The sequence below is a fragment of the Aotus nancymaae genome, unplaced genomic scaffold (genome assembly GCF_030222135.1).
Source record: "Aotus nancymaae isolate 86718 unplaced genomic scaffold, 86718_ANA_hifiasm-v0.15.2.pri h1tg000021l, whole genome shotgun sequence".
NCBI lineage: Eukaryota > Metazoa > Chordata > Mammalia > Primates > Aotidae > Aotus > Aotus nancymaae.
This window is the reverse complement of record NW_026988433.1, coordinates 5,192,106-5,264,194: the sequence shown is the minus strand read 5'-3', so window position 1 is coordinate 5,264,194 and position 72,089 is coordinate 5,192,106. Positions and strand designations below refer to the sequence as shown.

The window sequence follows — 72,089 nt, the reverse complement described above, 5'->3', positions numbered from 1 at the left end:
TGTGAGGTAAATGTTACAATCTTCATAGTAGAGAGGACAGAACTGAAGCTCAGAGACGTAAACCTACTTGTCTAAGGCAGAGTTGAGAAGCATAGAGATAGTATTAAAACCAGGGCCCTGCTCTAACCTGCCCTGTCTGCAATGGCCTTAGCAACCTAACTGACACCAAGGGACTGGGGAATGAGCAGGGTTAATGTCCCTAATAATCATAAGAAATTGCAGCATTAATACAAAAATTAGCCAGGCATGATGACACATGCCTGTAGTCCTAGCAGCTTGGGAGGCTAAGGTGAGAGATCACTTGAGCCTGGGAGGCAGAGGTTGCAGTGAGCTGAGATCATGCCACTGCGCTCCGACCTGGTTGACAGAGTGAGAATCTGTGTCAATAAAAAATCATTCTGTCTTCTCAACTGTTTTAAACTTTTATGAAGTCTTCTTACCTCTAGTCGCACGCTTGATTGTAAAGACTGCTTTCTCAAGTATTTTACTGGACACAATCCTTTGATATTGCTCGCATGGTGTAATTTTTTCCATCTTTACCTCTGTTTTAAATGAGTCTCCTATAAATATCATTTCATTTTGATTCAAAGCGGCATTTTTTTTGTTTTAATTGTTAGATTCAGTCTCTTCACATGTAATGAAATTCTTAATATATTTGGACTGTCAACTTCCTCTGCTTTTGTTTTTCTGTGCGTTGTCTATTTTATCTTTTCTTATTTTGAATTAGAAAATGTTTATTTACATATTTTCTGTATGAATCAGTAAATTATAAATACTGTTACCATTTTTAAGTAATTGCCATAGAGATTACAATGTGGATAATTGATATATCAAATGTTATATTTATTGTGACTTTTCTTCTGTCTCAAAAAAATAGAAATCATGGATTTAAGAAGCTGAAAGTTTTGCACTGGTTTCCTGATGTAACTGAAGATTTACTTTTTACTAGATTGCACAAGAGTCAGAATACACCACCAACACGTACCAGGTTAAAATTTGAGTTCTAATCCTAGCTTTATTACTCTCGAGCTGTGTGGCTTTGAGCAAATCACTTGTCTTCTCTCAGCCTGTTAATGCATAAATCAAATGAGAATAATATTTGAGCTTAAGAATTTAAGGCATTTGTGCAGATGACCAAAATAACCATAGAATAAAGCCTTGAACACATAGCCTCATTGTGGCCTGCATCATCAGTGTTCAATACGGTTGGCCGTAATCATTACATATTAACAGCAGCTGAAGGGGTGTTTATGACGCTTGCTGGGCTGCATGCAGAAACTCACATCTAACTCCTAAGTGAGTCAGGCTGCAGGTGAGAAGGGAATGATCCAAACACCCAGATGTCACAAAGAATGTATCATTTCTGATCGCTTTTAGCCTGAGCACTGGAATCATAAAATGTGAAGCTTCATTTTTAATATTTGCCTCCACTAACCTCAATTCAGCTTCTCCCTAACACATGAGACAGGCTTCCTTGAGAAAAGGCAATCTATGTGAAGCCAGCCATGCCTGTCCCTCCTCAAATCCAGCCTTTGTCTCACTCATGCAAAATTTCATGCCCTCAATTTCTAAAGCCCTAGTCTTGGAAGGACTGCATGACCGGGTAAATTTTGTTCTTCTCCACCACCCATCCCACAACAAAACCTGTAAATTTCTTTCAGTCTCTTTGTTCCCAAAACTAAAAGAGGCTTCATTTGGTAGCCTTGAAAGACAACATTTGCAAATCAGCAGAAAGCCTAGGCACGAGAGGTTGCTCTAAGAGGATTCCTCTCCCTCTGTTTCATTTATGATCTGGGAAAAAATGTGTCTCTCATGATCACACACACACACACACACACACACACACACACACACTCTACACAGACCTCTCACTGGCTGCCCCCCGCACTACTCTCTGCCATGCTGGCCTTTGCCCATTTCCTGGCAGCACGTTTTGCTTCCACATGACCAGGCATACACATTAATGCACATTAGCGCATTCTGGCTCACCTGGACTTGTTTTTTTCCCCCAAAAAAGTAAGCCCTGCCAACCAGGCTGTGACTAACACCCTATAGGAATGTTCCTTTCTTAGGACATCAGAAGTGGCAACAGGTTAAAGAAGCCACCTCATGTCCTTTGCATGATAATAGGGTCACCTCTGTACAAGGAGTCCTTGCTGTGTCCAGGCACAAAATTGGGGGATGTCACAGAGATCATTTTATTTAATATTCGTCACAACCCTGTTTCACAAACAGCATGTTCAGTTCACTTTCTCAGTTAATGTCGTGGTCAGCTGGAGTTGGAATCTGACCTCCAGCAGGCTAACCCACATGTGTGCAGTTGAGCAGCTGCACCATTCTTAGACTAACTGCCTCATAAAGAGACCCTGGGATGAGAATTGGGCTTTCTCATGCCAGAACCATCAGTCACTGGCAGTGAGTCGCTGTGTGGAGGGACCTAAACTCTCAGGCCCTCGAGCCTTTCTATGACCCTTCCTGGTGACAGAAAGTTGATCCAGTAGCCTGAAGGCACTCTTTATGGGAAATTAGCTGGGGCAGGCTTCAGAAGCTGAAGGGATCCAGGGAGAACTGAGTGAAGCACGAGTTGTGATGCTCTCTGCAGAAGCTACTCTATTAAGGAAAGAAAAACCACCCTCAGGTGAACCTGACAACGTAAAGCACAATTTCCAGAGGTCCTCAGCTGGTGAATGGAATACTTATGTGTCAGGAATCACAGCACCACCAAAGCATGGCACTATCAGTGCAGGCCCAACCCTGTGAGTAGGCTGACAGCACACAATGATCGCTGATAAATGCAGGCACTTGCACACTTTTGCTTGAGTAGTCAGAAATTATTCTTAAATACAATCCCTATATGTATCCCGAATAGACACATACAGATGTATAGGTATGTCTACCGGCACATGCATGGACACAGCCCTGTGCAGATATCTCAGAGAGAAGCAAACCAGCTCCAGATAAAGGAGGAGCGAGGGTCTCACATTAGAAGAAGACCCTGCAATTCTCTCTCCCATATCCGGCCTCATTCCACTTGGCATATGTCCAACCGCCCTCCTGGGACTGCTGGAATACCCCGCATGTCTGTACCTTCCTGATCACCTCCACTTTCTGTGCCCTCAATCATGTTGGGGTCACCACGTGAGACGTGGGTCACCACCTGCGGAGGTCTGACCTGCAGACCCTGACTCCACGACGGATGAGCGAATGCACTCTCACATCATTACGGTGTTTCCGGTGGCTAGGGATGGCCACTGGCTGCTTTCGGAGAGTGAAATGCAACCAATCGACCAACACCCTCTGTCTGTCCACACATTTATTCATAACAGAGGCTCTAAGTTAACACGCTTGTGGATAATTAACATGATTAAAAGAGTGGTTATATGACGGATAAAAGCCTTAGGTTCTGGGCCCAGAGTAAACACTATTAACGGGTAATTCCCCTTTGATCTTTCACTGAGAGAGCCAACCAGCACAAAGTTTACACAGTAAACAGTGGAGACACAGGGAGGTGGGGAAAACAGACTTAACTGGGAAAGCCTCAACTACTGAGAACCAGCTCAGCTGGGAGACTCCCACCCAGGTGGGCTGAAGGTTGGCTATCAGACACCCAGACAGCCAACAGAGCGGACCTGTCCTGGGGACCAGCAGCCTGAGAGCCTGCGGGGCTTGCAGCTCTCCAGGACCGAAGGCCCTGAGCAGAGATTCATCTACGTATTTATCTGCTCTTTGACAGGTGATTCTTATTAATACACAGGTGTTTTACATAAACACACAATGCAGGAATATACCAAGTAGGCAGCTGTCACCCACCTACCACTAATTACAAACTACAAGGTATCCTCCACAAAGGAGCCATGGGGGCAGGGTAAACTTCATATTTCTCAACACTCGCCCCTATTTTCTCCCTAAATTAATGGACCCGCTGGCCACCTTTGGCCTGCCCCAATAAAGCCTTTTGGTCTATCAAAAGGTAATAGCCTAATCTATACCTTTCCTAAAAGTTAATATCTTTAACATTTTGCCAGCCACCCCGAGTGAACAGGAACAACTTTCCACAGGAGCAATTAATTGATCCCTTATTTCTGTCCAGAGTTTTTCAAATATTACATTTAATTGTCTGCCTCAGGGATTGCAAGCCACCAACACACTGGCTCAATCCAACCCAAAACAAACACTAGTTTTTAGAATTGAAATGATGCGTGCTGCTGCATCGTAAACATCTTGAAATCTTTTTTCTTTGTCAGGAACATTTTATAATATTTTGTTCCCTTTAGAAGAGCATATACTAAGGTGAACCACAAAGCCTCACCACTTTCTACTGCCTTGTATGTGATCAATTCACACATTCTCATTACCTGCCCAAGACCTGTGCACATTTAAATTCGCTGCTTCTCAGGGACGTATCGGTCTCACTTGTTAGGCTGGGAGTTTTGAAATACTAAGGAGTTTTGTCCTGTTTACGCTTTATGTCCTAAGTAATAAGCACAGTGGATGAATCTCAGTAGCTACTCAATAACTTTTGGGTTTGAGTTTTTACATAATTTATCAGTGACTATAATTTTATTTACTTTTTCAATTATTATAGGTCTAGTAGCTTCTGACTGCTCTCTAAGATTCACTATGTGACAAACTTGACAATGATGAATGCATTTCAATCGTTGCAGACTATGTCAGTTAAAAATATTTAGTATATGAGTGCCCAGAATGAGCTAGACTCAGAGATCACAATTTATGCCAACCAAATTCCCAGAAACTATATAATAAACCAGAAGGCCTTATATTCACTTGAAACAGACCATATAATTTATTGCAACTGTAGCAAAAGAACAAAACTGCTACTATGTCTCTTTGAATCTCACCTGAATACTTGGGTATGTGTCTTGTAACTGTGAGTGTGTGCATGTGTGTGTATCTGTGACCATGTGTCTCTGTGTCTGTGTGTGTGTCCATGTGCATGACTTGTGGGGTGTGTGTGTGTGTGTGTGTGTGTGTGTGTCCAGAGGATGGGATTTGGGGATAGGAAAACAGAGTTGATGGTAAAAAAATATATTTTAAATTTTTACTTCTATTTTTATATTTCTGTACTTTCCTCCTTACGAAACCATAATGCTTGCTTAGTCTAAAGAAAAACAAGTTCATTAATAAAAACAATACTTCTTTGTCCTATATTCATATCTAGAAAGTCTCTATTGCATTTTTGGCCCATGAACTTTGAAAGATAGAGACTAATATCAGAATAGACTAGTAGTTTTTAGAATTGAAATGTAAGTATTGCTGCATCATAAACATCTTTTTTTTTTTTTTATGAGACAGAGTTTCGCTCTTGTTGCACAGGCTGGGGTGTAATGGTGTGATCGCAGCTCACTGGAACCTTTGCCTCCTGGGTTCATGCAATTCTCCTGCCTCAGCCCCCGAGTAGCTGAGATTACAGGCATGCACCACCAAGCCTGGCTAACTTTGTAATTTTAACAGAGACAGGGTATCACCATGTTGGCCAGGCTGGTCTCAACTCCTGATCTCAGGTGATCCACCCGCCTCGGCCTCCCAAAGTGCTGGAATTAAAGGCGTAAGCCACCACACCAGGTCATAAAGATCTTTAAAACAAGTTTGGAGGAGTCACTAAGAGGACATTCCTGACAGCCCAAGCATATTTATTTTGCATCTTCTGTACACTTCTGTTTTTACAAAAGCTGAAAAGGTCTTATATTGAGAGATAAAACTTTTATAAGTGAAAATAACACTTGGGTGTCTTATATCAATGAGTTGATGTGATCTCTGTCTCTTTCTTAGCACCACACACTTTGAAACCTAAGAAGCCAATGCTGAAGTTTATTGGCAGGTGCTGGTGTTTGAATAATAAATAATGCTACGTGTTAAAACAGCTGTGAACTTTTTGTGTTGTTTTTGTGCAAGGCGGTGCTCCTGAGTACAGGGCAGAAATGACCAAGACTTCTGGGGTGCAGTTATCACAACACACCCTTCTGGCTTCTCGGGGTGGGGACCTCTGGGGCTGCTCTCCTCTGCCTCTGTGACAGATCCTTCACACGGGCTTGCCCTGCTGGAGAATCTGAACAGCACCCCATGTAAAGGAGAAACTCAGAGATCATGCAAGTGTTCCAGCGTCCCCTAAGGAAAATCTAGCAGTTATGTCAATTTTACATTGAATTAGCAATTTACCAAAGTACAATGTATTGGAAATAAAGTTTGTTATTTAGAAATGAAAGAAAACTGCATAATATAAATAATTATGTGGAAAATATGATTAACTCTGTGGGTTTCACATGTGAAATTGTTTAAAGCTCTTTGCTTCTCTTTCTCTCGCTCACTCTATGTTTTTGAAGATTATTTGATATAATCAATAATATCCCATGAATTCTTCTCTCCTAATTCTCTATTTAATGGGATCTACCAGCTTCAGTGTTGATGCTTTTTGTTATGTTGATTCTTTCAACTAAACTCTAAAGATAAAAGGTATTATACTTCAAAGAAATATGAAGTTCTTTTACTAAGTGGTGTATCAATGACATATCTTCAGATATGCTGCACAAGAATGCAGCTCAAACCCTATTAGATGTTTCCCTATTTGTTTTTAAATCCCCACAAATCAGGCTTTGTTTTATTATTTATTCATTTTTTGTGGGGGGACAGAGTCTCACTCTGTTGCCCAGGCTGGAGTGCAGTGGCATGATCTCCACTCACTGCAACCTCTGCCTCCTGGGTTCAAGCAATTCTCCTGTCTCAGCCTCCAAAGTAGCTGGGATTACAGGTGCACGCCACCACACCTGGCTAATTTTTTTGTATTTTTAGTAGAGATGGTGGCCAGGCTAACCAACATGTTGGCCAGGCTGAACTCAAACTCTTGACCTCAAGTGTTCCACCCTCCTCAGCCTCCGAAAGTGCTGGGATTGCAGATGTGGACCACCGTGCCCAACCCCATAAATCGGTCTTTGTGATGAGATCTGGTGGTGTTTGTGTGTGGAGAGAAACACATTTGCACAGGTCCACAAACGTAGGGCCTATGAAGAAGCCAAATACCGGGTAGAATTTTACTCACAAGAATACAGGAGAATTGACAAAAGGAAGATGAGTTCACTCAAGGTTTGTAAGTCACGGTAAGTTCAGTCCTGGTCACGGGCATTGTCACCATGTGTTTTGTGGGTTCTGTTTCCAGCACCCACCCCACAGCACTGCCTGTAGCCAACACAGCTGAGAAAGAAGGAGTTTAAGGGGTGGAGGGGAGGGCTGGGGCCAGCTTGGTCATTAACCCACTGGTCTCTCGGCCATTCCCACAGGATGGAAACCCGAAAGGCCCCTGTTTGCTTGGCTGGAAGATGAACTAAATTTCTTTCCCCTAAATTCTGCTGAAAAAGTATATGAGTCTTACACCCTCAGCATGCCTGGGGATCACAATTTGGTTTAACGTGAAACAATTGTGTCCCCTAAAGTCCCTGAAAATCCATGCAGGGCAAGCTACGTGTGCAGGTGTCATGTGGGGCAGGCTTGCACCCAGCCCTGGTCTTGGGACCCCTGCCTGGTGTCTCCACTTACCAGTCCCCAGTTTCCTTATTTATATTCATAGAGTAACAACATGGAGATAACAGATGGCACTCAACTATGGAGGTGGGGCATGGACACAGGACCAAATTGAGGACTAGCTAACACAGGGCAGGGGTGGAAGAAGCTTTCCATAGAACACGTCCATCAGTGTGCAATGTCACTTTACTGTTGCCATGGCAACACCCGGGAGTTACTGCCCCTTTCCATGGCAATGACCCAATGACCCAGAAGTTACCACCCCTTTTTTAAAAAAGTCTGCAGAGTCTGCCCCTTAATTTGCATATGACTAATAGTGGATGTAGCTATGACTGCAGCACTGCTCTGAGCTGCTGCTCTGGGTGCACTGCCTATGGGAGGGTCCTGCTCTGCAAAGCAATGCCTCTGCTGCTGCTGTGCACAGCCACTTCAATAGGAGCTGCTGTCTAACACCACCGGCTCACTCTTGAATTATTTTCTGGGTGAAGCCAAGAACCCTCCCAGGCTAAGCCCCAATTTCAGGGCTCACCTGCCCTGCATGACGACTGCCCATGTGAAGGTTAACTGTGATCGTGTCTGCAGACTTTATCCCCTGTGACTTAGGAAGTGCTCCATAAATGGTACCTATTACTGTTGTGGTTTCACCACCTGCATTTGCTTATAGCACACAGTGTCTGAGGCATCATTAAAAATCTTGTGCTCTTTAGTTATTACAGCCATCTGTAAATCTCCCATTTCACAGACAAGTGAACCTGGGGTCCAAGTCAAAGCTGTGCAGCCAGCAGTGACTATGCTGAGCTCACACCAGCTTTCTGTTCTAAAACCAGACCTACTGCCTTGAATCAACCTCACGGGTAGGTTGAGACCCAGCTTTCCCAGCCCAACATGCCCACGTGTGTGTAAAACAAAAAAAACAAGGAGCAACAGGTTAAGAGAATCCTGCTGGAAACAGCTGGAGATAAATTATTTCCTTAAACCTCAGGGTAAACCTGAGCCCATCTTTCTCTCACCCTTCTGTCATTAGCAATTACATAGAGGCCACTTGTCAGAGCCACAGAAAGGTGGCTATAGCTTAGATACAAAGGGTAGATGTGTTTTGTTTCATGCAGGCAGCATGTTCTTAACTTTCTATTGTTGAAAAGAACACACACATTCAAAAGTAGAGAGAATAGTATCATAACCTCTAAAGTACCCATCATTCACCTTAAATCTTTATCAACTGCTAGGCGGTCACTTCATAGAGTTTTCTTAAACCATATAATTGGCAAATGTTTGATGTGGAAACAACAAAGTCACCTTGGTAATTATGTATTGGCTTCATGCAACTGCTCCACACATTTATCTTATCCATTTGGTTTCCGAAGGCATCTGAATTTCAGAGCTTGAGGCTTCTGCAGCTGCTTCTTGAGATACAAGGAATGGCTCCTAGTCGTGTGGAGCCTGTCATCAATTAGCTTTAAAATGTGAAAGCAAAATTAAAATAAGCCATAGATAGAGCTAGCCTCTGTACTCACTGCTTCACAGAAGAGAGCACCATCACTCTGCCCCAGGTGGTCCGCACAGACACAGCAGAGGAGACGGCCCATGCTGGGCATTAGAAGAAGCAGAGTTTTGCAGCAATTGGGAGAGGTGGAGGGTCTCCGTGAGAAAGGCTGTGCTTAGCAGAGCACAGCGGGCAGAAGACATTACACAGACAGCCCTCAACTTACTCAGCGCTGGTCCCAGCATTGCCAGGGTCAGGTTTCAGCAAAGGGTTCATTTTCCAAACCCTGGGATCCCTAAGGTGACTCCATTATGGGACTGGAATCCCAATTCTCTACTCCACCTGTAGACATAATACCAAGTCTTTTTTCTTTTGAGATGGAGTTGCCCAGGCTGGAGTGCAATGGTGCAATCTTGGCTCACTGCAACCTCCGCCTCATGGGTTCCAGCAATTCTCCTGCCTCCGCCCCTTGAGTAGCTGGGATTACAGGCATGTGCCACCATGCCCAGCTAATTTTTGTGTTTTCAGTAGTTTCATCATGTTGACCAGGCTGGTCTCAAACTCCCAACCTCAGGTAGTTCTCCTGCCTCATCTTCCAAAAGTGTTAGGATTACAAGTGTGAGTCATGGCACCCAGACTTACCAAGTCTTACTACTTCCATCTCCTTGGCCGCCTCTCGAATCTATTCCCTGATCTCTAGGCCACCTCCTTAACCTGAATTCCAGCTGCAACATCTCTCCCATAAATTACTGCAATGGCTTTCCCGCAGGACTCTCCACTTCTACTCTTGAGCGCGTCAGTCTTTCCTCCCTGCTTCAGGGTGGAATACGGATCTGTATCATAGCCCCCCACCCTTAGGATGACATGCACGCTGCGCTGTCTGGCTGCAGGCCTCCTCATGACCCAGCGTCTCAGCAGATCCATCAGAGGTTGTCTTCTCTCTCGACACCACACTGGGAGTCTCCTACTTTGTCTGCATTCTGAGCCTGTTCACAGGCTGTTCCCTCTGATGACCCTGCTTTCTCTTGTCCCATGCACTCCAGTCTCCGCTGACACATCACCGATTCTGGGCTACCCAGCCTAACTCCAGGGTATGGAGGCCTCCGAGCTGTGTGCTTCTAGATCACCCTTACATAACACCACGTTTTATCCTATTACCTACTTCATGCTGCCTTTCACTGCAGCTTGTGAGTTCTCGAAAGGAAATGAGATGACTGTCCCATTCACCATGACAAGCCAGCATTAAGGCTGATGCCTTACGTGGAGTTGAATTAAGACATGAATAAATGACCACCAATCAATGTTTCTTCTACACCTTATTTCCCCTCTACCCAATACAATCACTGTTTTTGGATTTTACACTTTTTCTTGTTTCCAGTTTTGACCCTAAAACATACCATTGCATTTTCCAGACTCTGTTGAAGTGTATGACCTTAACAGATTTGAAGAGCATATGCAAGAGTTCAGCTGATTTTTGGTAGATAGTTATATCATTTTTTATTCATTCAACCTAGAAACTCATTTTTTTCTAAGAGTGACCCCCATTTTAGACCATCAAATTTACCTTTAAGCAAAAAATATCATAGAGTTGCTGGATCGTATAATTAAATTACATACAATTTAATTGGGCTCCTATAGAAGAACAGAAGAAAACAGGAACACTGAAACCAAAATGTTAATAGTAGATGCTTCTGAGGCTGAATTGTAAAAGCAGGGTAATTTCACCTCTTTTAAAATTTTTATATTAATATAAAAGAATCTTTAAAGATGAAGTGTTATGGCTATAGTTTAAAAATCCATCAAAAAGAAAAGGTTTTGTTACTAAGTGCAAAATAACATGATGCAAAGTTTTATGAAGATAAAGAAGAAAAATCTATACTAATCTCAATAGGTTTAGGGGAAAAAAACACCTAGAATTAATCATTGTTGTTATAGTTCTTAGAAAACCAGAAATCTACATTATTGGTGATTTAAAAATACCTGGAAAATTGAACTGTCGTTAATCTGAAAGATGGGGTTTGCAGCTACCTCCATGGACCAAGTGACCAGGGCCTGTTTCTGAAATAAACTTTTTTTAAAAATGTCAAATGGTTCTATCAGAAGAGGAGGGAGGAGAAGGAGGAGGCGGAAAAGAAGAAGGGAAGGAGGTGATAAAAGAGAAGAATATGTGATAGAAATTACATGTGACCCACAAAATCTAATATATTTGCTACCTGGCTTTTTATGGAAAAAAAGTTTGCTAACTTCTGTGATAAAAGATATCTACAAAGAATTACACAAGAGTATTATACCTAGTATTCAGATGCCAAAATCTACCTTCTGAAATACAGAAATGGCTTAAGCCTCCTGCTATCACCACTTCAACACTGAACCAAGGGTCAATTCAGTAAACAAAGCAAGAAGAAATATATCCTTATTTATATAGCTGCATAGTATTCCATGGTGTGTATGTGCCACATTTTCTTTATCCAGTCTATCATTGATGGGCATTTGGGTTGGTTTCAAGTCTTTGCTATTGTGAACAGTGCTGTAATAAACATATGTGTGCATGTGTCTTTATAGTAGAATGATTTATAATCTTTTGGGTATATACCCAGTAATGGGATTGCTGGGTCAAATGGTACTTTTGGTTCTAGATCCTTGAGGAATCGCCACATTGTCTTCCACAATGGATGTTCTTTGCAGGCACATGGATGAAGCTGAAAACCATCATTCTCAGCAAACTAACACAGGAACAGAAAACCAAACACCGCATGTTCTCACTCATGAGTGGGAGTTGAACAACGAGAACACACGGACACAGGGAGGGAAACGTCACAAACCAGGGCCTGTTGGGAGGTCCGGGGCAAGAGGAGGGACAGCATTAGGAGAAATACCCGCCATAGACGACTGGGTAATGGATGCAGCAAACCACCATGGCACGTGTATACCTATGTAACAAACCTGCACTTTCTGTACATGTACCCCAGAACTTAAAATATAATAAAAACAAAAATTAAAAGAAGGAAAAAAAAGAGTGTAAGGAATGTAAAATAAAAAATAAAGTTTCTATATTTTATAGAAATATATGTATGTGTGTGTGTATACATACATATATATTTATGCTATTTAAAATATATAAAAATATAAAATAATATATACAAAATATACATTATATAACATATTTTAGAAAAATATTTTTATAATATAACATGTAATTATATATTTTATGTATAAAAATAATATAGCATTAATATATATGTATAAATATATGCACACATACACGCACACGTGCGTAATATATGAAAAATCTATAATAATCTATAGAAAAACTATTTGAATTAAAGAGTAAATTTGGCAAGTTTTCAGTTACTGAACCAATGTAAAAAATCAATTTTTTCATTTATCAGCATTTTGTTTACTACAGCAACAAATGTGCTATAAATAATTTTTCAATGCTATTTACAACATAACAAAAATGAATATCTAGGAATGAAACTAAAGGAAGGTATGTAAGAACTTCACACTATAAATAGTTTAAAAATTACTCAGAGATACTTTAAAAATGTATAAATCGATATAAAATAGTCATAGCTTGGGACAATTGATAGTGCAAATGAGTAAATGTCACCAAATTGATCCATAGAGTCTATGCACACCCAATCAAAATCCCAACAAAATTTTAAATCAGAATGTATGCACTGATTCTAAAATGCATATAGAAACATAAAAGGTCAAGAATAACAAAAACCATTTTGCAGATGTAGTACAGAGTTAGAAAACATATTCCCAGATATCAAGGCTTAGTTAATGTTATACTAATTAAGGCAGTGTGATATGAGTGCAGGATGAGACAAACCAATGAAACCAGGCAGAGAATCCAGACACCTACTCACACGTAATGGCCACTCAATTTATGATATTCTGTCAATGCAGAGAAGTAGGAAAGGGTGACTTTTTGTGTGATAAATGGTACAGAGTTCCCTAGATATTATATGAGGAAACCTGGCACAAATTCATTGGTGTGACTTACCTTGCTGTGCTTCTTTATCATATACTTTCATATGAACTACCCCAGAAGTCTCATTTCGTAGGACGGGTTTCTTCCATCTCTTTGGCTGCAGGTTCCCAGCTGAGCTAAGTTTTGGTCTGCCCACCACAGTTTCTTATCTATAAAAAGGAAAGCTTTTTTTAAAGGAAAGTATAATTGTCTTATTAAATAATAATAAATACCTACTAAACTATAATACTTTCTGATTTCTTTTGTTATATTTCCAAACTCTGTTTCTAAGGGAAACAGTAAAATCACTGTTACATTTTAAAATGTAGCTCAGAGTGACATTTTATTGTTCAAATTTGCCTCCTCCTCTACAATTAGATTCAATTTATCTTTTTCTTAGAAAAAAATATAATATGCTTGTATTTTACATAATTTTAAGTATCATATAGCTATAAACAAAAGCATATTTCAAATTAGTATAAAATCAGATTTTATTATTTACATCCTTAAACATGATCATGGAGCTTTGTACTGTACGTATTTGTGAATAAATGGCAAAATCTAACAAAATATCTAAACAACAATTATAAGACATACATTGTTCTCACACTTTCCATTTATTAAAAGTATGTAAGCTTTTAATCATTTGTGCTCTCCATTACTGGTCTCTTCACAATTACGTTAACCTTCTCTATATCTTCTGATGACCCATTTTCCAACACTGTATTAATTTACACTGTTACCACCTATTGAGTGATCATTAGATACCAGAGAATCTACAGTGTGCCACAGATTAAAAACAAAAGAGAGAGAGAGAGAGAGATCTTCCTCTCAGGAAGCTAGCATTCTAGTGAAAAACTATACTTTTCTGATTATATTATTTCAAATTGTGAAAGCAAAACTATAAGGAAACTATTCTCGTTTTGTTTTATAAAGAATCTGAGACTCAATAAAGACAAAGTAACTTAATCAAGGTAAAAGACATCCATGAAAGATACACGGTCCTTCTTTGTTAACCATCATAGGAAATCCAGGATCTCAAGTTCAATGGGAAAAACGAGCACAATGAAAAATAAACACTAAGATAAACATAGGTGCACAAGTAATAATTTAGAAAAAATCTTTCAAAACTTTTTTAAATTTTCAAAAATCTAATAAACATTCGAGAGATTCTAGTACGTACATCACTCATTAAAGTAAAAGTATAAAAAATGAATAATTACAGAAGAAGTCTTTAGAGATTGAAAAATCTACCAAAAATATATTTTTTAATAGAATCATCAGAAAATATGGTGGTGGAAACTTTCCACAACATAGAGAAAAAGAACCAAAGCAACCCCAGAGAATGGTAGGAAAAAAAAAAAATTAGTAGAATATTTGCTTTAAAAGCCCAATAGCCGGTAGCATCATCCTGTATTAGGTATCACTGAATTCACTACTGCCATGCACTCACAGGGGAAAAAAACGCCAGTTTTACTTAAAAATTACCTTAATTGACCAACAAAAAGTATTAATTTTATTAAATCTTGACTCTTTAGGACATGACCTTTTAATATTAAGTCACAAAATGAGAAATGTGCATAAAGCCCTTGTGCTGCATGCCAGCATACAATTGTCTGGAGGGACCGTCTTGTGAGATTGCTTGAGTTGCAAAAGGAATTAGCTACTTTTTTCATAGAACATCATTTTGTCTTTGAAGAATGACTGACAGACTACGGCTATTCAGACTTAAATATTTAGAAGATGTTTACTCAAAAATGAATAAGAAAATCCTGTTAGAAAAAAAAAGCTAAGGTAGTTTCTTTTCAATGATAAAATTAAAGCTTTCAAATGAAGATTAGAGTGTTGGAAAACTTCTATCAATACCATAAGTTAGACAATTTCCTAATACCTAAAAATTTTTCTAATGAGATTTGTGACAATATTCATGAATCTAATTTTTTTCAATATGGTATAATGAAATAAGTCAACACTGGGAAGATATACATAACAAAAGAAAGTAATATTTTTCAAATGAACAACACAAGCTGAGCCAAAATCATGCATAGCAAATGATTAACTTATAGTGAAAATTAGGCCAATAAATTTTAATATGAGCAGAAATACAAATTTAATGATACGGTTTTTGCTATTCACTTTTAAGAAACTAACACTCGTTGAGTTTTTATGTAGTTTTAAAAGAAGAATGTTCATAATCATCTGAAAAAGCTTTTAAAATCATACTCTTTATGCTAATGGCATATATCTGAACCTACACAACATCTCCTGAAGCAGATAGAAAAATTCAGCTATATCGTAAGACACTAAGTAAATTCACAAAATGTAGAACATTGCCACTCTCCTTACTAATTAAGAAAATATAACTATTAATATTAAAATACAACATATAAACAATGTGTTTATTTGTAATGTTTAAGTGAATTTGTAATAAATATTTTTAAATTTTTTCAGGTTTAATATCTAATATTGTTATGTATAACCCACATCAAAAAAGCTCTTGGGGATCTCAATAATTTTTAAGACTATAAAAAGGTCATGCAACCAAAAAGTTTGAGGACGGCAGCTTCAAGTGATTCACCAGCAAAGAGAATAGAGAAAACGAATATATGCATGTGGCATTTCAGAACACTCTGCTTAAAAATATATCTTTTTTAAAAGTTTGCAGATAAGAAAAAGGTAAGTCACTTAGAAGAATTACTTAGTCCTTCTTTGCTAACCACGATGCTAAACTTTTCTTCACCATTACAGAAACTGGAAAACAGTGTAGAAATACCTGGGAAATTCCTAGGGGAAATTACAATCAAGCTAGAACTCTAAACTATTAATTAACTGTAAAAGTATGTGTGGGTGTGTGTGGATGTGTGTGTGTGTGTCTGTGAGTGTGTTTGTGTGTGTGTGTAGCAGTGCAGAGGGGAGATATATATCATAAATTTACCTCCCATGAACTCTTTCTTAAACAGAAACTGAAAGTTAAGCTGGAAAAAAAATGAGAAAATAAGATAATGAGAAGGAATCTGAAAAACAGGAAACTGAACAAAGCCAGATGGCAAAGGAAAGCCCCAGAATAAATGCCACGAGGCAAGCATAAAAAACTGTCTATACTGGATCATGAGAATAGAAGACTCTGTGAGTAAGAACTCCAGGAAAAGAAAAAGAAAGGAAGAAGGAAGAAAGAAAAAAAAAGAAAGTAAGGGAGGAAGGAAAGAAAGAAAATAGTACAACCACAACTAATAACAGACAGCTATAAGAGATTTGTCCCTGAGAAGTAGGACTGGGAATAGACAGATTAGAGTAGCAGACATTGCTGTTGATAAGAGTCTCTTCTGTATTATTTATTCTGTAATTATGTGTATATTACTTCTGAAATAAAATTTATAAAAATATTAAATCAAAAATTATGGGCAAAATCAAAAATTAACTAAAGGACTTTACCTGAAGTATAGAATTGAGAGCCTACTGGGCTGCCTGACTAAAGAAAAAGACCATCGTTAACGTCTAAATCAAAGTGTTCCATTTCTGTCTCCTAGGCCAAAGCCCCTCACCATGAGGACATGGACGATTGAGTGAGACTAAGAGTATAACACTGGAACACAGGAAAGTTTTTATTTGGACCACCTCTAACTGAATGGGCCACTCAGGAAATGAAGACATTCCCTTATTACTCCTGTTATCAGACCCAGTGGGTCTTGAGTAGAAACTATACACATTAAAGCTAAAGAGAGCTATGTGGGTAGATGAATTCACAAGATGTATCTCTCTGCAAATTCTCCATTTCTGTCAGCTAAGTAATTTATTATGGCCCTGGGTTGCATTCACTTAAAACCGAACATTTGAACACATCTCTATGGCAAGATAATAGAAAAATTGTTTCTGATTATGTTATTTTTATTGCTACAAGAGACTAGAAAAAAAAATTAGAAAAAAATTTTTCTTCCTTGACCACTAGAAGGTAGCCAAAGTGTGGCAGACACTGTGGTTGTTTACCACACCCTTTGGCCGTGAAGAATACTAATTTCTACAGGCAACATGTAAAATGCCAGACTTACCCTTTTATGGCTCCCTGTAGAGGTGTCCATGAACCCCAGTTCTGGGTTATAGTTTTGGGTGGGCAGGGCTTCTAAGAGTAGCACAAAACCACACCCTGTTCACATACAAAGCTTCTGAGCTTGATCATTTGGATTCTGATGGCATGGTACAGAGTCAGGGAATAAATGGGTAAAGGAGCAGAACACAAAGAACCACAGCCTTGAAGACCATGACCAAAGAAGCTTGTGCTCATAAAGGACCAGTAGGACTCAGACGACAGGCACTTTAAGAAGGACCAGTGTGAATCTAAGACCCCAAGTATCCGGAAAAATGATTCCAGGATGTTGCAGTCATCTAAAAACTTAACTTTCATCATGCATGATTCTCGCCTAAGGTTCTTCAAAGCCTCCTCATTATATACAGCTTCAAATTTAAAATTTTCTATCAGATTTTTAAAGCCCTACATAATCAAATTTATTCCACCTACTGAGACTCCTTTTCAATTGCAGTCTTATCATCTTACAATATGCATTAATCCATTTATTCAATGAATATTCAGCATGTATTATTTGTAAAGTATGATTCCAGATGATGGAAAAATGACAGGAGATAAGACTAGGAGTAAGACATTCTATTACAGACCTAATATTCTAGTAATAGAGACAGACATAATAAATAAACCAATAGAAAAGAAATAAGGGAAGACTTCTATTGGTGCTATGAAGAAAACAGGCATGGTTCAATTCTTATTCATGACAGTTTTCATACATGTGTCTGCACATAACTCCACTATATTCACCTTTCAATGTACAAGTATAGCCTCATTCTCAGCAAAGTATTTCGGACTAGCGCAGCCCACACTGACGCTTCCTTCTCCCTGATTCTAAGGCTGCTCTACAAACATAATCACAGGATTCTGTATTTAATGGTTGTTTTCCGTATTGTTTCACTTGTACTAATTTTGATGGCTTATTCAGGGATGAGAGCTTTTGAGAACAAGGGTCCTGTCTTGTAATTCTTTATGTTCTTCGCAGTGTTTTGCATTCTTTTAAGCTTTGTTTTTCACTGCATGATTATTACTTGGAATCACATTTGTTCATTTCATTTTTTTGTCTCATACTGTTGTTTTAATGAAGATGTTAGAATCTTCAGAAATTATTGAAATTCAAACACTGCTTGCTTAGGCTGTACGTAAGCAGGGAGCTAGTATAATAGGTAGTGGTTAAGTTGTAACAATAAGTAAATCTACTTCATGGCTCTGGGCTAAATTGTGACTCCCACCCAAAATTAATATGCTGAATTTTTAAGTCCCAGTACTTCAGACTGAGACTGTATTTAGAGAGAGAAAGTCTTTAAAAAATATTTAATAATTAATTCTAAATGAGGCTCCATTAGGATGGGCCATAATCCAATGTGACTGGTTTTCTTACAGGAAGAGGACACTGGGACACAGATAGGCACTGAGGAAAGGCCATATGAAACCACAGGAAGAAGACAGTCATTTACAAATAAGGAGAGTGATCTTAGAAGAATCCAGCCCTGACAACACCTTGATCTCAGAGCCTCACCTCCAGAAATGCTAGAAAATCAATTTCCCTCAAGTCATCCAGTCTGTGGGACTTTGTCACAACATCCCTAGCAAAATACTACATTCACTAGCAGAGATATTAAAGGAACTCATGAAATATTTTAATATTTATAAAACGTTAAATATGTTAATATTAATAATTAGCATATACCATACAGTCTGCAAAATCTTCTCCAAAAGAGAGAGAAGGAAAATAATATTTACCAAGCACTTAGTAAGTTCCAGGGCCTTTGAGAGGCTCTAAATTGAGTAAATACAATTGTCTTGTTTCATCGTCATAAAAGTGATATGATGTGTTAATACACATTCTGTTCAAAATAAGCAAATGGAAAATCAAAAGGTGACCTTCCTGAAGGTCACACGGCAGGAGTGTGTGGTATTAACTCCAGGTCAGCATTACTTGAATTCCAGTGCTCTTCCCACTACATTGTCATCTGTAAAACAGTCTCCCATTGGACTAACAACACTATACTATGCAGTGTAAACAACTTAATGAATATAAATTGAATTAAAGTTTCAGCCCAAAATAAAGGTAGTTGTAATACATATTTCAGTTATGGTATTTTAGAATGATAATTATTAAATTTTGATAATGCTTTACCTCTTTATACGTATCATTAAAATTAATAAATTGCACAGCATTTCATAGGTTTAAATGAAATATTGGTTGGCTGCTTGTTTGTTATTTTCTTCCCTTATTCCTTCCTGTCTCCATTGTTAAGCACGATTGTTGGCATAAAAGAGGTTTTCAATTCCCATTTTTAGACTACGTTCTAGCCTGGGCAATAAAGCAATACTCCCGTTCTCTCTTCCTCTTTCTCTTCCTTTTTCTTCCTCTTCTTCATTCTTTTTTTTTCTTTCTCTCTTTCTTTCTTCCTTTAAAAAAAAAAACTTGCCATTGAAGTATGGCTTTAGCTGCATCGCAATTTTGAGGATGTAATATTGAAAAAAAATTAATAACTTATTTTTGAAATATTCCGAATATGTATTTTTACTACCCTATGCCAGAACTATTGAGATCCATTACTTAAAATTAGATTTTTGTCAAAAATCAGCCCTTCAGGTTTAAAATATAAAACATGCCTAGTTACATCTGAATTTCAGATAAATGAAGAATAATTTATTAGGACATACCAAAAAAAGTCTGTTATTTATTTGGAATTAAATTTTAACTGGGTGTCTTACATTTTATATGGCAATTTTATTAACTCTCTTCTCTCCTGGCAAACCAAAATTTATTAGAAAACAATTAAAAATGCATAAACCTACACAGACAAGGTATAGGAGAGGAGACCGTGGCAATAAAAACAGAAGTGGATCGAAAGTAGATTATAATTGGTGATCATTTAATAGATAAAATGAGAGTCTAGACCTGCAATTGGAGGAGGTCAGATGCCAGTTAATTTGTGCTACAAAAGCTCAGACTAGATTAGAAATTGTGGGCCTTAAAGTGTCTAAAAATAGGGAGATAGATGCAATTGAAAATAGGAGGTTTGCTTTAGTCTATTAAAAAAGTGGTTAGAGACGGGCGCGCTGGCTCAAGCCTGTAATCCCGGGTCTTTGGGAGGCAGAGGCTGGCAGATCACGAGGTCAAGAGATCGAGACTATCCTGGCCAATATGGTGAAACCCTGTCTCTACTAAAAATACAAAAAAAGGCCGGGCGCGGTGGCTCACGCCTGTAATCCCAGAACTTTGGGAAGCCGAGGCAGGTGGATCATGAGGTCAAGAGATCGAGACCATCCTGGTCAACATGGTGAAACCCCATCTCTACTAAAAATAAAAATACAAAAAATTAGCTGGGCATGGTGGCGCGTGCCTGTAATCCCAGCTACTCAGGAGGCTGAGGCAGGAGAATTGCCTGAACCCAGGAGGCGAAGGTTGCGGTGAGCCGAGATCGCGCCATTGCACTCCAGGCTGGGTAGCAAGAGCGAAACTCCGTCTCGGAAAAAAAAAAAAAAATACAAAAAAATTAGCTGGGCGTGGTGGCGTGCGCCTGTAGTCCCAGCTACCCGGGAGGCTGAGGCAGGAGAATTGCAGGAGGTTGCAGTGAGCCGAGACCGCGCCACTGCACTACAACCTGGCGCCTGGTGACAGAGCGAGACTCTGTCTCGAAAAAAAAAAAAAAAAAGGTGGTTAGAACCCAGAGTACGCTGCCAAGGGAGTGCCATTCCTCAAGCCTGGTGAAAGATTAGAAATTCACCCAAAAGGCTGACAGAGAAGGATACTGAGATGAAGAATTAAGTGATCATCTACACAAGTTCTCAAATTTCAGCATGAATTAGAATTATGTGGAGAGCTACTTAAACTATACATTTCTGGGTCCCAACCGGACTGCATGATTTAATAGTTCAAGGGTGGGGACCAACACTTTGCATTTATGAAAAGTTCTCAGGTGATGCATATGTGCTGATGCTGCTTGCCCGGTGGGTCTTCACCTGAGACGAACACTAGAATCACCTGGAAGCCCTTTTTAAAAATGTCTAGGTGTCACCCCTAGAGATTGTCACTGAATTGTTTTGGCCTATGCCATGAACACGAGACGTTTTCAAATCTCCCACAATAATATGCAAATAGGGTTAAGAACCACAGACCTAACTGCTAAATTTGACCTCAGTCCCCTTCCCTGACTTTTGAGGAAGCTCACATCCAGGTTTATATGCCCCATATGAGATATTAAAAGGTTTCCCTGTTGGGGCAAACTGTCTAGACCAATGCTCTGAAGAAAGAGATAATTGGAGGAGTCTGCCTTCTCACACACACACCCACGCAAAATAAAGGCTCAGGGCAGCTATTTTTAAAGATGTTTATCATTACATAAGGCCTGCTGCTTGAACTCAGAATTTCTGATGATATTTAGAAAAATGAAGACACAGCCCAGAAACATCAGGTAATTAAAGAATGACTACACCATGAGCAAGAAATCAAATTGAATAAACAGGAAAAAAAAAACAAAAAAAACTCAGAAGAAACAGAAGCAGCAGCAAAAATAGAAAACAAAATAGAATAAAATGAAAACAAATGGATATCCTCAGAGAGAGTACAGAAATGATATGCGTGAAACAAAAGGAGGTTAAAATGAAGAAAGAGTTAAAAAGAAAAAAAACCGAACTCAGAAATTAAAAGGAGTATAGCTGAATTTAAAATGTTGATAGAAAGTTTAAAGTTGAAGAAATTCTCAAGGAAAACTTTTATGAAGGTAAGAAATAAAAAAATAGAAAATGAAAGTTCACCTTCTAAGTTATATGACCTTAACAGACTATTGTAAAACAAATTAAAAAATCATTTAAAAATAATTTGACATTATTTTTCAGAACTGAAGGGCATCAGTGTTTAGATTGAAACAGTCAAATAAGTTCTCAGCAAAACAGACACATGTTGTCATGAAATGCCAGAATAATAAAGGGGGAAGAAAAGATTCTAAAAGTTTCTGGAGTGAAAGAGTAATGATCAAAAGACATAATAGCATTGGACTTCACAACTTCACCTTATTATTGAGAAGACAAGAATGTCTGGGAAGATTTGATACCAAATTATTTCCAATCTGGATTTCCATACTCAAGTAATCAAATGTAAACATAAAAGACAGCACTGTCTTTGATAAATTTGCTTCACAAACTCCTTTCTCAGAAAGCTGTTGGAAGCTGTACTTGACTAAATCAGAGTAAACTGGAAAAGAGTATTTGACAAATAGAAAATTGAGAGATAGGCAAAAGAGAACCTTCCAACGTGACCATGATTAGAGACCTAAGCAAGACAGCAGCAAATCTGGAGAGGAAGCTGGCATATGGAAGCGGAAAATCAGAGAACTTCAAGAAAAATGCATGTTGAGGGAAGAGCCGTATGTTGAGATTCCATAGTATTATGTCAAATAATATACACAGCTTAAAAAAAAATCAATGTATTCTTTACAATATCAAACTCAATATCACAAATATCAAAAGACACCCTGGGAATCTGGGAAGGGAAGGGTGGGGAGAATTCTCACTTGTGACTTCACTAACTACTCCCCTTATCACCCCAACAGCTCCCAAATCTCAATGTCATCCCTAACTATCCTTTTTATGTATCTAACTATATAGTAGATATTTGTACCTAAATACAACAAAGTCTCCTCAGCTTTACATTAGCAAAATAAAATTTAATTTATTTTTCCCAATTGTGAGTCTTTCCCAGTAGATTTTTCTCAGCAAATGGTACCCACGCAGTCATCAGAGGCCAGGCCAGTCATTGTATGCTTTCTCCCCGCCTCTATTCCCTCTCCTAGACCCTGCACTAAACTGCCCACTTAACTATTTGTCCTCATTGTCTCGGGAAAGCTTTACTTCCTCACCTTCCCCACAGAAACTGCTTAGCTCAAGCTCTCATCACTTCTCATTCTCCTGACTGCCATTGCTGAGGGAATACTGGAGTGATCATTCTAAAATGCAAACGTGAGCGTGTCACTCTGCAGCTTAAAACTCTCCAATGGCTTCCCCCTGCCAAAGGCATGGCACAAAGGCCATCCAAGATTAGATGCCTATTTAATTTTCCATCTACAGATCTGTTGCTGTCCCCAGTGCTCTGTGTTCCAGGAATATTGAATTGCAGTCAACTTACAATAGAAGTCTCTTTTCCATGCCTTTCCCCAAGATGTTTTTTTCTTAAGCAGAGAATGTAGAAGACAGTGAAGGTAGGATGGAGAGCATTGAAGAACAATGCCCAGAATTTGCTTTCAAGACTTTGTAACCTTGAACTGACAGATATGGCCCAAAACTCTTTCCATTCATTGTTATATTGAGAGATTTGCCTCATGGAGAGCTAAGGGGGCAGTCTGGGGTTATACAGAAAAACTGGAGAGTGGCAGGTAATTTAATGGCCAAGCTGATGGCTTGACTGTTGCCTGCAAAGTAGTATTTGTGCATTGTGAAGGGGAGAATGACAGTGAGAGCAAGGAGTTAGCTGACAAAACAAGGCAGCTCTGAGTAAACGCTTGCTGTGATATTTAGAAAATAAAATGTAGAATTCATTCAATGAAAACTGATGTTCCTAAACTTATTTTCATTAAAAAAGGAATAAGAGGAAGAGTAATTTTTTAATAACTTCTAGCCATTTCCAAAGTGGGCAGAAGGAGCCATAATGGACAATGAGTCAGTCAGAGCCAACTGTTCACAAATTTTACTGCTAAGTTTCTGAGAGCTGCCTTGTAGATTGCCTGGTATGAGACCTTCCAGGTCTCTCTCTACGAACAGAGCCATCGAAGGGAATCAGAATATGCCTCCCAAAATATGCTACTTCGGTAAAAGAATTATTTTGAGCTGAAGGCAATGGAGAATCAGCAAATGTAGGAAGAATTCTCTGCCTTCCTTTTTTTCTAACTGAAAGTAGGGCATAAATTTCCCTTTCTGAAGGTGGCATACATTTCCCTTGTGTGAGTGTTTTCTCTACCACACCAGGAAAAGGAGAATGACTCATTCCCTGACAGTAGGCACTGAGATGAGTGTGCATAAAAAAACTTTACTAAAATAACCCTTATCGTCCACTAATTTCCTCCATATATTTCTTACTCACTTTCCCACAATGGTCATCCTTTGAAGCCCAAACCCCCTTTCCTTTGTTAAAACAGTATTTAAGCCACAAGTCTAATTACTTCTTGGAGATTTACTTCTTTTCTATGAATTCTATACACATAAAATATTAATAAAAATCATATGCCTTTTCTCCTGCCAATCTATCTTTTGTTAGTTTAACTCATAGGTCACTGAACATTGAACCTAAGAGGACAGGGGCAAAGTTTTTCCTCCCTGACACCATTCTATAATTTCCCATTTTAGATTTTGTTGACAATCCTGTTTTATCTTCAGGTCGTATGTATTTTTATATCAGACACTTTTGTTCATTACTTTAGAAAACCAGAATAAGACATTCTGTTCCTGGTGACCAAATTTCATATATAATAGTGCTTAGGAAATATTAACCTCAGTAGATCTTGTTCTAAATATGTCTTTACTATTGTGTTCAGATTTTGGTTTTTAGTTTTTGGAGGAATCCAAAAAATGGGAAGCAGTCTTAGAAGATGGGAGTCATGTTAGAGAAGGTTCTGAAATTCGTAACATTCTGAATTTTAAAAGAAAAAAAGTAAAAAGAACCAGATGTTTCTCTAGATATTTCAAGTCTAACCAGGTATTTCAAGTGGAGAGAGAATAAGGAGGAATAGTACTGCTTTCATTAAATAACAGAATAATTAGAGTGACCCAGAGAGCAAAAGAGGATTGATGTAAAGCCTTAAAAATGTGTAAACTATTTGACCTAGAAATGTTACATCTATCATTATATCCAGGCTGTGAAAATAACTAGTTATATGAAAGTTAATCACAATATCTATAAATTCCAAAATAAAGGAAAATAAATGTGTACATATTGTAATTATTTAAATAAAATATCTATATGCATACAGTGCAATATTGCATAAACATTAAAATTATGTTGTAGAAATATTCACTGACCTGAAAAGCAATGATTATAACAAATTAAAAGTGAAAGGCAGTTTGTACCTTTTCTAAAATGACATAAATTTTAGCCACTCTAAGTAAGGCTTTAAACTTTTTCTTATTGTAGAATTGTAATTCTACAATAAAAGTTTCTAATACCTTTAAATGTTAGTATTTTTGCCATTTTTTAAATAATTTACTATATTGGTATTAATATGATATAACTTCAACTTTGATTACAATTAATCTAAATCCTTTTACAGGAGTTCAAAACCAGCCTGGCCAACATGGCGAAACCCTGTCATTACTGAAAATACAAAAATTAGCCAGGCGTGGTGGCAGTCACCTGTAATCCCAGGTACTCGCAAGGCTGAGGCAGGAAAATCGCTTGAACCTGAGAGGCGGTGCTTGCAGTGAGCCAAGATCACGCCACTGCACTCCAGCCTGGGCAACAGAGCAAGGCTCCATCTCAAAAAACAAACAGACGGCCAGGCGCGGTGGCTCGCGCCTGTAATCCCAGCACTTTGGGAGGCCTAGGCGGGTGGATCACAAGGTCAAGACATCGAGACCATCCTGGCCAACATGGTGAAACCCTGTCTCTACTAAAAATACAAAAAAAATTAGCTGGGCGTGGTGGTGCGCACCTATAGTCCCAGCTACTGGGGAGGCTGAGGCAGGAGAATTGCTTGAACCCGGGAGGTGGAGGTTGCAGTGAGCTGACGTCCTGCCACTGCACTCCAGCCTAGTGCCTGGTGATGGAGTGAGACTCTGTCTCAAAAAAAAAAAAAAAAAAAAAAAAAAAACCAGACAAACAAAAAAGGAATCAGGGTACTGAGTGTTGAATGTGGTCAGGGCTTCCCGATGGGAAGAACTTACAGGGAGACCCCGTGGCCAGAAGGTGTTCCCACAGCCGGAGGGTACAGTGCAAGCTACTCTGCCTCTGAGTCTCAGTTTCCCCATGTCAAACATGGAGAAGCGGAGTCTGCCTCAAGTTTCGGGGATTAAGAAGGCCTGCCTAGAAAGCTCAGGACACCAGCTGGTGCCTGCCAAGGGGCCAGAGTGATGTTTCCTTGGGTGATAATTCCACCCGTGACGAGGCTGGCTAGGGAAACCTCCCAACATAACTCCCCAAGCCTTTCCTGGCTCCCCCCATAGCCCTCATAGCTACAGGACCCCAGGCTCACGGCCCCTCTGTCCCAGGCCACAGTACCTGGAAGACGTGGATGCCCATGAGCAGCAGAAGATGCTGGAAGGCAGCAGCCCTGGGCTCTGAGGAGGGGGCCTCCAGCTCCTTCAGAGTCTGCAGCATCCTGTAGGGAGCCAGGCGGATCCTCAGGCCCTGGCTGCCATCAGACCGCAGTGTCCTGCCCACCCCCTGGAAATCCCACCCGCTCACCGGTCCCAGGCCTGGTGCTGCTGCGCAGTGAGGGGTGTCACGGGGGTCACGCTGTGGCTATGATTCAGCAGCAGGTCTGCGAACTGCACCAGGTGGTAAGTCCAGGGCTGCCCGCCGCGGGTCTGCTCCGGTGCCAGCTTGAACCGCGTGCTGAGGGTCTGCAGCAGACTGGGCGAGGGGCAGGGCTTGGTCACCAGACCGATGAGTGAATACAGCCGCCTCCCTCCACCCTCCCCAGGGCTCGGTCTCCCACCTCTCCAGGACCTGCTACAACTCCCTGGCCGTTGTCCCCAGCGTAGGGGAACTGCAGGGAGCAGGCGTCCTCAAGGCCTTCCCACCTTTGGACCTCTCCCGAGCCGCCCCAGGCTCACCTGAAGAAGGCGCTGCTGACGGCCTCTCGGGCCTGGCTTTCCAAAGGGAGGGAGAGCTGCTGCCTTGTCTCCGGGATCTGGGATGTGGGCTTCTTTGTGACGAAGAACGAGTGGAACAAACAAAACCTGGGGCGGGCGGGAGAGCAGCCGGCGCTGTTCACGGCCATTTGTTTCCACGGGCTCCCCTCCCCTGGTGGCACCACACAGGGTTCAAGGCCGGGAGGAGGAGGGGAGGCCTTCTGTCCCCTTCTGCTCTGGGTACAGTTCTCAGGGCCCTCACGGGCAAGTCTGGAGGTGGCTGGGCCAGGAAGGGCTGGATCCCCAGCTGAACACAGCTCAACCCGAGCTGGGGAGAGAGAATCAGTGCCCCTCTCAAGGAACCAAGAGACGTGAGGCTGTGTGGTCACGGCCGAGTCACGCCACTGCTCCTGCAAACACGGGGCCAGTGCAGCCACCTCCTGCAACCGGGCACGCTGAGGGTGAGGTGAGCACCAGGCTCTGCTCGGGTACAGATGAGGCAGGTGTGGGGCAGGCTTCCCCAATGCCACCCATGGGCAAAGGCTCACTGCTGGGCATGCACAGCACACCGAACCTCTTAGGCGCCTGCAGCTGGGGTGCCTCCTGGGCCCCTTCCCTACAGGCTCCTGAGGAATTCCCAAGTCCCCTTGTGCATGCTCCCCACTGATGACTCAACCCAAAGGCTTCTGGCTCCAGAGGACACAAATCAGGACGAGGGGCTCAATTCCTTGACCACCCACCTGTGGGAAGCTCCAGCACCTCTTGTCCCTGGCCACCTGCTCCGTCAAGGCCTCCTCCATCTCCAGGTGCAGGCTGTCCACAAGGCTCACCAGTCGAGGATGATCCATTTCCACAGCCAGAACACAGCTCGCTCAAACCTGGGGTGCAGGGGAGAGGTCACGTGAGCCACTTAGAACTGGCAAAAGCGGGCTGAGCCCAGTAGCTCACACCTGTAATCCCAGCACTTTCGGAGGCTGCGGCAGGTGGATCACTTGTGGTCAGGAGTTCGAGATCAGCCTGGCCAACATGATAAAACCCCATCTCCACAAAAAATACAAAAATTAAGGTCGGGTGCGGTGGCTCATGCCTGTAATCCCAGCACTTTGGGAGGCTGAGGTGGGCGGATCACCTGATGTTGAGACTGCAAAACCAGCCTGATCAACATGGAGAAACCCCATCTCTACTAAAAATACAAAAATTAGCTGGGCATGGTGGCACACGCCTATAATTTCAGCTACTTGGGAGGCTGAGGCAGGAGAATCACTTGAACCCGGGAGGTAGAGGTTGCAGTGAGCTGAGATCGTGTCATTGTACTCTAGCCTGGGCAACAAGAGCGAAACTCCATCTCAAAAAACAAAAATGAGCTGGGCGTGGTAGTGGGTGCCTGTAGTCCCAGCTACTGGAGAGGCTGAGGCAGAGACTCGCTTGATCGCTTGAACCTGGGAGGCAGAATTTGCAGTAAGCTGAGATTACATGCCACAGCACTACAGCTTATGCCACAGAGTGAGACTCTATCCAAAAAAAAACAAAAAAAGAATGAACTGGCAAAAAATAGGACATTCCTTTAACTGATCTCAGAGAGAGAAAACCAAGCTCTCCCCCTCCCAATTGCCAGTGCAGGACCTCACAAGGAAACTGAGGCCTTGTGTTTGAGAGCTACGGTGCTTCCCCTCTCTCCCCTCATGGTTTAGAGCCAGGACACCGTTGGGCGGGGGTGGTGGGGTCACTGCACTCTGCAGGTCAGGGAAGCTAACTCCTGAAGGAGGGGTCCTTCGCACGGTCCACTCACACGTGCAGTGATGCATCCTGAGCTTTCTTCTGGTTGTTGGTGCTGAAGTCAATCAAGGAGTCCAGGTCCGGCTAGAGAAACATGCCCTGCAGCCAGGCCATGTAGCCCTGCAGGGCCCGAGGGCTCAGGAACCGCACAACCCGCCAGAAGGTAGGCACCACTGGGAGGCCGTGGTTGGTGGCAGAGGAGAAGGCCACCAGCACGGCCAGCTGCTACTCAGGGTCATCTCTGCATCCCTCTAGGAAGGTGCCCACGTATTCCTCCATCTCAGGGGCGAAATTGAACTGGTTTGGGAGCTGTAAGAGTTAGGCACGGTGCTGAGCCCACGAGCTTGCAGCCTTTACGGTTAAACCGAGGCCCAGGGTCTCCCCTTGCACACAGCAGGGCTGAGCCTGAGCTTGCTCCATTCCTGGTCACCCCAGTGCTTCTGTCTGGCGTCAAGGCCTCCCCGGGTCCGACTTCCCCAGCTTCAGTGCCTCTGGCCCCAGAAGGCCCCTCTTGCCACATTGCTGGGTGGGGATGGCCTGTTTTCCTGGCTCAACACATAGGCAGAGTGGTAGTTAAGAGACTAGGCTGACCCGGGTTCAAGGCCTATGTTGCCAATTCCTAGCCGTGTCCTCTTTGGGACTGAACCCAACCACCTCTCACGCGCTTCCAGGACCTGCGCTCCGTGTTTTTGTCTGGCAGCTTAGCATTTTAGCAACCCTTTGCACTTGGCCATTACTGCCATTGTGTAGGTGAGTAAAGTGAGACACAAAAATGCCTAGAATAAAACTCCTCAGGGTCAGAGGGCTCCCAGAGGGGCCACGTCCGGCCTCATAGCCCAAGCTCTTTTCATTTTAATATGAAAAGACAACTCCAGTTGTGCCACTGGAGTGCAGTGCCATGATCATGGCTCACTGCAGCCTTGAAATCCTGGGTTCACGTGATCCTCCCACCTCAGCCTCCAGAGTAACTGGGACTACAGGTGCACGCCACTGTCCTACCCAGGCTCTTAACCACTGCCTGATGCTTCAAGTCTGCCCCTCACCCAGAATGACAGCTCTTGGAAATGTGCTGCAAAGATAAAATGAGCTGCTGAGAACAGTAAGCCCAGCAGCGCTGACTGGGCACCAGGCACACTGGTGCTCAAACACGGTCATGACTACGGTTCTCATCACCGCAACATGGGTGGGGGTGGAGGGAGGTCTGAACAGCCCGCTGGTTACCCACACCTAAGAGGGGGCTCGCTCCTTTTCAAAACTGTCAGAGGGAAGCTGGACGCAGTGGCTCCCATCTGTAATCCCGGCGCTTTGGGAGGCCGTGTCGGGTGGATCACCTGAAGTCAGGAGTTTGAGACCAGCCTGGCCAACATGGCAAAACCCTGTCTCTACTGAAAATACAAAAATTAGCTGGGGGTGGAGGTGGGCACCTGTAATCCCAGCTACTCAGAAGGCTGAGGCACGATAATTGCTTGAACCCAGGAGGCAGAGGTTGCGGTGAGCAGAGACTGCATCATTGCCCTCCAGCCTGGGCGACAAGAGAAAACTCCAACTCAAAACAATCTGTCAGAGAGGAAGGGGTTCAGGCAGCTCACTACCCAGACAGCGGAGATGCCCAGGTCTCTGGCCAGGCCCCTGAGGTGCCCTCTCCTCTTCTTGGCAAGGAGAGCCCCTGCCTAGCCTTTCTGGCAGCATTGGGCTACACGGGCGGTGCCCACCTTGGCCGTGCACGTGTGCTCCCCATAATGGCGGATCACATCTCCCCGCATCACCAGTTGCAGCTGCTCCTTGGTCAGCAGGGGCAGGGCAGTGCCCAGCAGGCGGAAACACAGGTAGCTAAGAGGGGGTGTGGGACAGAGCATGGTCAGAGCCCTTGGCCCCCCTGCAGGGACCTCAGGACTGGTGGCCCAGCCCCACTTCACAGACAGGGAATAGGGCTGAGAGAGGCCACGTGCTGCACGCACCTGGCTGGCCAGAACTGCAGCTTCAGCAGCCCCTGTTCCACCACCCCCTTCCAGAACCGCAGAAACTTGTCTTCCTTGAGTGCCAGGCGGAGCAGCTCCAGAGTGACGGTGGGCAGCTTACGCTCCTTCTTCACGGAGGAGGCTGCCATCTTCAGCACGTTCACCAGCCTGTGGGGGACAGGAGACTCAGGAACGCTTGCCTCACCGGCAAGGGCCAGGGTGCCAAGAGCAGCCGGGGCACCCCCAGGCCACACAGCCAATCTGGGCTTGGCCACATGCAGTCCCACGGCCCCAGGGAGGGCAAATCCACCCACCTCCCTTACACCTGGGAACATTCTCATCCGAAAATATGTTGATGGATCCCACCAGCTTCTTGAGCCTAGAGGGCACCTTCTGCTGGGCCAGGAGGAAGAGCCGCAGTTGTTCAGGGCAGCCGAGCATCGCATCCAAGTCAGTGCTGAGGACCTCCGGCAGCATCTCCTTCAACGTGGCCTCCGAGACCTCTTCTTACGGAGAGGTAAGAAATGGCGGCTTCCGCTGCCGGGTAGCCCAGTGCGGCCTCTTTTACCTGCCAGGCTCCTGACATGGGGCCACCTGGCCAGGCACGAGAGTCATCAGAGGCCATTTGCTAAAAAACTCAAATTCCCAGGCAGCTGGGTTTTTGACAAGCATCCCGCTGATGCTAACTGGCCCGGAGCTACCTGCCTTTTTTTTTTTTTTTTTTTTTTGAGACAGAGTCTTGCTTTGCCACCCCAGGCTAAGTGCAGTGGTGTGATCTCAGCTCACTGTAACCTCCACCTCCCTGGTTCCAGCGATTCCCCTACCTCAGCTGGGATTACAGGTGTGCACCTACAAGCCTGGCTAATTTTTGTATTTTTAGTAGAGATGGGGTTTCACCATATTGGCCAGGCTAGTCTCGAACTCCTGACCTCAAGTGATCTGCCCACCTCGGCCTCACAAAGTTCTGAGATTACAGGTGTGGGCTATGGTGCCCGGCCAGAGTTACCCATTTAATTATTCCTGGTTTTGGGATTTCAGAGGACTAGCCCATTTTATACACAAGGGGCCCTAGGTAGACAGCTGGGATTCTAATTCAGGTCCTTTTGGCTCTGAGGTCAAGACTCCTCGGCACGCCCTGGCCTGGGACTTACCAGCCCCTGCCTTTCTCTTCAGTGGCAAAAAGGCCTAGGTGTACCTTCCCAGGTCGGGCAGTGGAGGCCCATGAGGGACCAGCCTTGACCAGGACAGCATCAGCAAACGTTTTATATACCTGCCACGTGCCAGGCTCAGTTCTAGAGCAGCACCAGCCACACGGGGCTGCTGAGTGACTGAAAGGCGACAAATCTGAACAGGGATGTGCCTACGTGTAAAATACGTGCTGGATTTTGAAATACACTGAAAAAAGAGTGAAGATACCTCAACGATTTTTTTTTTTTTTTTTTTTTGAGACAGAGTCGCATACTGTCACCTGGGCTGAAGTGTAGTTGCACGATCTCGACTCACTACAACTTCTGCCTCCCGGGTTCAAGTGATTCTCCTGCCTCAGCCTCCTGAGTAGCTGGGACTACAGGCGCCTGCCACCATGCCTGGCTAATTTTTTGTATTTTCAGTAGAGCTGATCTACTAACAACATGGGGTTCAGGCCGAGATGCCACCTCAGAGCCTCGGAGCACTCACGGCAACACGAAAACCCTGGAAGACTTTCCACATGTGGAAGGAGCCAGCACAAGGAACTATCTACCGTAGGGTTCCAGTTATATCTAATGCCCAAACAGGCAAACCCATGGTGACAGGAAGTGGATCAATGGCTACTGAGGATTGTAGGAGGATGGTGGCGGCTAAGTGATGCGAGGTTTCTTTTTGGGTTGATAAACATGTCAAAATGGGGGAAGAGGGGAGGGAGAGCATCAGGACAAATAGCTAATGTACGTAGGGCCTAATACCTAGGTGACGGGGTCAATAGCAAACCACCACGGCACATGTTTACCTACGTAACAGGCCTGCACGTTCTGCACATGGATCCGGGGAATTACAGCAAAATTAAAAAAAAAAAAAAGAAAATGTCAAAATTGACTGGCAATAGTCATGCCATTAAAAACCATTGAATTGTGCACTTTACATGGGTGAGTTGGATGGCATGTAACTTTACATCCCAATAAAGTTGTTAATCAAAGAGCCTGTGGGGACAGAGTTCACTGGGGACAGAGTTCACGACCTCTAATCAATGCCATTCATGGACCTTGCAGGCAGACAAGCTGTTCATGATAAGGACCCCAGCAGCTCCATCCCTAGCACTCGCCCGCCCCAGGCTCTGTACTCAGTGCTCACACACGTTGTTTTGAGGAACTCCTACAACATCCCAATGAAGCACTGAGGAGATGGAGGCACAAGGCCACACTAGATCATGGAACGCCACCTCAGAAGCTGCCCAGGCAGATGACTGCAGAGGCCAGCACCAGCTGCCTCCCTACCTTGCGATACGAGGCACCCTCCTCCGCTTTGGCAACTCGCTGGTTCACGTAGAACACACGGCGGATGCTCAGCCTGATGCAGTGCAAGTCACTGCCAATGAGCGCCCACAGCCCGAACAGGCCGGGATGGCTGGTCTCGCTGATCTGAAAGGCTGGGCGGACAGACAGCATGTCACAGGACACACTGCAACACACAGACAGGGCCACCTCCCAGGTAGCTTCCAGCCCCCAGCACAGGGCCTTAGGCGTCCCTACGATGGGCAGGAAACTCCAGGCCCGCTCTAACCCTCCCATCCAGGACCCCAGGGCCCAGCTGGACACCCTGTCCCTGGGGTTCAGCAGAACCACTGCCCTCCCCCTTGGATCAAGGTCTACACCTGCACAATCTGCCATGGAAGGTCCAGGATGCTACGGGCAGTTCTTCACAAGAAACTCCCCAGCCCAGTGACAGGCCCACCTTGGATGGCCCCAGGCCTCAGGACGCCCTCTGCTGACTCCAGACGCTGCCTCTTCCTGCGGGCAAGGCGCTGCCGGGCCTGCAGCTGCCACTTCTTCTTGTGGAACCGGAGCCAGACGAGCCACTCTTCCTGGGACAGATGGTGAGCACAGTCAACGTGCAAGTGGTGAGACAGGAATGCCTGCAGCAACTTTGTCAAAAGCAGCCTCCCTAGGGGTCAGGACATGTCTCGGGCTCCCTGGGCTGTGCAGCAGAGCCCTCAGAGACAGATTGTGTCACAGTCATGCACCTTACCTGGGTGGTTCCCAGGACGGGAGGTTGCCCCAAGATCTCCTGCCAGGGCACAGTTGGCGTGAGGTCCTGGGATTCCTCTTGGCTCTCCCAAAGGACTCGCTTCCTCTTCACAGCAACATGGGCTGGTGGGTGAGGTGGCTTCACCAGGCCGAAGTCCTCCACGTCGGGAGCACTTGGCCTCAGACTATCTCCTGTGGCCTGGGCCATCATTACCTGGAAAGACCCAATGAAGCCTTAAGTCTCAGGATCTTGGGCTGGGCATGGTGGCTCACACCTCATCCAAGCACTTTGGGAGGCCAAGGCAGGAGAATTGCTTGGGGCCAGGAATTTGGGACCAGCCTGGGTAAAATAGCAAGACCAAGACCCTACATCTACAAAATATATTACAAATTAGCCAGGTGTGGCAGCGTGCCTGTAGTCCCAGCTACTTGGGAAGCTGAGGCAGAAGGATCACTTGAACCCAGGAGCTGGAGGCTGCAGTGAGCTATGATCACACAACTGCACTCCAGCCTGGGCAAGAGTGAGACGTTGCCTCATAAAAACAAAAATCTCAGGACCTCATCCCCATAAATTCTACTTCTCAAAATCTAATATATCACCTGAAATTCAAAGTTCATTTATACAAGTTTATTTAATTTTTAATCGTGAAGGCCAGGTGTGGTGGCTCATGCCTGTAATCCCAGCACTTTGAGAGGCCGAGGTGGGAGGACCACTTGAGCCCAGGAATTTGAGACTAGCCTGGCCAACATGGTGAAACCCCTTCTCTACAAAAAACAGAAAAATTAGCCGGGCGTGGTAGTGTGTGCCTGTGGTCCCAGCTACTTGGGAGGCTGAGGTGGGAGGATCACTTGAGCCCAGGAGGTGGAGGTTGCAGTGAGCCAAGGTTACACCACTGCATTCGAGGCTGGGTGACAGAGTGAGACCCTGCTTCCAAAAAAATAAAAATGAAAAGATCAAACCAAAAAATAAATGTCACTGAAGACTACAAATAAGTAAATGTTTGCATTTTCCCATGTTTGCTCCAGAATGCTCTTTTTATAAGAAAGAAAATATTGCAAATAATTCTATCTGCCCCTACACCCTCATCCATGACACATCTTTAAATTTTTACCACATGTCCACAGACACATGCCACAGCTGTAAGTTTTAACCTAACCTAAATAGTAACATGCAGTACACACCTGAGTATACAACTGGTTCCCTTTTTTATTTTTATTTATTTTATTATTATTATTATTTTGAGACGGAGTTTCGCTCTTGTTACTCAGGCTGGAGTGCAATGGCGCGATCTCGGCTCACCGCAACCTCCGCCTCCTGGGTTCAGGCAATTCTGCCTCAGCCTCCTGAGTAGCTGGGATTACAGGCACGTGCCACCATGCCCAGCTAATTTTTTGTATTTTGAGTAGACACGGGGTTTCACCATGTTGACCAGGATGGTCTCGATCTCTTGACCTCGTGATCCACCCGCCTCGGCCTCCCAAAGTGCTGGGATTACAGGCATGAGCCACCGCGCCCGGCTTATTTTTATTTTCTTTGAGACAGAGTCTCGCTCTGTCACCCAAGCTGGAGTGCAGTGGTGCAATCTCAGCTCACTACAACCTCCACCTCCTGGGTTCAGGGTATTCTCCTGCCTAAGGCTCCCAGGTAGCTGAGACTACAGGCACATGCCACCCACACCTGGCTAATTTTTGTATTTTGAGTAGAGATGGGGTTTCACCATGTTAGCCAGGATGGTCTCGATCTCCTGACCTTGTGATCCACCCACCTCAGCCTCCCAAAGTGCTGGGATTACAAGGGTGAGCCATCACACCCTGCCTATTTTTATTTTTATTTTTGACACAGAGTCTCACTCTGTTGCCCAGCCTGGAGTGTAATGGCAGGATCTCCTCTCACTGCAACCTCCACTTCTTGGGTTCAAGCAATTCTCCTGTCTCAGCCTCCTGAGAGGCCAGGATTACAAGTGCCTGCCACCAAGCCCAGCTAATTTTTTGTGGTATTTTTAGTAGAGACTGGGTTTCACCATGTTGGCCAGGTTGGTCTTGAACTCCTGACCTCAAGTGATCTACACATCTTGGCCTCCCAAAGTGCTGGGATTACAGGTGTGAGCCACCACGCCCAGTCATTTTTTTTTAAAGATATGAGGATCTCCCCCTGTCACCCAGGCTGAAGTGCAGTGGCATCATCTTGGCTCATTTTAGCCTCAACTTCCAGGCTCAAGTAATCCTCCCACCTCAGCCTCCCAAGTAGCTGGGACTATAGGCATGCACAACCGTGCCTAAGTTTGTTGTGTAGTTTTTTTTTTTTTTTTTTTTTTTTTGGTAGAGATGAGGTGGGAGGCGGCCGCCGCTGGAGAGAGGCAGTCACTACGGAGCCTGGAGCCGCTCGAGGAGTGGCTGCGCTTCCAGTTCTTAGAGCAGAAATATGGCTATTACCACTGCAAGGACTGCAACATCCGATGGGAGAGTGCTTATGTGTGGTGTGTACAGGGAACTAACAAGGTTTACTTCAAACAGTTTTGCAGAACCTGTCAGAAGTCTTAAAACCCTTAAGGAGTGGAGGATATCGCCTGTAAAAGGTATAAACAAACTAAATGTTCCTGCCCAGTAAAACTTCCCCACGTGGATCGTAAACGGCCCCACCGTCAAGATTTGTGCGGGAGATGCAAAGGCAAACGCCTGTCCTGTGACAGCACCTTCAGCTTCAAATACATCATTTAAGTGAAGGCGCTGCTATGCTGATGGAGCAAGTGAGCTTTCCTGTGCCTCTTCTCTCCTTCTCAAAATGCTTCGTGAAAGGCAGTGTATTCTGAAAATGCCTTCCAATAAAGGTATTTGCAACACACAAAAAAACAAAAAACAAAAAACAAAAAATTCCCCTTGCAGGGAGCTCAGACACACCCCCTCCCTCTCCGGGAACTCGGACACACCCGCTTCCGTTGCTGGAAGCTCAGACACACCCCCTTCCCTCCCGGGGAGCTGGACACACCTCCCCTCCCTCGCTGGGAGCTCGGACACACCCCCTCCCTCGCGGGGGAGCTCGAACACACACCCCCTCCCTCGGGGGAGCTCGGACACACCCCCTCCCTCGCGGGGAGCTCGGACACACCCCCCCTCCCTCGCGGAGGAGCTCGGACGCACCCCCTCCCTTGCCAGGAGCTGTGACGTCACGGAGGTGGACCGTTGGCGCCTTCACGCGGAGGTGTGTCGTCTGGGAGCTGCGTTGTCTTCTCCGCAGAGCAGAGCCCGGTAACCTTCACCTCCCGCTGCGTCCTGTGTGCTGCTGGCTGGAGAAGGGTAGGTAACAAACTCCAACCCAGCATAGTGTTTATGTGGGTCAAAAATAGAAAAAGTGTGTCCGGACCCTGGGGAGGTAGGACGTTTCCTTCAGGCCAGGAGTTCAAGGGCAGCCTGGCAAAGTGGTGTGACCCCATGTCTGTAGTCCCACCTCAGCCTCCCAGCTACTTGAACCCCAAGGTTCAAGGCTGCAGTGAGCTGTGATCCTACCACAGCACTCCAGCCTGCGAGACTGAGGTAAACCCTGTCTTAAAAACTAAAAAAAACTATCCAAGCGTGCGACATTGGGGGACTGCTTAAAGAAAAATTGAGGCTGCCTGGGCCCTGTAATCCCAGCACTTTGGGAGGCCGAGGCAGGAGGATGGCTTGGAATCAGGAGTGTGAGACCGGCCTGAGCAACACGACAAAACCCCATCTCTACAAAAGATACAAACTTAGCCAGGCACAGTGCGTGCCTGACCTAATATTTTGTATTTTTTTGTAGAGATGGGGGTGTCCTGCCCCCGTGTTGCCCAGGCCGGTCTCGAACTCCTGAGTACAAGCCATCTTCTCACCTTGGCCTTCAGAGTTGTTGGGATTAAAGGTGTGAGCCACGGCGCCCCACTTGGGTTAGGCTATTTAATAACAAAGTCTGTGGCTCGGCTTGGTTGCTCACACCTGTAATCCCAGCACTTTGGGAGGCCAAGGCAGGTGGAGCACCTGAGGTCAGGAGTTCGAGATCAGTGTAGCCAACATGATGAAACCCAATTTTTACAAAAATTAGCCGCATGTGGTGGCACATGCCTGTAGTCCCAGCTACTCGGGAGGCTGAGCTGGGAGAGTTGTTTGAACCCAGGAGGCAGAGGTTGCAGTTAGTCTAGATCACGTCACTGAACCCTAGCCTGGGTGACAGAGTGAGACTCCAGAGTTTGAGACCAGCCTGGGCAATGTAGTGAAAAAGAGACAGGTGTAACTGTGTCCACCTGTGGCCCCAGCCACTTAGGATGCTGAGGCAGGGGGATCACCTGAGGCCAGGAGCAGGTCTGCAGTGAGTTACGATCATCCCACTGCTCTCCATCCTGAGCAAAAGAATGAGACCATGTCTCTAGATAGCTAGCTAGATAATTGATACGTAGTTTTCTATCAGAATTTTTTCCTACATTTGAGCATATTTTTCTAAAGTAGCATTCAACACACCAGCATTTTCCAGTGTTATTAGTTGTTAATGTGATTCTGTTTTTCTGAAATACAGTGTTCTTTACGAAAGCCGTTTTGTCTGTCAAAGCACACCGATAGGTCCTCAAGTGAATTTGGCTGATGTTGGTGACCTTGGTACCATTTTCTCCCATTGATTGGAACAGTCAGTAATTTCAGGTCACTGTTACCCTTGGAGGAAGAGCACAAAGGCAACAAGGAAGGGCACTGGTATTCAGGCCCTTCTAGAAGCATTTCACCTTCCCTTAAGGTTTCCCTTGATGAACATGGAAGTACTGTATGTAGAATTGACTGTTCCAGCATCTTTGTATATTAGGCCAAATTTGTATGTCTTCCCTTTATGAGAGGTACCCTGGTAGGCTAGGGGAGTTACACATGAAGTCTGATCTCAGCTTCACCGTCCAGAGATGCAACCTGGTCCAATCAAATAACATTCTCTGAGCCTGTTTCTCTTTTACTTCTTTTATTTATTTTTTATTTTTTAGAGACGGGGTCTTGCTCTTTTGCAGTGGTGTCATCTTGGATCACTGCAACCTCCACCTCTTGGGTTCAAGCAATTCTCCTGCCTCAGCCTCCTGAGTAGCTTGGACTACAGGCACGTGCCACCACATCCAGCTAATTTTTGTATTTTTAGTAGAGATGAGGTTTCACCATTTTAGCAAGGATCGTCTCGATCTCTTGACCTCATGATCCACCTGCCTTATCCTCCCAAAATGCTGTGATTACAGGTGTGAGCCACCACACTTGCCCTGAGCTCATTTTTTTAACTGTAAAATAAGAATAACAATTATACTAATCTAAAAAGACAGCTTATTGTATTGTCTTTTATTTTGTGTGAAACTGTCTTTAACACAGTAATTATTTTCTTTGCCATGCCACATTTGTTTTTGTTTTGTCTTTGTTTTTCTTTTAGATGGAGTCTGTTTTTTTTTTGTTTTGTTTTGTTTTTGTTTTTTTGAGATGGAATCTCGCTGTTGTAGCCCAGGCTGGAGTGCAGTGGCATGATCTTGGCTCATTCTGTATCATACCCACAGAGAGACCCTTTTTTTCTCCAGGGCCTGGGGAGCAGCCAGGTTCCATGAGTTAAATGCAGATCTGAACCATACTGAGCTGGGATTAAGGTACACACTCTCCTCTTCTGAAAAGTAGCTAAGGATTCCACCTTGGTGTGGTGGAGAGTGTGGCAGAGCCAGACCAGACAAGGACTGATCACCTGGAAAAGCATGCTATCAAAGGCCTTGGTGAGTGCTGAGTGCCATGGCTCACACCTGTAATCCCAGCACTTTGGGAAGCTGAGACAGATCACTTGAGGCCAGGAGTTTGAGTAGAGCCTGGGCAACATGGCAAAACCATGTCTCTACTAAAAACACAAAAATTAGTCAGATGTGGTGGCACTTGCCTCTAATCCCAGCTACTCAGGAGGCTGAGACAGGAGAATGGCTTGATCTAGGCAGGCAGAGTTTGCAGGGAGCCAAGATCACACCACTGCACTCTAGCTTGGGCAACAGAGTGAGATTCCATCTTAAAAAAAAAAAAAAAAAAATCCTGAAGAAGAAATGTCTACCGATGGGGGTTGGGTGGGGGACTGCTGACAGAACTGGAAACTTTCTTCAGGTGGGGTTGTTTGTTTTGAGATGGAGTCTGGCTCTCTCACCCAGGCTGGAGTGCAGTGGCACAATTTTGGCTCACTACAACCTCCGCCTCCCCCTCTTCAGGTTCAAACAGTTCCCATGTCTTAGCCTCCTGAGTAGCTGAGATTACAGGCATGTGCCACCACACCAGCTAGTTTTTTTGCAGAGATGGGGTTTCACCATGTTGACCAGGCTGGTCTCGAACTTCTGACCTCAAGTGATCTACCCACTTTGACCTCCCAAAATGCTGGGATTACAGGCATGAACCACTGCACCCAGCCTCTTCAGGTGGGTTTTGAGGCTTCGCTATGATACTGGTTTCCTGTTTCTGCTGCAACAAATTACCACACAATTAGTGCTTTAAACAACATAGACGTAGCTGGGCGTGGTGGCTCACACCTGTAATCCAGCACTTTGGGAGGGTGAGGTGGGCAGATCACCTGAGGTCGGGAGTTCGAGACCAGCCTGACCAACATGGAGACACTCCATCTCTGCTAAAAATACAAAAATAGCTGGGCGTGGTAGTGCATGCCTGTAATCCCAGCTACTCAGGAGGCTGAGGCAGAAGAATTGCTTCAACCTGGAAGGCAGAGGTTGCAGTGAGCCGAGATCGTGCCATCGCATTCCAGCCTGGGTAAAAAGAGTGGAACTCTGTCTCAAAAAAAAAAAAAAAAAAAAAAAAGCAACGCAGATGTATTCCCTTACAGTTCTGAAGGCCAGAATTCTAAAGTCAGTCCCACTGACTCAAGGTGGGAGCAGGGCAGGGACCTTCTGAGGCTCTGCAGGAAAATGAGTTTCCTGGCCCTGGAGGCGTCCTGCACTCCTCAGCTGTGCTGTTCTTCTTGAATGACTCGCGGTTCCTGCTTCCATCACTACACTTCCCATCGCTCTCCATCACCTGCTCTGCTCTGACAAGGATCTGGGTGAGTACATCAACCCCACTGTGACAAGCCAGAATAATCTTCCTTGCCAAAAATCCTTAACTTCATTATATCTGCAAAGTCCCTTTTACCATATGAGGTCATGTTCACCAGTTCCTGGGATTAGGTTATGAGCATCTTGGAGGGTCACTGTCAGCCTATTACAGGTGTGCTGCAAAACTATTACACCTTCCTGGTGTTTCAGTGATTGGGAGAAAAAGGGTTGGGATTTTTGCTTTGGGGTTCCTCTTAAACTTGTTTTTTTCTTTTTTGAGATGGAGTCTTGCTCTTTTGCACAGGCTGACTGCGGTCTCCGTTCCCTGCAACGTTTGTCTCCTGGGTTCAAGTGATTCTTCTACCTCAACCTCCTGAGTCGCTGGGACTACAGGTGCCTGCCACCATGTCTGGCTAAGTTTTGTATTTTTGGAGGAGATGGGGAAATGGAGGGGGTAGTGGAAGGTGGGGGAGGGGACAGAAGTTTCTGCTATGTTGCCCTCAGCTCACAGCGATCCACTTAACTCTGCTCCCTAAGTGCTAGGATTACAGGCCTGCATCACCTCGCTGGCTGCTGTAAAGTCTTATTTCCACACAGCTGAGACATGTTTTAGGAAGTTTGCTAAAAGCCCCTTGGAGACATTCTCATTGTGGCCTCCTTGTTGTCTTATTTAATTTGATTGATCTTTTCTGCCCTCCTCCTTTTCAGAAATTAAAAGGATAAAAAGAGGTACTAGACTTTCAAACTTCTCTTACAGTGTCCAATTAAACTAATTATAGGAACCACCAAAAAAGGGAAAAATTTTTTCAAAAGCAGTAAAATGATACGGACTGTCGAGATGTAAAATACAGGAAATAAGTCATCATATGTTAATGTTGCTCTGAAATAGGGACGTATTATTGACAATCAACCTTTGCTCAATTTTCAGAGAAATGGAATGATCGTATCACTGATCTATGTAAACACATCGAAGAATTATCTGAAAGAAAATATGGTATGTCTAAACTGGAAAAGTCCTGTAATACTTTGTTCATGAGTGTTTACACAATGGAGTCGCTGTTCATCTTGTAGTGTCTGTCTAAATATTAGAAACATTCTTTGTTTCTAGATTACTGCAAAGCTAAGGAAAAGTCGTATCTCTTAAATTATCGGTTAGCATTTCTTTGAAACTTTCAGCATGGATATTGGGGATTTATTTACATATTTATTGCAAAGCCCTGGATCTTGGGGATTTAATTAATATTGTTTTTCTTTTTAACTAATTGTTTCTCTTTATCTGCTTTGTTAAATGGGGTATTAGGTCGGGCATGGTGGCTCATGCCTGTAATCCCAGCACTTTGGGAGGCCAAGGCGGGCAGATGATGAGGTCAGCTTGGCCAAGTCTCTCATCCTGTCTGAGCCTTAGTGTGCTCTTTTGTGGTCGTGAGAACTGAAGATCTGTCTCGAAGATTTGATAACATGCTACAGTGCTTCACATAATACCGGGTATATAAATACACAATAAATGCGTCTTCCTTATGTTTTTATTTACTTATTTATTTATTTTTTGAGACAGAATCTTGCTCTGTTGCACAAACTGGACTGCAGTGGCATGAGATCTTGGCTCACTGCAACCTCTGCCTCATGGTTTCAAGCAATTCTTCTGCCTCAGCCTCCCAAGTAGCGGAGATTATAGGCGTGCACCACCATGCTCAGCTAACTTGTGTATTTTTAGTAGAGACAGGGTTTCACCATGTTGGCCAGAGTGGTCTTGAACTCCTGACCTCAAGTGATTCACCTGGCTTGGCCTCTCAAAGTGCTGGAATTTCAGGTGTGAGCCACTACACCCGGCCTATGTTTTTATGATATTGTTAATTTAGTACTATTCTGAGTAAAAATCATTTGCTATTAAAGTTTTATGAATTCCCTGTTTTATAAATTGACTGACAATTTTTATAAATGTCAGTGCTTTTATAAGTTGAAACTGATTATGTTGTGGGGCTTTTGTTGTGATGGTGGTTTATTAGATTATTTTGTTTAAAGACAACAATGTTCATCTGTTGTGAAATTATAAAAAGTGAAATTATAAAAACAATCTTCACATTTTATAATTTTAAAGCAATATTAATGGTAATTGCCTTAGGGAAAGTTATTTTTTTGTAATACGAAAGTATGATATTCAAGTTTAGTGTACAGCAAAGGATATGAAATCTAAGCACTAATGTGCTGTACAGTGCACTTGAAACATTAGTACTAATATCAGTGTTTAGCAGATAGACCTTAACACACAATGATAGCAAAAAAATGGAGCTGTTTTGATGGGAACTGTTGGTTATGTTTGATTTTAATACTCCCCATGCTCTTGACTTTCTTTTTTTTTTTCTTTGAAACAGAGTCTTGCTCTTTCACTGAGGCTGGAGTGCAGTGGTGTGATCTCAGCTGACCGAAACTTCCACTTCTCAGATTGAATTGATCCTCTTGCCTCAGCCTCCCTAGTAGCTAGGACTACAGGTGAGTGCCACCATGCCTGGCTAATTTTTAAATTTTTAGTAGAGATGGGGTTTCACCGTGTTGGTCAGGCTGGTCTCGGACTCCTGACCTCAGGTGATCCAGCCACCTTGGCCTACCACAGTGCTGGGGTTACAGGTGTGAGCCACCCCTACTTGGGTAGCTCTTGACTTTTTTTTTTTTTGAGATGGAGTTTTGCTCTTGTTGCCCAGGCTGTAGGGCAATAGCTCAATCTCGACTCACTGCAACCTCTGCTTCCCGAGTTCAAGCTATTCTTCTGCCTCAGCCTCCAGAGTAGCTGGGATTACAGGCATATGCCACAGTTAATTTTATATTTTATTAGAGATGGGTTTTTTTCATGTTGGTCAGGCTAGTCTGGAACGGTCTACCTCAGGTGATTTGCCTGCCTCAGCTTCCCAAAATGTTGGGATTACAGCCATGAGCCACCATGCCCAGCCCAGCTCTTGACTTTTTATAGCTGTTATATTAGTTGAATCTTGAGTAAATAAATGCTAGCTTAAAAGTTGCAGTTCAGGGAATCTTCTGTTTCCGTTATTAAAAAAAATTATTTTTACAAGTCCAATAAGGTTACACTGTGTTTCTGTTTTGAAAATATTACCTCTTCCATTTAGTACTGTATGTATTAAATAATATTAGCTGGTATGTTTTTCTCGCTTTATAATGTGGTTCAGATTTCTGTAGAAAGTCTGGCTGTATCTACATTGCCTTAATGTAATGGGATCTACCTATCTTTTCTTTTCTTTTTTCTTTTCTTTTCTTTTTGAGCTGGAGTTTTGCTCTTGTCACCCATGCTAGAGTGCAATGGGGTGATCTTAGCTCACTGCAACCTCTGCCTCCTGGGTTTAGGTGATTCTCCTATCTCAGCTTCCCAAGTAGCTAAGATTACAAGCACTCACCACCACAACTGGCTAATTTTTGTATTTTTCATAGAGATGCGGTTTTGCCATGTTGGCCAGCCTGGTCTCCAATTCCTGACCTCAGACGATTCACCTGCCTTGGCCTCCCAAGTGCTAGGATTACAGGGGTAAGTCACCCTGCCTGGCTGTAGTGGGATATTTCACTGCGAACTTTGATGAACAGAATATTAGCATTTTTGGTGTTATTTTTATTTTCCTCACACTGTTTTTCTTTGGACTGAATTACAATAACAGAAGTAAAGGTGAAATTATAAAAGTTAAAGAGCAATGCCTGGCTCAGTGGCTCATGCCTGTAATCCCAGCACTTTGGGAGGCCAAGGTGGGTGGATCACGAGGTCAGGAGATCGAGACCATCCTGGCAAACATGGTGAAATTCTGTCTCTACTAAAAGTATAAAAATTAGCTGAGCATGGTGGCGGGCACATGTAGTCCCAGCTACTCAGGAGGCTTAGGCAGGAGAATCACTTGAACCCAGGACACGGAGGTTGCAGTGAACTGAGATTGTGCTGCTTCACTTCAGCCTGGCGACAGAGCGAGACTCCATCTGAAAAATAAAAAGTTAAAGAGCAATACAGATTGTGTTTAAATGATCTCCCTTTTTCTTTTTGTCCTGATAGCTCAAACAGTAAAAGCCAATGGTCTGTTGATGATCCTATTCCCCTTTTCTCCAGTCTCATGTTGAAGATCTTTATGTAGAAGGACTTCCCAAAGGAATGTTTTTTCCTTTGTGAGACAGAGTTTTCACTCTTGTCGCCTCGGCTGGAGCGTAGTCGCATGATCTCGGCTCACTTCAACCTCTGCCTCCTGGGTTCAAGCAATTCTCCTGCCTCAGTCGCCATAGGGACCAGGCTGGCCTCGAAATCCTGACCTTGTGATACACCTTCCTTGGCCTTCCAAAGTGCTGGGATTACAGGCATGAGCCACTGTGCCCAGCCTATTTTATGTATTTTTCATCTTCCCCTTCTTAATTTATCTGGGTCCAACTTTGAGTCAGTCATGCCAGTGTTAGCTTTTGAAACATGAACACCGCCCACACCTGACTGGCATGCAACTTACATTTTCTTTTACAATGTTGTGCTACTTTTGCTGAAGAAAAGAGTATCCATGTCTTGCTTTTAGGCCTGAGATTTTCATAGCATATGTGGGAATATATGATTGTTTTTGTAGATATGTAGAGGAAGATAGCCTTGAATGCAATGCAATATTAAAGGATTCCATTTAAGATTTTGTAGTGTGCTTCAAAGAGCTGTGTGTTGCCAAGTTGCCACTTTACTTGTGAGGACACATGCTCCGTGAAGCAACTTAGGAGACAATTTGCAATTTTTTTTTTTTGTTACTCTTTAGAAACCTCAACTGAAGATTTAGTTGTGCTCAGGCATTCAGATTGTCTTTTCTTAACTTTTTTCTGAGAGGGAGTCTTGCTCTGTCACCTAGGCTATGTAGTGCAGTGATGTGATCTCGGCTCACTGCAACCTCCCCGTCTTGGGTGCAAGCAATTCTCCAGCTCAGCCTCCTGAGTAGCTGCGATTCCAGGTGCCTGCCACCACACCCAGGTAAGGTTTGTATTTTTAGTGGAGATGGGGTTTTACCATGTTGGCCTGGTTGATCTCAAACTTTTGACCTTGTGATCTGTCTGCCTCAGCTTTCCAAAGTGTTGGAATTACAGGCAGGAGTTACTGTGCCCAGCCTGTCTTTTCTTTTCAAAACCACCCTTGGTGATTAAATATTAAATATGTACTAATGGATATTACTTTGCTAAATATTGCCTAGTGAATATTAAATATTCTCACCTTTCAGACATGAACTTATGAATTTAATAACTGGAGATTTACATCTTGATAAACCAGCTTCAGGAGGTACGTCTTCAGTCTTAAGTCAGATGAGAAGATTATGTGCAATAATTATTTAATGATTAACATTGATTTCTTTAATGGTTCCTTCCACATGAAATAATATGTCTCTAACTATTAATTGTTTTCCAGGATAAGAGAATTCATGCTGTCAAAATTCTAATACTCTCTAAAACAGTCAACTCATTTTCTTTGTATTAACCCATTATAAATACATGTGGATGCTGGATTAATGGGTAGACAGCAGTAAAATAACAATCTTTGTCCTACTTCTCAGATGCAAGATTTATTTGGTGTAGCGCATCGAACAGTTTATTGTTCAAGTCTACACCAGTCAACTGAACAAGCATTCATCAAATGCTCATGATACCCAGAACATAAGAAGGTTTCCTTTTAGAGTATGCAGCCATGCATGTCATGTCTTCATTGTTAGATGTGTTTTCAAAGAAATAGAATTGATTTTCTCACCAGTTTTGGCTCTGGCGTGGTATGGGGGCAAAACAGAATGGAATTAAACTGTTTAGATTTACTAAAATGGGAGGATTGCCAGCAAGATCATGTCCCTAGTCTCCTCATAGCAAATGTCGCCTGCTAGCTGTTTGTTTATTTATTTATTGAGATGGAGTTTTGCTGGGTCGCCCATGCTGGAGTGCAGTGGCATGATCTCAGCTTGCCACTGTATCCTCCCACCTTCTGGGTTCAAGCAAATCTTCCTACTTCATGTTTCAAGTAGCTGGGATTACAGGCACCTGCCACCGTGGCTGCCTAATTTTTGTATCTGTAGTAGGGATGGGGTTTCACCATGTTGGCCAGGCTGGTCTTGAACTCCTGACCTCAGGTGATCTGCCTGCTTTGGCCTCCCAAAGTGCTAGGATTACAGGCGTGAGCCACTTTGCCTGGCCTGGTAGCTGTTGTTGAGCACACCGAGTTCTGCTTTTTTCCAGCTTTAATGAATGTCTGGTTCTTCCTTTTTTTGTTCAGTGTTAGCATTGTTTCAGTAATAAGTACATTCTGGAATCTTAGAAATAGTTTTAGTCTCAGGAAATAAAAAATACTGCCTATTTTATAATAATAATATTTAGGCCGTGCATGGTGGCTCACGCCTGTAATCAAGCACTTCGAAGGCCAAGGGGGGATGGATCACCTGAGGTCGGGAGTTCAAGACCAGCCTGACCAACATGGTGAAACCGCATCTTAAAACAATAATAATAATAATAATATTTAACAACCCAGGTTAGTAAACCCATTACATTGAGAAAACTTGTATTTTTTTGATTTCGACAATAAAGGAAGAATGATGTGCCAGAATCACCAAACTAAGAAAGACAGTGGATCAGCTTTTCTGCAAAACAATTGGGTAAGCCTTTTTTTCCTCCTTTAAAGTATATTACTGAGTAATGTCTTTTGTTTTGTTTTGTTTTGTTTTCTTTGTATGGAGTCTTGCTCTGTCACCCAGGCTGGAGTACAGTGGCTCTCTGCAACCTCCACCTCCGGGATTCAAGTCATTTTCTTGCCTCACTCTCCCGAGTAGCTGAGATTACAGGCGCACACCGCCATGTATAGCTAATGTTTGTATTTTTTTGGTAGAGGTGGATTTCACCATGTTGGCCAGGCTTGTCTTGAACTCCTCATTCTGTGATTCCCACGTTTTGGCCTCCCAAAGTGCTGGCATTACAGATGTGAGCCACCACACCTGGTGGGAATGTTCTTTACAATGTTTTATCTTAGGAAGGTAAATACAATGAGTAGGACTCAGCTCCAGTTTTCTCTCTCTTTTTTTTTTTTTTTTGGTGATGGAGTCTCAGTGTTGTTGCTCAGGCTGGAGTGCAGAGTGGCACTGTCTTGGCTCACTGCGACCTTCACCTCCCAGGTTCAAGTGATTGTCTTGCCTCAGCCTTTCAAATAGCTGGGATTGTAGGCACCTGCCAGCATGCCTGGCTAATATTTGCATTTTTAGTAGAGTTAGGGTTTCATCATTTTGGCCAGGCTAGCCTAAAACTCCTGACCTGAGTTGACTCCCCCTCGTCCCAACATGTTGGGATTACAGGCATGAGCCACTACACCTGGACTCTCTGACTTTTTTGTTTTTTTATTTAGATGGAGTCTCATTCTGTCACCCAGGCTGGAGTGCAATGGCAGGATCTCAGTTCACTGCAACCTCTGCCTCCCAGTTTCAAGTGATTCTCCTGCCTCAGCCTCCCAACTAGCTGGGATTATTGGCATGACCACCACACTTGGCTAATTTTATATTTTCAGTAGAGACAGGGCTATGCCTTGTTGGTCAGGCTGGTCTCAAACTCCTGACCTCAGGTGGTTCAGCTGCCTCAGAGTCCCAAATTGCTGGGATTACAGATCTGAGCCACCATGCTTGGCCATCCTACAGTTTTTAATAGGCATAGATTATGGAAATTTTAATCCTACCTAAGAGGAGAGAGTCGGGTAATGGAACCACATATGCTTTTTACTGAGTAGATTTTTCTGTACAGTCAAAGGTTTTCTGCAGGAGGATTGACACCATTGGGAAGCCTCTTTTCTTTGGGCTTTGCCTGTGCCTGGGTGCCACTCTGTAGTAACAGAGAGCTTTGGCCGTAGCCACCACTGGGCATTTGAAGGTACAACCTCAGCCAACCTTTCTTTTCTATCGTGTTCCTTAAATACTTCATCAACTTTTCAAAATACTTAGTTTTAATTTGTTATTCAACACCTTTTGCCACCCAGAGTTGCTCTCTGCCCCATTTTTATTCTGCTTCTCAGCAGAATTCTAGGTTATTGTTCTCTGTCCCCCCATTTTTTATAAAAATGTTCAAATCTTGTGGACTCTTTCTTGGCTCCTCTCTGTCTCATTTTCAGTCTCTTGAGGCCCCTGCCCTTGTCCTCTCTACACTGGAGAGTGCCAGCCGGCAGCTTCATCCTGAGCCCTCTTTCTTTCTTTCTTTCTTTTTTTTTTTTGAGATAGAATCTTCCTCTTGTCACCCAGGCTGGAGTGCAGCGGCACAGTCTTGGCTCACTGCAACCTCTGCCTCCCTGGTTCAAGTGATTCTCCTGCCTCAGCCTCCTGAGTAGCTGGGATTACAGATGTCCACCACTATGCCTGGCTAATTTTTCTATTTTTTTAGTAGAGATGAGGTTTCACCATGTTGGCCAGGCTGGTCTCGAACTCCTGACCTCGTGATCCACCTGCCTTGGCCTCCCCAAAGTGCTCAGATTACAGACATGAGCCACTTTGCCCAGCCTCTTTCTCTCTTCTTACTGTGTCTTACTTACAGATAATCCCACCCTGCCCACCTCTTGAAAATATTATATTGTCTGTGTCTTTGAGACTCTCGTTCCTGGCCCTGAAGATGCTCCTCATACCAGACCTCTATATTTACATATCTGCTTGACCCCTCCTCAGGCTTCATGTGTCCCAGGCAAAGTCCCCATTTCCCTCTCCGTGAGCTCCTCTCAGGGTCTACCAGCTGCCCAAGCCAGATGCCCAGGAGTTACCCTGAGGTATGATTGTCTCCCTTCCCATATCCAGCCTAGCAAGGCCTGCTGACTCTGCCCAAACACAAAGCCCGGGTTCTACCCCATCCTCCTTCACTGCCCTCCAGTGCCCAGTTAGAGCCATGCCACAGAACGGCCAGGTCAGGCTCATTGAAAGCAGGAGGTGGAGCCTGTCATTCTCTGGACTGTCATCTGTAGTGGCTTCCACTGTACTTGGAGAAACCTCACAGCCCCTGATTGGATCTGCAGGTGCATGGGTGAGCTGCTCTCTGCCATTCCTCTGCTTTTCCCACATGCCCTCTGTGGATCGCTTGCTCTGTGCCAGCCACTCTGGTCATTTGTGTGCCTCTCTTCCTCTCAGGTCACAGCCTCCTGGCACTGTTGCGCTGAGGGCTGGTGTTTGTGGAATGCTGTTAGTGGAGGGCTTTCTGCGCTTCTCCTTTCTATTAGCATCACAGTTGAAATGTCACCAGGCTGGAGAGGTCTTCACTGAGCACCGTCTCACCTCAGCCTCCAGGCTCACTGATTCATCCTCCTTTCATTTTTCACAGAGCGCTGCTGGCTGACTTCTTCCTCCTGCTTCAGCACAGTGGCCCTGACAGCGCAGATCATGCCTGTCTTGTTTACTTCTCAAGCAGGTTCTCAAGTGATTCTCCTGCCTCAGCCTCCCAAGTAGCTGGGATCACAGGTGTGCACCACCACACCCAGCTAATTTTTTTTATTTGTAGTAGAGATAGGGGTTCCACCATGTTGGTCAGGCTGCTCTGAAACTCCTGACCTAAGGTGATCCACCCACCTTGGCCTCCCAGAGTGCTGGGATTACAGGTGTGAGCCACTGTGCCCGGCCAGGAATGGATGATTTGTATGCTTCCCCTTTTGAGCAAACTGTCATGGTGTTGGTGGGAGTGTAGTAGCAGTGAGGACGACCAGAGGCCACTCTCTTCACTATCTTGGTTTTGGCTGGCCGCTTTACTGCAACCCATTTGATCAGCAAGGTCTTTATGCACTGTATCTTGTGCTGGCCTCCTTCCTCACCCTGTGACTTAGAATGCCTTAACTATCTGAGAATGCAACTCAGCAGGTCTCAGCCTCATTTTACCCAGCTCCTATTTTAGATGGAGTTGCTCTGGTTCAAATGCCTCTGACGGTATTGCTGCTTTCTTTATGGTCCCCGAAAGGGGAAAGGAAATCTTAGGATTTTCTTTGCTGTGAACCACTGCAAGTATTGAGGAAATAATCACTACTTCCAACCTCATAATCCTGAAGTCATTTGGTACCTGTGAGTCAGGTGTTGGAAACTGGGCGCTGTGGGAGACGGTGCCCTGCCCCATGCATTCTGGAGCATTTAATCCGGTGGGGAAATGTGTAGTAAGTAGGAGATATTTACTATGTAAGAAGGGGTTGTGGTCTGGGAAAGAATTAAGTGGAATAAGGGGGATACTGAGGCAGAGGGTGCGATCGGGACAGCCTTGGTGATGCGTGAGGAGCACATTCTGCAGCTGGTCTCACCTCTTTCTAAAACTTGCAGTTTTCACTCTCAACCCCAACAAAGGGTTCTTTTTTGTTTTATAGAAAGTTTGTCAGAATTAGGTTTATATATTTTCTTATTGAATTAACAGAATAATTTGATTTAACGTCACTCTCTAGTATGACTGAAAGCCTCTAATCTTTTACTGTTGTTTATTTATGGGCATATTTCTTTTTACAGCTATGATAATTATTTCACTTTGTGTGATTTCTCAAAAACACATGTTTCTTATGTCAAAGAGCTCCTACACTAGATCCCTTCAGATTTGATGCTAATAACATGAAGTAAGAATTTAAGACAAGTCTTTAGATGTTAGAGGAAAGCCAATCTAATAGCAAAGAAATTAAGTAATTAATTTCAAGTTGACATTCAAGTTGAGTTGCGGAGGTGGGGGAGGCCGTTTGGTAAATGAGTTCGGAAGTAAGGAGAAAGGTCTGGCAATAGATAGAATTTTGGATTTTGTAGTAGTGTTTTGATAGCAGTTGTTGATAGCACCAAAATAAATTATCAGTGAGCTCCCTGACAGCTCCCTGACTTTTCTTTTTCTTTTTTTTTTTAAATTATTTATTTATTTTATTTTATTTTATTTTGAGATGGAGTTTCACTTTTATTACCCAGGCTGGAGTGCAATGGCACGATCTCGGCTCACCGCAACCTCCGCCTCCTGGATTCAGGCAATTCTCCTGCCTCAGCCTCCCTAGTAGCTGGGATTACACGCACGCGTCACCATGCCCAGCTAATTTTTTGTATTTTTAGTAGAGATGGAGTTTCACCATGTTGACCAGGATGGTCTCAATCTCTTGACCTCGTGATCCACCCGCCTCGGCCTCCCAAAGTGCTGGGAGCCACCGCGCCCAGCCTCCCTGACTTTTCTTTTTAAAGAAACAGAGTCGTGTTATTTTTCGGGGCTGGGCTAGAACTCCTGGGCTCAAGTTGTCCTCCTGTCTCAGTCTCCTAAGTTGTATCTAGAGCTACAGCCATGTGCTACCATGCCCAGGTTTGAGCCACTCTCAGCCATCATGTTGCAAAATATTTAAATGTTACATTCAGAGGTGCATGGGAGATCTGTATATAAATAGCATCACGTAAATTGCTTGAATGTTTCTCGTTAGAGTTCTGTTTGGATGTGGCTTTAGAGCAGGGATTAGTAAATTCTTTTTTACTTTTTTTTTCTTAAGGCAGATTCTCACTCTGTTGTTTAGGCTGGAATGCAGTAGATCCCTGCAGCCTCTGCCTCCCGGGTTCAACCGATTCTCTTGCCTCAGCCTCATGAGTAGCTGGGACTACAGGTGCCGGCCACCACACCCAGTTTTTTTTTTTTTTTTTTTTTTTTTCTAGAGACAGGGTTTCACCATGTTGGCCAGGCTGGTCTCGAACTCCTGACCCAAGTGATGCCCCTGTCTTGGCTTTTCAAAGAGTTGGGATTACAGGCATGAGCCATGGTGTCTGGCCTTTTTTTTTTTCTTTTTTACATTTTTAAATTACAGTTTTTATACCTATTCAGAAGTAGAGAAAATAGTACAATGAACACTAAAATACCCATTCCTGGATTTCTGTGATCATTAAGATTGTCCTACATTTTGTTCTATTTCTTTTCCTCCCTTTGCAAGAATATCGTAAAGCAAATCACAGTCTTCACATCGTTTTACCTGTTCAGTGCACATCCCCATACAGCCACTATCTCATCACATCTGACAAAACTAAAAATGATTTTATGGTGTCAGCTCATTGTTTGCTTTATATCTGGATCCAAACAATCTTCTTGTGCTAACTTGGTTATTATGCCTCTTTTAATCTAAACCAGCCTCTACTTACTATTGTTATTTCACATTCCATGAATTCTTTGTGGAAAGTTATTTCTTTTAAAATAGCATGCTTACAAGGTTGAAGGGGTAAAGAATATCGATCTTGTGGTTGCAGTGCAGATGAAAGTGTAGCCTGAATGGGCCAGTGTGCAGCAGCAATGGAGGAGGGTTATTAAAGGTCACCAGCAGGGAGTAGCAAAAGGCTGCTTCCAAATAGTATTTACAGGCTGGGTGCGATGGCTCATGCCTGTAATCCCAGCACTTTGGGAGGCTGAGATGGGCGAACCACCTGAGATCAGGAGTTTGAGACCATCCTGCCCAAAATGGTGAAACCCGGTCTCTACTAAAAAATACAAAAATTAGCCAGGCATGATGGCAGGTGCCTATAATCTTAGCTACTTGGGAGGCTGAGGTAGAAGAATTGCTAGAACCTGGGAGGTGGAGGTTGCAATGAGCTGAGATTATGCCAGTGCACTCCAGCCTGGGTGACAGAGCAAGACTCAATCTCAAAAAAAAAAAAAAAAAAAAATGCTATTTAGGTTGTATTCTTTATTTTCTATAATAATTTTCTTTCTCTCTCTTCCTAAGGGTATTAAAAAAAAGTTTTATCTTTTAGGATCTTTGAAGATCTCTTTTAAGACCAAAACTCTGAAGCACATTCAAATGATTTGTATGTGGAAGGACTACTGGAAAACATTCCTTTCAGAAATCCCTCGTGATATGGAATTCCAAGGCTGGAAAACATCAGTCAAGTGAGCAACTGAATTAAATTTTTATTAAAAGGTAAGATAATCTGCAGAAACAAATTAAGAAGAGATTAATTTGATGAAGATGGGCCTTTTGTTCCCGTCTCATCATGACTTCTTTATATTTACAATTAATATTTAGATTTGCTTATTGAACAAACGTTTATTTAGTATAAGTGTTAGATGTGCAAAATTGGGTCTGACAAGGACCCTGTCATTGGGGGCTTAATACTAAGAAAAATAAAATGAGAAGTTATTGAGCATTTTTGGGGAAGAAGCAAGGATGACATATCCAGTTACTGTCTCATTAAAGATCAACGAGAAAGCAAAAGCCAAGTATTCTAAATTCCATCAGAGAAAACCATTTAAGCTTTTGTTTTTGAGACAGTCTTACTCCGTCACCCAACCTGGAGTGCTGAACATGATCATCTTTAAACACAAAAATTAATCACCATCACAACAGAAGCCCCACAACATGATCTTCTTCACTTACCAAAAGCGAAAAGAGAAAGGGAACCTGTTTCAAATATGAGTAAAGGCAGGGAGGTGTCAAATATGGTCACATATTCACATACCTCACCCATCGTGTGTGGAGTGAGGAGCGCCATGTGGGTGTGGTGGGATTGCATAGACTTGTGTGACCAAGTGGAGGAAGGGCTTAGAGCCTACCAAAGAAGTGACAGTCATTAAATGGTCTCATAGTGTTATGCCCTAGCGAGTTTAAACAGATGCGCCATGCACTGAGTTTGTTGAGAGTCCACCTTTATGCTGGCATCTGAGAGTCAGCTAGAGCTCAAACCTCTCGGCCAAGAACAAAGGGCAATCAACATTTTTATGCCAGTTTAGGGTCAGGGGCAGTAAGCAGATTATTACAGAAGCAGAAGGAGCAGGTCAAGGGAAGGGGGGCTTATCTAACAAAAAGTTCTACTTAAGATTGTTTTTTTACTCAAGATGTTTTTTCACTCAGGCGCATCTCCCTCCTGACAGTGGCCTCTCCAGGCCCAGCTCTGGCCTCCCCAGCACCAGCCACTGCCTGCCAGTGGCTTCCCCAGGCCAAGATCCTGCCTGCCTCCCGGCTGCGTCCACAAGCCCAGCGCCTCCCTCACACTGGCCGGTTGAGGCCCAGCTTGTGCCTCTGGTAGACGTCTCTGGACCCAGCTCTCACCTGGCGCTGGCCTCGAGTCTGTGCCCAGGTCCTCACTCGCACCAGCTTTTCTCAGCCCACCTCACCTCTCATGGACCCTCCCTCCCGGGCCAGCTCCTGCCTCCCGGTGGCCTCCCCAGGCCCGGCTCCTGCCTGCACTAGGCCCCTCCAGGCCCAGCGTCCGCCGCTCAGTGGACCCTCCAGACCCAGCTCGTGACCTCACCGTGACCTCTGCTCAGCCAAGGTCCTGCCTCTGTGGCAGCCTGTATCTACAGGCCTCACCCCCGGCCTCCCCGTGGCCTCCTCAGTCCAAGCTGGTGCCTCCCGGCGGCCCTCCTGGGCGCAGCATTGGCCTCCTGGCATCCTCTCCATGTCCAGAACGTCTTCAGGTCAGCCTCTTGGGGCCCAGCTCCTCCTCCCAGTGGCATCTACCGGCCCACCTTCCAGCCACGCCTTGCAGCAACCTCTGTGGACTCGGCTCCTACCCAGCTCCTGGCAGCCTTTGTAGGACCGAAAGCTCAGGCCCTCAACTCAGGCTCTCCCGACCCACCTGGCTCATGTCTCATGCTGTCCTGTCCAGGCTTGGCTACTGCCCTCCCAGAGCGCCTCCAGGCCCCAGACGTCCCCGAGTTGGCTTCTGCTGGTCCGGCTCTGGCCTCCTCCTGCTGGCCTCAGCAGGCCCAAGCATTGGGTCCTGAAGTTGGCCTCTCCAGGCCCAACTCCTGCCCTCCTGGCATCTCCTCCCCATGGGAGCAAAACGTCATCAGGTTGGGCCCTCCAGGGCCAGCTCCTGCCTCCCAAAGGCCCCCTGGGCCCTAGCTCCGGCCTCCTGTCAGCCTCTCCAGGAGGTCTAGCCTATGCCTCCCTTCTGGCGGCCTCCCCAGGCCCACATCCTCCTCCTGGCCACATCTATGGACCCACGTTTTGCCTCCCAGCAGCCTCTTTTTTTTTTTTTTTTTTTTTGAGATGGAGTTTCGCTCTTGTTACTCAGGCTGGAGTGCAATGGCGCGATCGCGATTCACCACAACCTCTGCCTCCTGGGTTCAGGCAATTCTCCTGCCTCAGCCTCCTGAGTAGCTGGGATTACAGGCACGTGCCATCATGCCCAGCAATTTTTTGTATTTTTTTTTTTTTTTTGAGATGGAGTTTCGCTCTTGTAACCCAGGCTGGAGTGCAATGGCACGATCTCGGCTCACCGCAACCTCCGTCTCCTGGGTTCAGGCAATTCTCCTGCCTCAGCCTCCTGAGTAGCTGGGATTACAGGCATGTGCCACCATGCCCAGCTAATTTTTTTGTATTTTTGGTAGAGACGGGGTTTCACCATGTTGACCGGGATGGTATCAATCTCTTGACCTAGTGATCCACCCGCCTCGGCCTCCCAAAGTGCTGGGATTACAGGCATGAGCCACCGTGCTCGGCCCCCAGGAGCCGAGCCAAAAGAGGCTGCTGGGAGGCAAAACATGGGCCCATAGACGCGGCCAGGAGGACGTTCTGGGCCTTGGGAGGCAGAGGCTGGACCTCCTGGAGACAGCGACAGGAGGCAGGCGCTGGGCCTCAGGGAGCTGCTGGGTGGTAGAACCTGGCCCTGGAGGGGCCCACACAATGACGTTTTGCACCCATGTTGGGGGGCCACCGGGAGGGTAAAAACTGTGCCTGCAGAGGTGGACTTCAGGACCCAATGCTTGGGTCTCCCACAGCCAGCGGGACTGGGGCTCCGGGCCCAACTCTGGACTCCCTACAGCCTCCCCAGCACCAGCTGCTGTGTGCTGGCAGCTTCCCCTTGTCAAGATCCTGCCTGGCTGCCTGCCTGCATCCCAGCTGCGTCCACAGTCCCAGCACCTCCCTCACACTGGCCCGTTTGGGCCCAGCTCGTGCCTGTGGCAAACCCCCCGGACCCAGCTCTCGCCTTGCACTGGCCTTGAGTGTAGGCCCAGGTCCTCAGCCCAGCTCGCATATCACAGTCTCTCCCGGGCCAGCTCCTGCCTCCTGGCAGCCATTCCAGGCCCTAAACTTCCTCTCCAGGTCTGGCCTCCGCAGGCCCAGCTCCTGCCTGCACCAGGCCCTTGTGGGCCCAGCCTCCGCCATTCAGTGGCCCCTCCAGGCCCAGCTCGTGGCATCACCATGGCCTCTGCTCAGGCCCAGCTACTGCCTCTGGGGCAGCCTTTATCCACAGGCCCCGTCCCCGGCCTCCCCATGGCCGCATCTGGCCAAGCTAGTGCCTCCCGGCGGCCCTCCCAATATAGACCCCATGGTTAAGCCATTTCAGTTTTTGGACTATACTCAACCGAAATCCACACACATGACCACAAACACATGTGCCAGGATAGTCATTGCAGCATTACTCAGGAGATCTGCACACTGAAAACAATTCAAGTGTGTCTCAACAGTGAAATGGATACACGTTAGTGTATTCACACAATGATAAGCTATACGTAATACAATGTAATTACGTATAAATGAACGTATTTACAATGTAATTACGTATAAATGAATACGTAATAAATGAACGAATGAAGGTCACACCCAGTCACATGAATGAGTCTCCTAAATAAAGTCTCCAATATTGGACTCCATGAGGAAAATAGTTTATCCTTTTGAAATGATGGTTGTCTTTAGGGAGGATGAAGCCAGTGATCGGAGGGGGCTGCTGTGGCATTTTCTGGATGTCCCTAAATGTCTGCTTCCTGACATTGGCGGTGATTGCATATGTGTACCTCTGTCCACTTTGTGATAATTAAAGGCACAGTGCACTAATGATCTCTGTGTGCATGTGTGTTTATTGTTCTAAGTTTTTGAGCACACAGTGATAATGGATTACACTACGTTCAAGCAAAAGTTTTAAAGTGTAAACATATTATCCACCCCAGAATTCTAAAAAGGTATTACAAATAATGGAAGGAAAAATTGCTTCGAAGCCATTTCTCTGTATCTTAGGACCACTTATTAAGTCCTCAAAGTTTTGCATTATTTACTATGAATTATGGAGTAATATTCTTCCAAAGTAAGTGTGGAGGAAAAGGAGATTCAGATAAAATCTCGTAAGTCATGAACCACATTATTTTGAAGTGCTAGTGGCAGCCGTAGTCTTATCTATGAAATCTGCATTGCATCACTCTCCGGCCTGTATTTTAATGGATGAGAGCAAAATTTAAAGTATATATTTTACCATAAGCAGAGGGTATCCATAATTATGAGTATTTAACATGTATTTATTTTCTGGAGTGTTTGTCCCTTGAAATATCAAATTCACACAAATGATCTGTTAAAGCACTACCTGATGGGTAGAAAACACATTTTATTATTGATTCTGCGAAAGGCAAACATGTTTTTGTTAAAATTTGGCATCCAGGCCAGGTGCAGTGGCTCATGCCTGTAATTCCAGCGCTTTGAGAGGCCGAGGCGGGTGGATCACAAGGTCAGAAGTTCAAGACCAGCCTGGCCAAAATGGCGGAATCCCGTCTCCACTAAAAATACAAAAATTAGCTGTGTGCGGTGGCAGGCACCTATAATCCCAGTTACTGGCAACGCTGAGGCAGGAGATTCTCTTGGACCCAGGGGGGCAGAGGTGGCAGTGAGCTGAGATCACGCCATTGCAGTCCAGCCTGGGTGACAGAGTGAGACTCCGTCTCAAAAATAAAATAACTGACATCTAATGTATTGTTAAGGACTAAAAGGGTCTCTTTTTAGACCAGCAGGGCTGCTCATCAGGACACTGATGCAATGCATCACCACCAATGTGAGTGATGGGGTCTCTGCAGCTGAACCACAGGACTCAGATCATTTAGCCTGCATGGATACAAATTTTCCATTATCCTGGAGCAAAAGTAGGGACAGGCATGCCCACTCTATTCTTTTCTATTATAGTTTAGTTATTGCAAAAAGAAAAAGATGACATTTATAGAAAAGATGACTCAGCAAAAATATGAAATGTTTTTCTAACAAGCTTTGACTTTTTCATTAGCCATAGGAAAGGCACACATATCAGCTATCTTAAGAATTTCATGCACAGAAGTTTAAAATTAATTGCTACTAAGAGTGCTTAAAACTAGTAAACATGATCTATGCAAATAATTTCACATTATACATAGAGATGGTTATTTTCATTTTCCAGAAACTCTGAAAAATCACAATAAAAATGTCAAACTGTGGTAGGAAAAGTTGGTATTTGGGAAGCTGGGAGAGGGTGTTTATGCTTAAATTCACTAACTTATGTACCTGTTTATTGTCTAAGTTACTTTGCTTACAGGCTTTCATATTCTAATTTACCTCCCCAGACTGTAAATCATTTCCTTGTGCTCATATCAGCTTCATCGTGTCTAATGGAGTTCCATTCTTAGCTTCATTCACCAATGTGCTTTGCGGCGATGGCGGTTTGGTAACAAGAATTCCTCCCGATCCATTAGCAGCCACCCAAAGACCTCCTTCTCCAGTCAGTTGTTCCTCACTATTCCATCACAAAGGGAGTCCTCCTTAGAACTGCTGTGAACACGGATCATTACACTTGGCTTTATTCATGCAGTGTAGGATAGAACAGAACTCTCAAACCGAACACTCACAACCTCTTCCCAACACATCCACATTAGAGAGGAGCCCACACCCTACAATTTGTGCAATGCTGTCCTGGTTTGAGAGTCTACTTGATGCTGAAATGATGAATATCAACACTAGCAAAGATGCTGAAATAGATGCGACTTTCTTTCAAAGCAGTCAGTTGTATACACGTACTATGTACCCATGAAAATTAAAAATATAAAATTTGCAAAAAGCAACCACTTGGATTATTCTAAATGCCTAGGAATATACTTACAAAAGGAGAAGCCTAAGAGTTGAAGATGCATTCAAACTAACTACTAAACTAAGAATGTAAAAGAGAGCATTACATGATACCATTTTATGCCCATCAGGTGGGGATACTGAGCAGGATAGATTAACTCCAAGAGTTGGTAAGGATGTAACATAATGGGATCCCTGCCACTGCTGGGGGCAAAATAAATCTGGCTTAGTCATTCTAAAGAGCAAATTAGTGGAATCACATTAAATTGTGAATATATAGATATATATGTCCTTTCTCTGCAGTCCTGTGTGTGGTAAATAACCCAGGGTCATTCTCATGCTGGGCTGTGGGTAAGTAACCGTGCGTGTTAGCGGGAAGACGGAAGCAACTGAATTTTCCATCAATCAGGAATAGGTGTGGACATGACCATAGGTGCTTACCATGGAATGCCACGTAGCCACTAGAAGTAACAAACATAATACACATGTGACCACATAGATGCGTTTTAAAAATAAATGCTGGGAAATCCAAGGTAAACTTTAAAGTACCGAGAAGACTAGGGATTTGAGACAATCGCATTTCTTTCTCTTTTCCTCTAGCAGTAAACCAGCATCTTTGATAATTTTTGAATCAGGGGTGTACATTTCTACCACATTAAAAAAATTAGAATCAGAGTAATTTCCATTTTCTCAATAATATACTGGAAGTTCCAAAATAATAGATCAGCGCATTAAAATTCAAATGAAGATTGATGGCCGGTTTAGTATTTGAACATACGGGATGTTTAATCAAATATGGGGTAGGAATAAAGACATTTTCAGACATGAAAATCTAAGAAAGAAATGTCACATACCCAATCCCCAGCATAAAGCGCAGAATGCACTTCACCAAACAGAGAAAAAGAAGGACTCTGCAGACGGGAAACAGGGGATCCAGCCCTGGAGAGGAAGGGGGATGCCGGGAAGATGGTGAAGGGTGAGCCTGGGGCAGCGGCGCTCAGGCCTTAGGCACCCAGCCAGGCTGGGGCAGCTCAGCAGAGCAGGAGGCTCCTTCAGGAAGCAAACATAGACAGAGTAACAGATTGTTCTGACCATGTGAGCGTAAGCACCGATATCTAAGCAAATAAAAGCATAACACTTATTAGCTCAAGGGAAAGCAGAAAAAGTCAAGGAAGCAAAAGGTGTTTCAGCTTAGGGCTTGTATGTTCATAAAAATTAGCAGAATACTGATAGAGAAAAATGTGTGTTAGAAGGATGCATGGCAAAACTACCAATTGACCCAACAATCCCATTATTGGGTATATGCCCAAAGGCTGTAAATCATTCTACCGTAAAAACACATACACGCATATGTTCACCGCAGCACTATTCACAATAGCAAAAACATGGAATTAAAGTCGATGTCCATCAACGGTAGACTGGATAAGGAAAGTGTGGTACATATACACCATGGAATATGACAGGGACATAAAAAACAGATGAGGGCATGTCCTTTGCAGTGACATAGATGGAGCTGGAAGCCATTATCCTAAACAAACTAACCCAGGAACAGAAAACTCAGTGCCACGTGTTCTCACTCATAAGTGGAAGCAAGACATTGAATATACATGGACACAAAGAAGGGAACAGTAGACACTCGGGCCTAACTGAGGGTGAAGGGAGGACGGTGAGGATGGAAATCTCTCCCTCTCGGGTACTAGGCTTATCACCTGGGGGATGAAATAATCTGTACACAAAGCCCCGTCACATGCAACTTACCTACATAACAAGCCTGCACATGGACCCCTGAACCTAAAATACAAGTTAAAGAAATGTATGTTAGAAAGATTGTGGGAATGAGGGACAGAAGGGGCTCACACAGGGAAGAGGGACGTGAAAGAAAGCTTAAGGCACATCAGCAATATTAGGGATATGACAGATGATTTTAGTAAATAGAAACAGAAATAAGATAAACATGCTGTTTAGCTATTTGACAATAAATACTAAAACTCAGCTAAATGTGTTGAAAACATCTCTGAAAAGAATAATAGGAGGAGTGGATGACAGAATTTGCTCCTTTTTGTGATATGTTTTACAGATCTGTGGACCTGTTGATTCCTAAAAATGTGAAAAGTAATAACTTTGGTATAACTAAGAACAATGCAAAACAAATTTCAAAATAAGAACAGTGGCAAATAGAGAGTTAAATCTGTGGCTTGAAACACACACACACACACATACCCATGCATGCACACGCCAACACGGCAGACTTTATAAGGATATTTGTCCTGTTCAAGCTACAGCCAACACCTGTGCCTTAGAAGACGGCAGGAGGAAGAATCTCGGATGGGGGAGGAAAAGGAAACACATTAATAGCGCAGATTCCTACGGATCACAGGAGAGATTGCACCAATAGACGAGAAGTGTGATTAAGTATTTGCACCTGAGCCAGCCCAACTCTCTCCCCCAGATAAAAGGCAGAAAGGAAAAGATAGCCAGCAAGATAGAAATAAAACTTACATACACTGTAGAAATCAGCAGAGCTTCCAGGTAATGCTGGAGTGTCCTCCCACGCCCCAGCAGATTCTGCTTTGAGAAACCCTGGCCTACAAGGTAGCAGCAGGGATTTATTCTTTATTTAGTTAGGCTGGAGTGCTGTGGTGTGATGTCAGCTCACTGCAACCTCTGCCTCCCAGGTTCAAGTGATTCACCTGCCTCAGCCTCCTGAGTAGCTGGGATTACAGGTCCTGGCCACCACTCCTGGCTAATTTTTGTATTTTTAGTAGAGACAGAGTTTCACCATGTTGGTCAGGCTGGTCTCAAACTCCTGACTTCAGGTGATCTGCCCACCTCGGCCTCCCAAAGTGCTGGGATTACAGGCGTGAGCCACCGTGTCCAGCCCCGCCACAGGGATTTAAACTGGAATTTGAAATCTTGACTTGTTGCACATTGTCAGGTGACACTGGACGTCTGTTGGAGCCTCCGTTTGCTCATCTGTAGATAAGACCCATCTCCCGGGATTGCCTTAAGAGTTAAATGAGACAACACAGTAGCTGGGCCTTGGGGACATTATGCTAAGTGAAAGAAGTCAGTCACAAAAAGACAGATACTGCAGGATTCCACATAGAAGGTAGCTAGTGCAATCACATTCACAGACAGAGAGGAGAAGGTGCTTGCCCGGAGGTGGGCAGACTCGTGAAAATGAGACGTCGCTGTTAGCGTCATGGGTACAGAATTTCAGTTTTGCAAGGCGACAAAGTTCTAAAAATTTGTTGCACAGCAATGTGAATGTTGCCACCATGGAGCTGTAGACTTCAAAATGGTCACGATGGTAAATTTTATACTTACATATAACAGGAATGTGGGGAATATGACAGATTATTATGTTTAAAGAGCAAAAAGAGTTATACATCCTGTTTAAATATTTGGAAGTGTATTTATGTTATGTGTTTTGTTAATACAATTATTATTATTATTATCATCATTTTAAAAAGATACAATACACAGAATTGGCTGGGTGCAGTGGCTCACACCTATAATCCCAGCACTTTGGGAGGCCGAGGTGGGTGGGTCACCTGAGATCAGGAGTTCAAGACCAGCCTGGCCAACATGGTGAAACTCCATCTCTACTAAAAATACAATAATTAGCACATGCCTGTAATCCCAGCTACTCGGAGGCTGAGGCAGGAGAATCGCTGGCTGGAACCTGGGAGGCGGAGGTTGTGGTGAACTGAGATTATACCATTGCACTCCAGCCTCGGCAAAAGAAAGAAAGAGAGAAAGAGAGAGAGAGAAAGAAAGAGAGAGAAGAAAAGACAATAAACAGAACAGATTTCAGCAAACACTGAAGAATTCATAACTAATTGCTTTTCCCATTATTACATTCTGCTCTATGAGGAACTCTATTTATAGTGAGTTTTAGGTTTTCCAAAACAGAAGTTAAGTCTTTTGAGAAAATCCGTTGTGTTTAATCTCTTTTCCATCTTTTCACAGTCCCCTATGTATGAATGTTTAATTGTGATTGAATCTGGGCAACAAATTTAGATGGGAAAAATTTTTGCAATCTACCCATCTGACAAAGGGCTAATATCCAGAATCTACAAAGAATTAAAACAGATTAACAAGAAAAAAACAAGCCCATCCAAAGTGGGCAAAGGATATGAATAGACACTTTACAAAAGAAGACATCTATGAGGCCAACAAACATATGAAAAAATGTTCATCATCACTGGTCATTAGAGAAATGCAAATCAAAACCACATTGAGATACTGTCTCACGACAGTTAGAATGGTGATCATTAAAAAATCTGGAGACAACAGATGCTGGAGAGGGTGTAGAGAAATAGGAACACTTTTACACTGTTGGTGGGAGTGTAAATTTGTTCAACCATTGTGGAAGACAGTGTGGAGATTCCTCAAGGACCTAGAAATAGAAATATCATTTGACCCAGCAATTCCATTACTGAGTATATATCCAAAGAATTATAAATTGTTCTATCATAAAGACACATGCACACATATGTTCATTGCGGCACTGTTTACAATAGCAAAGACCTGGAACCAACCCAAATGTCCATCAACAATAGACTGGATAAAGAAAATGTGGCACATACACACCATGGAATACTATGCAGCCATTAAAAACGATGAGTTCGTGTCCTTCATAGGGACATGGATGAATCTGGAAACCATCATTCTCAGCAAACTGACACAAGAACAGAAAATCAAGCACCGCATGGTATCACTCACAGGCAGGTGTTGAACAATTAGAACACGTGGACACAGGGAGGGGAGCCTCACACACTGGGGACAGCAGGTCAGTGAGGAGGGTGGGGAGGGATAATGAGGGGAGAAATACCAGATATAGGTGATGGGAGATGAAGGCAGCAAACCACCTTGCCATGTGTGTACCTATGCAACAATCTTGCATGATCTGCACATGTACCCCAGAACCTAAACTACAATAAAAAAAAGAGAGAAATACAAAGATTATTTTAAAAAGAAAGGAAAATACTGTCTCTGAGCCCAGATTAATGGGATTGGTGTGGTGGGATTTCTGGTGGTAGAAAAGAAGCCCAGATTGAAGGAATATTTTAATATTCATGAGAAAAGGATTGCAAACTGAAATGAGTACAAGGGCTTTTCTTGGAATTAACAGTTCTTATAGTTGACCACTGATGCTGACTTGAGAAAGACACAGGCACAAGAAAGACCCCACCTGACTATAAGGTGATCAGTAGGGCAAGCAAAGTGAGTTATCGCAGTGACAGCATCTCAGGCTAGAGAGGAAAGGACGCAGTGAAGCAGGGTCGTGTATCTGGGGTAATGCCCAAGGTTTGGAGCCACACGCCAAGGAAATCGAGGGTGAGGACACACATAAGGAGTGAGTTTAAGAGCAGAGGTTTAATAGGCAAAAGAAAGAGAAAAGAGAAAAGCTCTTTCTCCTGCAGGCAGAGGGGAGCTCTCCAGTGGGTCTTCCAGTTTCCTGGTGAAATGCACGGGGTTTCACAGATGATCTTGAAGAGGCAGTGTCTGATTTACATAGCGTCCAAAATTAGTTGGACCGGGGTACCATTTACATAATGCACAAAGAAGCTGGCTGCCCCACCCTCGTCTTTCACTACGCAGATGTCGTCTCTACCTGGCTGGTGCCATGTTGCCCGCTCCTTTGCTGTACACGTGGTTGACAAAGAAAAGAGAAGATGAAGGTCCATGTTGAACATGCCTGGCCCTCAAGTAGCCTTCTTCCTTCCTTCTTCCTTCCTTCTCCTTTTCTTTCTTCTTTTTTTTTTTATTCACTGTCTTGCTTTGTCACCAGGCTGGAGTGCAGTGGCATGACCTCGGCTCACCACAACCTCCACCTCCTGGGTCCAAACTATGTTCCTGCCTCAGCCTCCTGAGTAGCTGGGATTATAGGCACTTGTTACCACACTCAGCTAATTTTTGTATTTTTAGGAGAGATGGGGTTTCACCATGTTGGCTAGGATAATCTCAATCTCCTGACCTTGTGATCTGCCCCGCTCAGCCTCTCGAAGTGTTGGGATTACAGGCGTGAGCCACCGCGCCCAGCCCAGGTAGCCGTTTTCTATCGGCACAACTGCCGACACTCACCCGTGCGGGCGTCCAGCTTGCTTATCTGTGTCCGCAGCTCCATTTTACAGGCTGCTCTTTGTTAGAAAAGAAATGATTTGGGGGAGCTGCTTTTTGTTAAAAGGGAAACCTTACTGAGGACTCTTACTCTCACTAACTTCCTAAATAATTTCTTTTTAGCTCCTGTAGCAGTGGGGTGGGGGAACCAGCAGACCAGAGTCATTGGGTGCCTGAGGTGTGGGAAAGGGTCACCGCAGCCCAGCTGCCACCCTGGGGCCCCGCAGGAATGCAGCCTGGGGCACCAGAGCCTCAGATGCTCCGGGCGACAAAGGACGTCTGGATATTTATGCAAAATCTTAAAATGTTAAAAGACTGATTTGAAACTGTTTAAAACACTTCCTGAGCATAACAAAATGTGCCACATGTCTGCAGAGCAGACTTGGTACAAAGAGCTGTAACAGCTTTTTTGGAGTCACAGGCTAGAAATGACCCGTTTGGCACCTGTGCCATTCAGATTGGATCTGAAGCCTAGAGAAGAGAAAAGACTTGTCCAAGGTCACTGTGAGCTGCTGAAAATAAGCACATACATAACCCCATGTTCTCAGTCCAGGATTCTCCCAAGGGAGAAGGGGCAGAGGTCTAGGATACACAAATAAGTCGATTCCTATATGGAAGGGAGACCCTGACCTCATGTTCACAAAGTGGCTCAAGTGAGCACCCTTCAAATTAAATGCATACACACCCCTTAGATTTATGTTGTGAATTCCAATACATAACAATATCACACTGTATTTCATAAGGGTTAAAAGCATTATTTTTAAAAAATGTAAACTTTTAAAACACACTCCATTTTTACTATCCTTTTGGAGATTCACTCATTTTAAACAAAAAGTCCCAATGCTGGGTTGTATTTCAGGTTATTTTGACCTACTGTGAGTGACAAATAAACCTTTGATGCTTAACTTCTGTCATCTGTATAATGAAGATGGTGTAATTACTCCTAGTGTTTTCATGAGAGGTATTGTGTTATTGTGAAACATGGCCAGTCATTGTCAACCCCCTACATTTATTAAGAAGGAAATAATATTTTGTACATAAAAATTTTGATAATGTGCTCTCATCCAAAAAGAGAAAAAGGAAAAATTGTTTATCTCCAACAGTGTGAGCTAATGCATAAGACATAACTCTCATTGTTTTATTTTGGTAAAGGCATTATATTCACAAAAAGAAGGTCATAACTCAGTTCTATGTTCTAAAAAAAAATTAAGATCAATTGCTCATAATTGGTTTAAATGTTACCATTTGCCTAATGCATGATTTATTTATTAAAAGGCCAAGACAGAAAAACACATTACCTCATTTGAAAAAAGTTTCAGGACGAATCTTTCCTGTAGCTTCAGATGATTTAAAATTGATCTTCTATAGCTCGTTCTACTTTTATATTCTTAACAACAGATAAAATAGTTTCTTTTAATTTTAAGTCAAACTCTTCTGAGGACACATGATTGAGTTACGTTGCTATTTTCAGAGTGTACTCACGGGCTTATTTTATCTTTCCTCAGTAATCCTACTGCAGAGGGGATAGAGACCCACAACAGGTATCTCACATTCATTAACGTGAGCCGAGCCTTAACGCCTCCCATGATGGAACACGTGTCCCAAGCAGATCCATCTGCCCAGCACGCCTTCTCCTGTGTCTGTCTGTGCTTGATTGCCCTGCACAAGAACACTCCCAATTACAAGGAAGACCAGACAAAGTTCTCCTCAGGAAGAGAAGAGAAGGCAGTGGAACTGAAGCTCTCATCAGAAAAAACGATGTCTGCTTTTCCAGTGACTGTTTCCTGGTCATCTGCCGCTAAGCCAGGCTGCGGCTGTGGGAGTCAGAGAATAACTAGAACACTGCCCCTAACCCTTGTGGTTTGAAGGGGAGAATGTGGCATAGGAGGGAAGGGCCGTTGTCCAGGCTAGGCACAGGACAAGCAAATGCTGCAGGGAAGAGCTGATGAAATTATAACCTGTGGGTCCAGACTCAGCTTTCTCCTGGAAAGTGAGAATCTGGGCATTTGAAAGACCCGGGTTTTAAGTCGGGCCTTGATGGATGTCTTTTGTCCAGAAGGGATTGGAATTTTCATTCTTGGAGGATTAAAAATAATAGGAGGAAAAAGTATCTTTCCAGACAAGAATCAACACCAAAACACCCTTCGCTAAGAGAAAACAGGGAGAATGTTTCTGCTTTTCTGAGTTGTGCTCAGTGACCAGTACTCTTGAGTTCTGTGTGCTTAGAAATGAATGGTCGAGTCCTGAGTCAGGAGCAGGGGCCACAGGCTTGTGCGTTACCCCAAGCCTCATGTACCAAGGGTTGAGGAAATATGTGATGATGATGGATTTTTAGATAATTAGAAGTTTAGATTCAAATACATTCACGCAGCCAAGAAAATTCCCTAGGTGAACATGCACATCATAGACACACACACGCACACACACACACACACACACACCCCGCTATATTAAGGACACATACTACACATGCTCGAGCTGCGCTTGTGGACTCAGTGGGAACAGGTATAAGAATAGAGAATGCAATCAAATTAATAAAATAGATAAAACAAGAAAGGGATCTTACACAGGCCACTGATGTGTTATAAACAGAAAAGTTTAACTTAATTATGTACCTGCAGTCCAACTTTTAAATAGGATAAAAAATAAACGAATGACTTAAATTCTACAGACTATGAGACATGGAGTCACTCTCACCCTGAGCAGACGTATCTGAATCACCAGTTAAGCAAACCAGTTAAACAGACATATCTGAATCACCAGTTAAATAACTCATTGGTTAAAGGTCAAGTTTCTGGGAGGTGAAAAATGCTGGAACAGGATCAATAGTTTCTGGCCTTGAGAAATTCACTTTCTTTTTAGTAGAGACAGAAATCATAGACAAGACTGGAAGTCACAAGCTCAAATGCCTACAGGGGCCAGGCAGGTTAGACAGATAAATGAAACCAACTGGTAGGGGGCAATAGGGCGTGCTGGAGACTGGGGCTCACTGAAGAGCTCCCATGCTCTCTAAAGAGTGCAGTGGTGGCAACCTCATCTCCAGCTGATTGTGGCTCTTAGAATGCATGCCAGTATTGCCACAATTCAGATTTTCATTTTTTTTTTTTTTGAGACGGAGTTTTGCTCTTGTTACCCAGGCTGGAGTGCAATGGCGCTATCTCGGCTCACCGCAACCTCCGCCTCCTGCGTTCAGGCAATTCTCCTGCCTCAGCCTCCTGAGTAGCTGGGATTACAGGCACGCACCACCATGCCCAGCTAATTTTTTGTATTTTTAGTAGAGACGGGGTTTCACCATGTTGACCAGGATGATCTCGATCTCTTGACCTCGTGATCCACCCGCCTCGGCCTCCCAAAGTGCTGGGATTACAGGCGTGAGCCACAGCGCCCGGCCCCTCAGATTTTCATTTTTAAAGAAAAGTTAGATATCTTATATTTAATGTAAAATCTCCTGATATTACACGTTGTCGATGAATACAAAGTATTTTTAAACCATCAGGCAAATCAAAGGAAACATTTGTGAGCTCAACTCAGTGGGTTTTCTGTCATACATTTGCAACCTCTGGCGCAGAGGAATGTCTTAATCCTTCCCTGAGTCTCCTTCTGGACCCAGCACATGGATGCTTGCAGTGTGCCCCTGGGCGTGCATTGATTTGTTAACAGAATCCTCTTCATAAAGTGCCTCAGGTTAGGTGTGCTAGAAACGTCCTCTAAGACTGAGGTTCACTGGGCAGAATCATCTGGGAGGGAGTCAGGGAGGAGGAATGACATGTAGAAGGTAGTGGTCTGTGATGAGTTGTGGCATCAGCCTCCAGGAATCCCAGGGGAGACCTTGATGCTGAGCTGGCTTTTCAGAGTTGTCCTCATCAAGGCAATGGGGCTGGGTCTTTACAAATAAACCATTTCTCTGCCTCCTACCATTACCGGATGCAAGCTGCTTTGGGGAGGGGGTGTAACTTTGAGAGACACTTACCTTTGGCCAGCGTCATTCCGAGAGAGGGACTCAGCTCTGAGCTGTGTGCAGCTCATGCTCCGGCAGTTCCTGGTGAGGGCATGTGGGTGGACCCTGCAATATCTGCCACATGTCTTGCTCAAATAGAAGGGACCAGCACCATTTTGCAAATTATAAGAATGGTGCTTAACATGTTTTTTAGGGGCCAACTTAAATATGTAAAATTTTAGAGTTAGAATTTACATAATTCACCTATTTCATGTGTGGGTATGGGAGTGGGGATCCCATTTAGGGCTTCTTGCAAAATGGGCTTGAAAATTAAGTTGAGATTTAATAAATCAACAGGAGAAAACATGCAAATGTATTTAAGACAAGTTTTACATGGCATGGGGGCCATCATTTAAAAAAAAAGACTTAAGCAGTTAGAGACCCTTACTTATATACTGGATTGGACAAAGAACAGAAACTTGTGAAGACGCAGCTAAATTGTGTGGGAAGACATAAAAGACAGGAGTTGTTTCCATGAAGTCTGTACTGAATTCTATTTGGCCTCCACTCTTGTCCTTGAGGAGAAAGATGCTATTTCTTTGGCTATAGTGAAGGTGTCTATCACGTGGGAATTTCATCTCCTGCTTTTAAGAAACAGAAAAGAGGTCAGAATAATTTTCCTGCACCTGCTATTTTCCAACTACCTTTAACTCAAAACAGTCAATATGCCAGGGTAATATATTTTTAACTTTTTCATTTGTTTAAAATCGCCTATACATAAGTAATTAGGCATTTTCAATGTGTGAAATGATTTAATTCACATTCTTTCCATGTCTCTTTAACATCAGGATATTTTTTCATTATCCTTGGGCTCATTGAAGTAACTTTTAAAAAGATATATCACTCCTCTTGGTAATATGAGGAAAAGCTCCTTGGATAATTCTTTTCTGGAAATATTGTTCTCAGACACAGATACCCATCTTCATTACACCAAGCCATTTTTTTCCATTTATCTCACCTTAAATGCTTGCAAGTAAGAGATCAAACCCCAAGAATAATGACAAAATCCATACCGAATGTCTCTGTCCTTCTTTGTCACAGAGAGGGTTATCTAAATGGTGGACACTTCTTAAAATGGCATTGACTGAGATCATTCCACAGTGATGCATCTTATCATAACTGTGATGAAAGAGGCTTTTTCAGGGGTGGTTTTGCAGGAACCTCACCTAACTATTTGTTCATAAAAGATACTTTCACTGCCACCACTTACAATGGATACTAAACAAACACAAATACGCTTCCAGATGGCTATGGAGAATCACAGATCTACTCAAACTCTGATTTCATTTCTGAGGCTATTCAGCTATAATGATATCCTGAGTTTTCTGGATACCACTCAAACAAGGTTTAGACACAGCCAGTGCTGAGAAGGTCCTGATTATTACTGGATTCTGTTCCAGCTTCAGTAAGACCGCCCTCTAGTGGTGGCTGGACTCACATTGAAGAGACTGTGGCAACCGCATTAGCACAGACCAATTGATTGTGCCAAGCATTATGTTATTAGAAGGTACATCGGCTGCTTCCAGTTAAAAAAAACTGGGGGCAGGATGTGCCATCCCTGAGGATTTTTGAAACATATCTCCATGTTTACATTTTCCCTGATATGCTTACAGGATTACTGTAAGCCTTTTTTGTTTTGGTTTGCTTTTCTTCGAGATGGGGTCCTGTACTCTTGCTCAGGCTGGAGGGCAGTGTCGCTATCTCAGCTCACTGCAATCTCCACCTCCCAGGTCCAAGCGATTCTCCTGCCTCAGCCTCCCAAGTAGCTGACATTACAGGCATGCACCACCATGCCTGGCTAATTTCTGTATTTTCAGTAGAGACACGGTTTCACCATGTTGCCCAGGCTGGTCATTAACTCCTGGCCTCAAGTGATCCACGTGCCTTGGCCTCCTGAAGTGCTGGGATAATAGGTGTGAGCCTCGGCGCCCGGCTGCTCATTGCAGTTCTTAGATCCCCTAAGGACATGTATAGCTCTCTGATTTCCACAAATATGCAGAAGAAGCTTCATTTCAATTCCATCCATTACCGTCTTTCCATTCCTGTACCTAGCACCTACCTCCCTGACATCGATAAGGAAACTGAAGCACTGGATATTTTAATAAGTATATGCCTTGTTTGACTTATTGGTTCAGAATGAGAAATGCAAATATTTAGTTAGATAACATTTTGATGTAACGTTTTGGGCGTAAAAGTTTTGGCAGAAATGAGACAGCAACTACTTTGCATTTATTTTCCTCTATCTACATTCTCAAAGCACCCGTCACTTTTTTTTTTTTTTTTTTTTTGAGACAGTCTCACTCATTTGCCCAGTTGGAGTGTACTGGCACTATCTCAGCTCACTTCAACCTCAGCCCC

At 43.9% G+C, this 72,089-nt stretch overlaps 1 long non-coding RNA gene and 1 pseudogene across 3 annotated transcripts; one reads left to right on the top strand and one right to left on the bottom strand.

Moving 5' to 3' along the window:
* Positions 1-24,655: 24,655 nt before the first annotated feature.
* LOC110567311 (myb-binding protein 1A-like) lies at positions 24,656-34,025 on the bottom strand (annotated as a pseudogene).
* A 7,068-nt stretch (positions 34,026-41,093) lies between these two features.
* Positions 41,094-54,938, top strand: LOC135276215 (uncharacterized). 3 transcript variants are annotated; one of them, XR_010343754.1, is made up of 9 exons: positions 41,094-41,244; positions 41,780-41,845; positions 43,224-43,341; positions 44,290-44,383; positions 45,711-45,834; positions 46,074-46,132; positions 47,416-47,483; positions 53,562-53,728; positions 54,659-54,938. It is a non-coding gene; the product is annotated as an uncharacterized LOC135276215 (long non-coding RNA). The 3 variants fall into 3 exon arrangements; XR_010343755.1 differs by lacking the exon at positions 44,290-44,383; XR_010343756.1 differs by lacking the exon at positions 45,711-45,834.
* Positions 54,939-72,089: the final 17,151 nt, after the last annotated feature.